Genomic DNA, 72089 nt, shown 5'->3' on the forward strand with positions numbered 1-72089 from the left:
TCTACCTCTTTTCCAATCTCCAGCCATCACAAAGGTGGAATATGGAATGAATCTGCCTCTGCCTCCAGGAGTGGGCTTGTGGGCTTCTATGTCTAGCCCTGAGAGCTTCTTGCTTATATGCTGTGCACTGAGTATCTCCAATCATTACATCACTAGGAAACCATTATTTTTTGTAGGATTAAATCAATGCTAAACTACATTTAATCATTGCCTCTTCAGTTCTACTTAATACCTTGTTCTGGCCATAACATCTCCTTGTAGGATCAGATCAATCATAGTGAACCATGCTAAATTAGATAATTATTGTCTCTATCAATTCCACTGTCTTAGTACCTTATAAGAATCTTAATAGAAAAGGGAAAAGGAGCATGGCCAAAAAAATGCCATAGTACCATTAGCAAAGCAAATTTTAGAGATCATTTACAGTTGTTTAAATCCGTGCTTGCTCTTCCTATTGATTTGTGTTTTGAAAATTCAGTAGTGTATAAAGAACATAAAGAAATATTTTAACCAGGTAAAGTAATGGAAATTATATGAATTATATTTTAAGAAGTTAACAAGGTTACCTAAGGGTTTCATATATCTATAGATGGTTTCTCTTCCTAAATAAACTTAACTATAAACATCTCTAATACTTTTGTCCGTATTAATAAAGAATAATAGCTTTATTTTTTTTTTGAAATTTCAAAACCAGGTTGCTAAAAACATTTTCAGCTTTGATGTTACAGTATGTGTGTAATAGTCTTAACTGAACATATTAATTATCTTTATAAATCAAAGATTGGGTCCAGTGTAATAATCTTTATACATATGAATCAAACTGAAGGATTTAAAGAGAGTGATGATCCTATAGCTATGATTTTTTCTTTTTTAAATATTTTATTGATTTACTACTGTTTCTTAAAAATTTCTATCCTTCCACTTCCAAAGAACTCTTTGTTGTAATAAATAAATACAGACAAACAAAACAAATTGATAGATTGGCCATTTTTGCTTCTTTCAAGAGTACATTTCATTCATAGGTATGTATAGAGCTTGGTCCAGGTGTGCATAGAATGCAGTTCAGGTGTACACACCCAGCCCATACTTTGTGCATGTTTGGAATCATTCTGTACCCAGAGTCTACCACCTCCCTGCCTGGAGATAGAAAGTATGCTTCACTACCAGTCTTCCAAAGTTGTAATTAGGTAGTATATTGATCAGAGTTCTGAAGTTCTATATTAATATTTTCCTTTACACTATTATTATTATTGTCATATGAAGAAATATGATTCTGATTACTTCTCACTCTATCGATTCATTCAGGTCATTCTTTCCAAGTTTTTCTGTATTGTGATTATATATATGATCAATTCTTAATGGAATGGGGATGAGTCAAATAAAGTTTTCATTCATCAGTTATTTCTATTATTCAAGTAACATTATATAATGGAGAGATGCATTGGTCTTAGAGGCAAAAGCCCTTAAATCCAACTTTTATTACTCTGAGCAAATTATTTATTTTTTTGGGGAGTCTCAGTTTTCTCATCTATAAAATAGAGATGATATTTGTATTATTTATTTCATCAGAATGATGAGGAAACCCTTGTGTGAGTTGTCAAGGTTTATAAATCTATACTACTTAATTAAAAAAAAATTAAGAGTAATCATCTCATCCAGTCCCATTGTTTCAATTGTATTATTACAATGTAGGTGGATTCTAGATCTGTTTCTCACTTAGCCCTTACCTTTCCCTAGAGTTCCAATTCCATATTTCCATCTGTTTGAGGGATAATTTCACCAGAATTTATTGTGGCATATCAAAATGAAGTCATTTCCCCCCTAAGACTATTCTTTTTATAACTAAATTTAATACTACACCGAGGACAGACATATTATTATTGTATTATATTATTGTAATATAAATTGTAACATGTTATAATAATATATTATTGTAAGTTCATGACCTTGGAGTCATCTTTACCTCTTCTTTTTCATACTCCATATGCATTTAGTTGGTGAGTCCTGTGGCTTCTTTCTCCAAGATCTCTTACATCTGGGATCCTCTTCGTGTCTAATGTTGTCCTTAGGAGGACATCACTGGAATAGCTTCCCAAATGGTCTCCCTGTTGCCATTCTATTCTCTCTCTTATTCATACTCCACATTGCTGCACGGATATTTTTGTATTGCTGGGGTCACGCTGCGTGTCTCCTTTTCATTACCTGCTGAATAAAATGAAAACACCCTGGTCCTGGTATTCTTTGTAGTCTTGGTGCCAATCCATCTGTTCAACTTAATTTCATGTCACTCTCTTTAAATCTAATTCATTTATAAGTTAAGACATCACTCTCCTGGGGTCCTTCTTTCACTGTGAGAATGAAGGCAACCACAACAATAACTATTCTCTTTAAAGGTCCTGTATTCCAGTGAACAAACTCTCCTTCATCCGCCTTCTTCACTTTTGACTCTCCTTCACTCTACTAGTTTTCATTAAAATGTGGCTAAATTTTATCTCATCCCATCACCACTTTTCCCCATCCCACTGGTCCTGGAGGGTGAGTTAGGAAAGTCCTTATTGCCTCCTCCAGATTCTCCCTATACTTCCATCACTAAGCTACCTTTTCTCCTTTAAAGCAACTGCCACCAAGAATTTCCATCCAGCCCAAATAATGGTTTTTAGTCTTCTGACTCAAGAGTATTCTCATTGTTGTTCATGGAGTTCAGCATTTGGTTCACTATCTTTCTCCCTCCTCAACTTCTTCCCTTCAATTTGAGGACTTGAATATTCAAATAGTTACTCTTTCAAATCTGATATTTCTCAGCCTACCTTACTCCTTCCTTGAGCTGCAGGCCATATTCTGGATTTCACCATCACATACCAATGTTCTGTTTTCCTAATGAGAAACTGACATTTCTCTATCTGACTATAGCTTCCTATTTTCCTGCCTTTCCCTATGCTTCATCCTGATAAGCCCAATTTTCACCTTCATTAAGATCTTCCACCCCTCTATACTTCAGTATTTTCTCAAACCCAATCCCAGTCCAAATAATTAGCCATTTTAGCCCTATCATGGCCTCTCATCTTAAATTCTTTGCTTTCTTATTTTTCCCCCATCCCCATTTACTTCTGCTCTATTGAATTTATTTCTTGGAAGTCTTACCTCTCTGATGGGGTAGAGTACAAATTCATGTTATCCAATGTTATCTAAGCTAGGTGGTCCTTTTAATCCTGATTGAAAATGTCACTCCCCGTAGAAGCGATTTCTAACCCTTCTTTTCTTAAGCCTCCCATAATCTTCTCTCCCCTTCCTATCTAAAGACCTGTCCTCTTTACTGAGAAAATTATATCCACTTTTCTTAAATTATTGTTAAATGAATGTGGGTACCCTGAGCATGTAGAGGAACTAGAAAATAAGATTAGAAGTTGTCTGAGTGAATGCATCCAAGATTAGAAGGAAAGCAGAAAGATGAGACACAATTTTTATAGATAGTGCTTTTAATAAAAGACCTCATTTATAAAAAAAATATACAAAGAACTGAGTAAAATTTACAAGAATAGAGTTTTCAGGTAAAGAAATTAAAGCTATCTATACTCATGTGAGAAAATACTCTAAATCACTACTTATTGGAGAAGTGCAAATTAAAACAACTCGAGGTATCACACCTGTCAGATTGGCTAAGATGTCAGAAAAAGAAATTTGATAAATATTGGGGGGAATGTGGGAAAAGTAGGACACTAAAGCATTGTTGATAGAGTTGTGAACTTATGCAACCATTCTGGAGAGCAATCTGGAACTATTCCGCAAGGGCTATAAAACTATGTGTTTTATCCAGTAATACCACTACTAGCTCTATATCCAAAAAGAGATTATAAAAAAGGGGGAAAGACCCACATATACAAAATGTTTATAGTGACTCTTTGTGTGGTGGCAATTTGAAGGAATGCCCATCAATTGGGGGATGACTGAACAAGTGGTATATGTATGTAATGCACTATTAATGTGTTGTAAGAAATGATGAGTGTGAAGATTTCAGAGAAACCTGGAAAGACTTATATGAACTGATGCTGAATGAAATGAGCAGAACCAGGAGAACATAATACACTGTTACAGTGTTGTGTGATGATACATCATGATAGCTCTCCTCATCAATACAGTGACCCAAGATAATTCCAAGAGACTAGTGTTGCAACATGCTATCCACATCTAGAGAAAGAACTATGGAGTCTAAATGCAGAATCAAGAATACTATTTTTACTTTTTAAAAAATTTGATTTTCCTCCCTCCCTCCCTCCTTTTCTCCCTTTCTCCCTCCCTCCCTCCCTCTCTCCCTTTCTTCCTTCCTTCCTTCCTTCCTTCCTTCCTTCCTTCCTTCCTTCCTTCCTTCCTTCCTTCCTTCCTTCCTTCCTTCCTTCCTTCCTTCCTTCCGTCCTTCCTTCCTTCCTTCCTTCCTTCCTTCTGTCCTTCCTTCCTTCCTTCCTTCCTTCCTTCCGTCCTTCCTTCCTTCCGTCCTTCTTCCTCCTTCCTTCCTTCCGTCCTTCCTTCCTTCCGTCCTTCTTTCCTTCTTTTCTGTTTTGATTCATCTTTTATAACATGAGTAATATAGAAATTAAAAAAAAAAAGTATGGTTAGTTAAAATAAATAAATAAATATTACCTGTCCTTATAAAAAAAAGTTCTGTGGGTGGTCCAAAAATCTCAATCACATAGAGTGTGGGACATCAGCCTATGTGAAAAATTATGGGTATTCTGGACTATGATCTCAGTAAGAGTCAGTTGTGGGAGAGAGTCAAAAAAAACAAAAAAACCTTGCTGAGGTTAACTCAGACTGTTGCAAAACACATTTCAAGTGTCTAGAATTATTCTTCATTTGTCAGACCTGTTTGAAGGATGTTCCAGGTACCATGTGTCAGAAAGAGAATTGACAAAGCACCGAGTAGTGAGGGAGAGGTATTTCAGGGTTGGGGACCGTCACCTGAAGGTGGAGTGTGTATGGCCTAAAGAAGAGAAACCTTATTATGTCTTCAAATTGAAGAACTATTAGATTAAGAAGTAAACATATTATGCTTGGTTGCTAAAGCATAATGAAAAGCAATTAGTGGCAGTTTCAGAGAGATAGGATTTTAAGCATAGGAGACAATATAAGGGCCTCTAAATCTTATTTGGTTCCCTCTTTGGTTTTAGGGAGTCTATTTAATTTTATTTTTTAAATTTATATTTTTGCTGAGGCATTTGGGGTTAAGTGACTTTCCCAGGGTCACTAGGTAAGTGTATTAAGCTAGGAAGTGTATTAAGTGTCTGAGGCCAGATTTGAACTCAGGTCCTCCTGACTTCAGGGATGGTGCTCTATCCACTGCACCACCTAGCTGCCCCTAATTTATTATTTTTTAAAATTATTTTTTCTTTCTTCTCTCAGTAGTATTTAATTTTTTTCCAATTACATGTAATTCACCCCCCCCCCCAATTAAGTGACTTGTCCAGGGTCACACAGCTAGGAAGTGTTAAGTGTCTGAGACCAGATTTGAACTCAAGTCCTCCTGAATTCAAGGCTGATGCTCTATCCACTGCGCCACCTAGCTGCCCCAATTACATGTAATTTTCAACATTTACTTTTATAAGATTTTTGACTTGCCAGATTTTTTCTCCCTTCTTCCTTCCTTGCTTAACCCTTTCTGCAAACAGCAAGCAATGTGATATAGGTTATACATGCACAATCATATTAAACATGTTTCCAGATTAATCATATTGTGAAAGAAAAATCAAAACAAAAGGGAAAAATCATGAGAAAGGAAAAATAACCCAAGGGATGAAAATAGTTTGCATAGATCTGCATTTAGACTCCATAATTCTTTGCCTGGATAGTATTTTCCATCATTAATCTTTTCCATCATTAATCTAAGTGTATTAGATGTATTAGACATCTAATAAAATGTCTTAGATCATTGTATTGCTTAGGAGAGCCACATCTATCAAAGTTGATCATGGCACAATGTTGCTGTTATAGTGAATATTCTTAGCGAGTTTATTTTAGATGAAAAGTTCTGAGTTAAACACACTCTGATAGAGGTACTCTCTGCTTAAAGTATTTACATTTATATCTTCCTCTGATAAATCCCTGATCAATTTGTAGTTGAGGCAAAAGGTAGTTTACTTTAAACATTTGAGTTAAAGATTCAGACCTGAGGAGGAGAAATTGGAGAAAGAAATGAGCTTTTTCTTAGTCTGAGTTCCCTTATCCTGGATGCCTGTAGAGTCAGTGATTCTCCTGGATTTCTCTCTTCCTCCTCTGCTTCATGCAAACCTTCTCCAATCTCCAGAGGCTCAGAATCTCTCCCCCCATTCTGAGATAGGTCTCCTTTTTATATAAATTACTTAAAGCATAACCCAGTCTTGCACACAAGTAGAACAGGTTTACTGGCTCACTTAACACTGCTCTAATTTTTTGATGCAATCAAAAAATGTTCTCATCTTGAGAACCAAAATGGGATGGTTTCCCACCCTGATATAAGGAAAAGCTTTCTGATTAGATTTATCTAAAGGCGTGATGGGTATTTAGAAATTTCTTTTCATGCCAGGTCTTCAGGCAAGGCTGGAGGTCCACTTCATTGGATATTGTAGAAGAAATTCTTCTTTAGGTATGGATTAGAATAAAGTAACTCTGTGACCCCTTCTAAATCTAGGCGAAGGAGAGAGAGAGGGAGGGGAGAGGGGGGACAGGATATGCTACCACAGGCTGGTGCTTGGGTAAAATTCCACTGGGGTAGGAGGAGACAACATTCATGAAAGGGCCTCGAGACACTGGGTACAGACATTAGCTGGTGAGCTCAGGAAAATGAATGTGCTGGGTCTTATTAACTTTGTATTCTGGTTTTCAGAGCAAGACAGATTCTTGATTTTGTTGTTTTAAAATGGAGAAATATGAGAACCTAGGTCTGGTTGGTGAAGGCAGCTATGGAGCAGTGATGAAGTGTAAGAATAAAAATAATGGAAGAATAGTGGCCATCAAGAAATTCCTGGAGAGTGAAGATAATAAAACAGTTAAAAAAATTGTCACACGAGAAATCAAACTATTGAAGGTCAGTGAACATATATTTGTTAATGTAGAAATAGAAGCAAAAGTGTTTATTGATAAAGTCTGAACTATCTTCTAGAAATGTTTTTTGTTTACAGTAAGATTGTCATTTTTTAGTTTCAATTTTGCACAAAAAAAGGTAGTTTATCCAAATGCCATGTATTAATGTGTTAAATTTATTTTTAAAAAATTTGAAGGAGAAATAAGATGGAACAGGTAGTTGCTATTTTGATAAACCCAGTACCTTTGGGTAGGCTGTAAAATTTAGGGTGTTTAGGATTTCACTGGAGGAAAGGATGGAGAAAATAACTATCACCTGAACTTTTGGTAAATAAAAATTGTTGTTGTTACCTTTTATTCTATTAGAAAAGGACAACTATAGGAATTTTCTTGAGGTTCTAGTGTTTGTTTAAAATATTAGATATAAATTGTCAAGAAAATTTTAAGTCTTTTAAAATGAATTTTTGAGATATATTTTTGTTTTGATAATTTTATGATTTATCATAGGTTCTTATGAGTGAAACTGGAAGAAGGCATGTATGAGTTGGGCTTTTAAAACTATTTCATTTTATTTTAATGAAAAATCTAAAGAAACATGATATCTAGATTAAAGAAAATTAAACATTCTTCTTTAGTGAGCCAATTCTCAAGCTTCTAAAATTCTTTTGAATATTGAATAAGTTTAGAATTCTTTCTCCTTGAACTCTGTGCCTCTTCCATGTCACCTTATGATGAACTTTCTGGGTGATGTCAATCTTGTTTCTTTTTGGGAGAGATGGGCTTAGAAGGTCAGAAGGAAATGATTAATAGATTTTGATTACATAGATTAATTGATTAATAGAATTTGAAAGGGAAACGTGTTAGTGATGGCTGCAAATTAATTAGAAGCTTAAGATGGTTTGCCAGAGAATAAGTTTCTTATTCTCTCCAAATCATAGGTATTTTTTTTTGCAAGTATGATTTAATGCTATTATTATGGAAACTTCTTCCTTAAAGGTTTTTTCCTACCCTTAACTCATTCTAGTGTTTCATTACCCTTGTAAAAGAAAGTCCTCCTAATGTTTAATGCAGCTGTAAGTTATTGTGGTTAAACATTGACTAGATCAAAATGGATTGTGTGTTTGTGTTTAAATTTAAAATCTGTTCTAGTAGATTGGTGGATTTTTACTATCAAATTCTGCCAAAAACCTACTGTTAATTTTTATTTGCCTGTGCAAAAGACTATCAGACTGTAATAAAATCTAAACCTTGATTTTAAAAGTTTTGTTGATGCCAGCTATTTCCTAATACATGTTCTTCCCTTTAAAATAGCTAGGCAAAATCAGCTGACAGAAATAGAGTATCTCCAGAATTTGCACCATTTGTCATTTATAGTCCTTTGCCTTTTGAGAGTAAGGATACCTATTTTATCAGTTTCCCTTAGAACTCCATATTAATTATTGCATCTGATCTGAATTCAGCTGTCTTTTAGCATTGTGTTCATTCATGCTCTGAGTTCTACTTTCTTTGCCCTTTTTTAGTATATCTCTGAATTCTTCATATTTGTTTTTTCTTATTGGAACAATCCATCTGATGCGGGTAGTAGCCCCTTTAAGATTTCTTTTTGATTTTCAACTCCCATCCCCTTTAAGATTCCTTTCTGATCCCCAACCCCCATGGCTGACCTTTGATTTATAAGACCTGGTCAATCTGCTCAGGTTTCCCAATCCCCACCTGGCGGGTTCTGGCCCTCGATGGGTTCAGTGAGCAACCAACTTGGGACTCCACCCCTGGGCCCCTGCAACCAAATGAAAGAGTCAAGCTGGAATCATCTCTTTGCAGAAGGTTGAAACATGCAAGCACCATGCTTTGCATCACAGACTCGCTGTCCACCACTTATGGTGTATTCTTTTCTCTATCTAATACCTTTTGCTAACCTTACTTCCAAACCCTACAATAAACTTTATTTTTTATCAATCTAGGTTTTTGGATCTGTAAATTCCATTACAGGGGACTTTCGCTGCCACTAGAACTCATTTAACTTTGTATCTTTGCGCCGAATCCAAAGGGGTTGCAGTGGAGCTCCATTTGACTCCCTGTACCCCAAACCTCCCATTAGACCTCAATTAATCCTAATTTTATTTAGGTAAATCATCATTTGGGTAGACCTCATCAAAAATACTGTGCTGTGATCCACGTTCAGTTCCCATAGTTCTTTTTCTGAGTGCAGATGGCTGTCTCTATCACAAGTCTATTGAAATTGGCCTGAATCAGATTATTGTTAAAAAATAAAAAAAGCCACATCCATCAGAATTGATCATCGTACAATCTTGTTATTGACGAATACAATGATCTCCTGATTCTGCTCATTTTACTCAGCATCACTTCATGTAAGTCTCTCCAGGTCTTTCTGAAACCTGCTGATCATTTCTTTTTCTTTCTTTTCTTTTCTTTTCTTTTTTTTAAATTAATTTTATAATTATAATTTTTTTTGAAAGTACATATGCATGGGTAATTTTTTTTTTTTACAACATTATCCCTTGTATTCACTTCTTTTCCAGATTTCCCCCTCCCTCCCTCTACTTCCTCTCCTAGATTATAGGCAATCCTATACATATTAAATGTGTTACAGTATAACCTAGATACAATGTATGTTTGTAACAATTTTCTTGTTGCACGATAAGAATTGGATTCTAAAGGTATAAGTAACCTGGGTAGAAAGACAATAGTGCAAACATTTTACATTTTTTCCCAGTGTTCCTTCTCTGGGTGAGGTTGTTTCTGTCCCTCATTGATCAACTGGAACTGAATTAGATCTTCTTTATGTTGAAGATATCCACTTCCATCAGAATATATCTTTATACAGTATTGTTGTTGAAGTGTATAGTGATCTTCTGGTTCTGCTCATTTCACTCAGCATCAATTCATGTAAGTCTCTCCAGGCCTTTCTGAAATCATCCTGTTGGTCATTTCTTACAGAACAATAATATTCCATAACATTCATAAACCATAACTTATTCAGCCATTCTTCAACTGATGGGCATCCACTCAGTTTCCATTCTCTTGACACCACAAAGAGGATTGCTACAAACATTTTTTTACATGTGGATCCTTTTCCCTTTTTTATGATCTTTTTAGGTAAACTTATATTTTAAAACAATGAAATGGGATGATTTTGGAAGAGAACTATGACCATTATTTTTCCGTCCTTTTTTTTTTTTTTTTTTTGACATTGTCAAGAAGTTAAGGAACTTAACATAAGGCAGAAGTGTTACAGAACAGTGGGAAGTCTCTGGTGTCTGAGGCCAAATATTGTCTATCCTGAGGTTTGTTATTATGTGGCCCTGAGTACATCACTTAAATTCCTGGGCACATTGCCTTGCCTTTAAAAAGAGCTGGTCTGACTGTTTGGTTCCTGATTTCACTATAGCAGATAATTGGCAAGAAGTGATTTTTAAAAAGAGGGTTTGTTTTAAACTTTTCAAGATGTGATGAAATGGATTGGCTTGTTATCTTAATCTGCTTTCTTTAACCACCAAAATACAAACAATCAAGTCCAAAATCCTTGTATGTATGTATCAGTGTATATATAGTAGATAACATACTATTGAACTTTGAGTTAGGAAGACCAAAATTCAAATTCTGCTTCAGCTATTTATTAGTTGTGTGATCTTGGGAAAGCTGCTTAATCTCTTACAATTAAGGGTAAAATGAGGAGAATAGTAGCTGCTATCTCCTGAAGTTGTTTTAGTCTTTATTTTTGTAACTTATCCCCTCATTTTCTTTTTGTTGGCTTCTTGCTGTAGCTAATATTTGTAGAATTATATTTAATTATAATGGTGACTAAATTATAATGTTGTGACAATGGACATTCTTGTTTTATCCCTGATCAGAAACTTTTCTTTTTAAAGATAAGAGAAAGAAGAGGATTAGGTTTTTAATATTAATCCACCTACAGTTAACAGTGAATTTGGTTATTCAATATACATTTAACATTCAGGAAAACTGTTTCCTGCCTTTCCAGAGCAAATCCCAACACATGGTTTTGTTTTCTGTATTTAGCTCAATATTTTAATTTGCAGTAGATTTCTGTTATTACCTGTATTAATAGAGGATGCTTGACATATTGAATAGAGGGCAAGCTTTTAAGGAAGACTTGGGGTAAACGTCCTCTCTGTCATATTTTGACTGAATGGCCTGACATAAACCACAAGTATAGCTCTGTGTTGGTAGAAGACATTAAAAAAAACCATGAAGTATATATTAAAAACCAATGAAATCAGAGATTTGTTTAAAAAGGAAGAAAAAGTTTTATAATCTATTTCTTCAATGTGGTAAACCTAGAGAACATAATTTTAAACTAACATTTATATTAGTTGTTAAAATAAATACAATATCACAGAATCTTTTTTTTTTTTGGCATGAGTAATTTTTTTAAAAAAATATCATTATCCCTTGTATTCATTTTTCCAAATTATCCCCTCCCTCCCTCTATTCCCTCCCCTTGATGACAGGCAATCCCATACATTTTACATGTGTTACAATATAACCCAGATACAATATATGTGTGTAAATACCATTTTCTTGTTGCACGTTAAGTATTAGATTCCGAAGGTATAAGTAACCTGGGTAGATAGACAGTAGTGCTAACAATTTTCATTCACTTCCCAGTGTCCCTTCTCTGGCTGTAGTTGTTTCTGTCCATCATTGATCATCCGGAAGTGAGTTGGATCTTCTTTATGTTGAAGAATATCATAGAATCTTAAAGTTGAAAGTGATGTCAGAAGCTATCTCATTGTCTACATACACTCTTCTTCCTTTTTTTTTTTAATTAAAGCTTTTTTAATTTACAGAGCCTATGCATGGGTAATTTTTCTAACACTGACCCTTGCAAAACCTTTCGTTCCAAATTTTCCCCTCCATCCCCTTATCTCCTTCTCTAGCTGGCAGGTAGTCCAATACATGTTAAATATGTTGAAATACATCTTAGATCCAATATGTGTATACATATTTATAGTTATTTTGCTGCTTAAGAAAAATCAGATCAAGAAGGAAGAAAAGGAAAAACTGAGAAGAAAAACAAACAAAATGCAAGCAAATAACAACAGAGAAACTGAGAATGCTATAATGTGGTTCCACTCTTTGGGTGTAGGTAACTCTCTTCATCACTGAACAAATGGAAATGGTTTGAATCATCTCAATGTTGAAGAGAGTCACATCCATTAGAATTGATCTTCCTATAATCTTGTTGCCATATATAATGATCTCTTGGCTCTACTCACTTCACTGAACATCAGTTGAAGTCAGCCTCTCCAAGCCTCTCTGAAATCATCCTGCTGGTCGTTTCTTACAGAACAATAATATTCCATAGCATGCATATACCATACTTTATTCAGCTATTCTCTAATTGATGGACATCTATTCAATGTTCAGTTTCTAGCCATTATAAAAAGGGCTGCCACAAACATTTTTTGCACATGTAGTTCAGAAACTTTTAAAAAATGTTTCTGTTACTGATATTGTTTTCTCTTAATTTGAGATAAATACTATTTGCCGCATTAAGAAAAGCTCCATTTATTAATGTGATTTCTAGTTTTTTCTTTAAATGTGAGTATTGTATTTATGTTAAAGTGCCTTTTCTATATCTATTAGTAAAATTATTTGGTTTTTATTATTTTATAGTGAATAGAGCTAAGTTTATAATTTTTCTAGTATTGAATTAATCTTATATTTATGTATTTAAAATTTTCCTATAGTATAGCTATTTTCCTATAGCTCTTTTATTTGAGTTTTACATATTTATTAAAAATACCATATAATTTTCTTTTTCTGACATTTCTATTTGATTTAGCATTATTTGTCTGAAAGAAGCTTAATAGGATTCCCTTCTTTTCCTAATTTTGCAAACAATTTAAATAAATTTGGAGTTAATTTTCTTAAATTTTTTAATAAAATTTACCTGTAAATCCATTTGGACTTGTCATTGTTCTCTGGCTGTTGTGTGCTTGGTTTATGACTTGTTCATTTTTTTCTTCTAATATTGAATTATATACATTCTTTGTTTTTTGTTCTTTGTTAATCTAAATATTTTTATTTTTGTAAATATTCATCTATTTCTTTAAGGTTATTTTTTATAGACATGTAATTTAGCAAAATATTTTTCTAATAATTTCCTTTATGTCTTAATTTTTAAAAATCTTTTTTTATTTTTATATTTATATTTCATAAAATATAAAATAATTAAGATTTTATATTTATTAGTTGAAGTTATAGAAGTATGTCAAATTAAAATAGCTAAAATTTCTCTTTACATACAACAGCAAAATACAATACTATTAGAAAAAAAAAAAGAATCCCCCTCCCTGACAACCATATCTTTTTATCTAAGGGAACCAGCTGCCTCCAGAGGCAGCCCATTCTGTTGGGACATCTCTGATTGTTGCCATATTTTTCTTTATATCCAACCTCTCTGCAGCTAACTTGTCTTAGTTCTGGTTCTGCTGAATATCTACATTTAAGCAGAATGGTCTCTTCTATAGAAAGCTCCTCTCCCTAATATTCTCTGAATGAATATCATCAGTTTTCATTCAAATCCTCCTGTTCTTCGTTTCTCTGAACATTCTCCAGTTTATCTGTACTTTTCCAAAACTGTGGTACCAAAAATGCATCCTCATGTTCTAGAGGTAGTCTGATAGGCCAGAGTACAGACATCTACAGTCTGTCTCATCAAGGACATCTTTCCTAGAGGATCTGGAATGAAAAGGAAATCCTTAGATACTTGACCACTGTACACTTGAAAAGATATAGGCTTTCTGGTATAATATTCTTTTTAAATTTTCTTTCTATGAATATAATTTGACTTTATTTATGGAAAATTTATTGCCTTTTTTTTTTTAACAGCAATTGAGGCATGAAAATTTGGTGACTCTTCTGGAAGCATTTAAGAAAAAGAAACGATGGTACCTAGTATTTGAATTTGTAGACCATACTATACTTGATGATTTGGACCTCTTTCCAAATGGACTGGAATACCCAAACGTTCAAAAGTATTTGTTTCAGATAATTAAAGGAATTGAATTTTGTCATAATCGCAATGTAAGTATTTAGTTTAAATGGGGCCACATAGTCAGGAGGAAAGAAAATTTGACTTGACATCAGAGAGCCTAGATTTGAACCCTATATCTGCTACTTATTCTATGTGACTGAGCAACCAGTCAACCAAACAATGAATCAACCAACTAATCAATAAGTATTCACTGAGTGCCTCCATATACCAGGTGTTGTGCTAGTTAGGTATTTGCATATAAATATAAGAGAATGGAACAATTTTTAGTCACAATGAGTTTAAATTCTAATGAAAAAAAGAATTTATAAATAAATAATAGTATAAAATAAAAATAATGATATACAATATTTTAATAAAATAATACCAACACCTACCATTATATTAATAATATATCAATAACAATATTGTGATGTTACAATATAATATGATGATACTACATATAATAAATGTAACACTAACAAATACAAATATATATGGAATATTGTGTACAAAGTATTTGGGAGGAGCAGCATTGTCTGTGGAGGATCAGGAGAGGCTTCTGGCAGAAAATGGTGCTTGAGCTGTATCTTAAAGGAGGAAAGATCTGAGGCAGAGGGAAGAAGGGATGGCTTCCAGGCCAGTGCAAAAGTATGTGTAAAGAACAGAGAGAAGTCCAGTCACTATGGCTGTCCAGTCCTCTTCCACAAAAAGAGTAGGGTAGTTTGCCTATGTGCCTCCTAAGCTCCCTTTCAGCCCTATGCCTAGGATCTGATGACCACACTGGGTATTCACTAATTATTTATTTTGGACATCCCACAATAATATTCCTGCTTTTTTGTACCACAGTATAAAGATAGATTTTAATTTTCCTGGGCTCTCTGCTTGCAGCTTTAGAATGTACCAAAGAAGTCAAGTTGCTGCTCATTGTTCTCTTTTACCCCCAGTCACACCTAAAAATCCTTCAGGTCTTTTTTAAAGAAGAAACCTTTCTAGAAACTTCTATGAGATAACTTAAAACAAGAAGTAAGAATTCATAAAATGATTCCATTTACAGTACAAAAGAAATTTAAAGCACAAGGTTGTTGACTCTGCAAATACATTTTTGAAAATTTGAGTTTGTGCATAATTTTGTTTTCATACAGAATAAATTACTCTTATAATATGTACCTGATCATATTTTAGAGCAATGTAATATCATTAGTGAGGTAGAGGAAATAAAAATCTCTGAAGGGCAAAATTAAAGTTGTTGCCATATATGTTTTTCTCTGAAAATTATAATAATCATGTGACTAATTTACATTTGCTTTGCAACTATTAATATTTACATAAATTAATTTCAGCACATTATTTGTTGCCTTTTAGTCATTCCCTCTGAATCCTCTAAAAATTCTATTTGCCTCATCTCTCCCATATGTTTTTCCTTTTTATGGTTGTAGTGTATGAGGCAGCTAGGTGATATATTGGATAGTATTGGACTTGGAGGCCCGAAATCCTGAATTTAGATTTTTCCTCAAATACTTATTAGTATGAACCTGGGCAAGTCAGTTAACCCTGTTTGCCTCCATTTTTCTTATCTGTAAAGTGAGCTGAAGCAGGAAATGGCAAAACACCCCAGTATCTTTTCTAAGAAAATCCCAAATGGGTCTAAAAAGAATTAGACACAACTGAAATGATATAACAATAAAATTTTGTGTATGTTTTTTACTTTTTTCATGTTGTATTATTTCATAAAAGTCTTTAATATTTCTTTATATTCCTGGTTGAGTATTTTTCACATGATTATTTATATTTCTGTGTTTGAAAATTGTTTGCACTGTTTGGCCATTTGCTTTTTATTTAGAAGTTACTTTTATAAATTTGAAACCTATAGTTATATACTTAAGATTTAATATATTTATATATGATATGTATTAGATTAAATTTTTTTATCTCTCATTTGGATATTTTTTCCTAAATTGTTTTGTCTTCACAATTTTCTCTCAAATTTTCACATTTATTGTTTCTTACGATAATATTTAATTATATTGACACATCACCGTTTGATCAGTCCTTCCCCAGTTGATGGATATTTGCTTTTATTATATTTTATTTCATAGGCAGAGGGAACTCCTTTCTGGCAAAAAAAAAAAAAAACAAAAAAAACAATTTGCCCTCTGCCAATTCTGTTTAGCACATGCTTTATAACACAGGGAGATCTGTTAAATGATTTATGACTCAGAATTACCTAACTCCTACAAAAAGTCAGAACTTGAACCCAGCCCTTCTGCCTCTAAGATTTGCTTTACTCTGCCTTTTTCCCATTGCTTTCCTTTCACTAAAAATGCTCCTAGGAATATTTTTGCCTTTTCCTCTTTTTATTTTCTTTTACAAGTGGTTTTTTTTAACAAAACAAAATTATAATTTTTTTTCTTTTACAAAACAAAGTTGGTAGCCATAGAATGCTTCTCACAATAATGTAGTTTTCATACAATTTTTAACTCTTTTCAAATGATTCTTAGATCTCTTGATCCAGTTCTCTTCCAACCTCTAGTCTTGTCTTTCCATCTGTCCATAGGACATCTTGGATTTGCCCCACAAAAACCTTAAACTCAGTACATCCAAAATGGTTTTCATCTTTCCTCCCCCATTCTTTCCTTTTCTGCACTTCCCAGTCAATCGGGCTTGAAGCTTCAGCCTCATCTTCCTAGCTGTCCTTTTCAGATTCTCACTCTCAGTCAGCTAGCACTTCTAAAGCACTCACTATGGGCCAGGACTTGGGGCCAAGTCCTGTCACTTAGACCGTGGCTCCTTTATATGCTCTTTTTTTCCTGCGATAAATGCCATCATTGTGCAGACAGTCATGCATGTCTGAACTGTTGCTGTAGCCTTCTGGTTGGGTCTGCCAGCCCTGTCTATCCACCACCTGTCTCCTCTCTTTTAAGTTGCCAAAGGGATTGTCCTCCAGTGGCTCCCTGTCATCTCCCAGACCAAATGTCAAATCCCGTTTGGCTTTTGGAGCCCTTCCTACCTCTCCATTCTACTCCCAAGCACTCTGAATCCTCAATATGGTCTTTTTTGCTAGCTGTCCCTCTTCTCACTGCTTCACACCTTAGTGCCTTTCTTTTGAGACTGCCTCCCATTTACCCTCTGTGGTATGTATTTATAGGCTTCTTTTCATGTTGTCTCCCTCTTTAGAATGTGAGCTCCTTGTTATTTTTCCTTGTTAATGCTTAGCACAATTCTTGCCACATAATAAGTGCTTAATAAATCCTTGTTCAATTTAATTGACTTTGGAAGGAGTGCTATGTCTATTGCTGCTCAAAACAAACAAACAAAAAAAGACTAAAAAGTATTTATATTTTCTTTTTTCTTGCTCTCTGCAAAATATTTAACCTGTCATCATAGAATTGAGGTATATATGGATGTATTTGTTATTTATTTGTCCCAACCAATTTTCTCTTTGTGTTCTTTCCCTTGGAGAGTTTATTTACTCACATGGATTTAGTTGTTAATTTCATTCAAAGGTCTTCTAAATCTATCGTTCCCACTTACTCCTGTTCTGATCTAGTTCTATATTTCCAGATGCTTACCAGCATTTCAGTTTGAGTATCTTAAACGTAAAATATCTCTATTTCCTTACACACACCCAACCCGATTCCTATTTCCTTTGAATTTAGTACCTAGCTCGCTGTCTTTCTTCCTCATCTTTTGCCCTCATCTAGATTTCAATTTATCCTCTTAAATACCCCAGATTTCTAGATCCTCTTTCAATATCCATGACTCCACTCCACCTCAGAAATACACAGAGATGACGACCTTCTGTGTGACCTTAAATGCTCTACTTTCATGTTCATAAACTCTGAAATTTTCTTATTTGATTATCATCTTTTCTCATTCCATGTTTCCTTCAAGCCTCATGACCTATTTTATCATTCTATTTTATATTCTATTTTAACAAACTTTTATTAAGTCTTTAAGTGTTTATATCAGTTTCCCTAAAACTAGATGATAAATCTAGTAGATTATAGACTGTTCTTATATATCTTGATATTTTAAAAATTCATTTTTTATTATGAACTAAACAAACATGAATGTTATTATAAAGAATAGGTGTGTGTGAAATTATAGATTTGTATTATGTGGGTTTAAAAAGAACATTATGTATTACATATAACATATTACATTTAATATATTAGGAGCAAAACTATTCTTATATGTCCTCTCCTGAACCTCCTTTGGTCTCTTCTATGTGTTTTAAAAAATACTTCATTGGCATTTTAATATTTCTTTTCTTTTAAAAAAATGACAATAAAATGTTTTAAAATAAGTTTAAAAATAAAACAAATTTAAAATAAATTTAAAAAATACAATAAATTTAAATAAAATAAAAATTTTAAAAATAAATTACTATCCACCAGTCCCTCTATCCTGCCAAGTATAAGCCCTTTCATGTAACAAATTACTCCCATGTAAGTATAATTAAACAAAACAAATTAACATACTGGCTGTACATGAAAACATATTTCTAGTCAATTACTTCTCTGTCAGAAAGGAGGAAGCATGCATTTTCATCAGTTTTCTTAAGTTACAGTTGAAGATTGAAGTTCTGAGTCTTTCAAAGATCTTTTATTGTACATTATTGTAATTATTATGAAGATTGTTCTGCTCAACTATTTTGTATCAGTTCATACAAGTCTTCTTAAGTTTCTCTGAATCCATCAACTGTCATTTTGTATGGTGCTGCACCTTGATGCTCAGGACAGTGCTTTACACTTATTAATTTGATGCCCAAACATGATTTTTCTCACACTATGCTTTCTGACTTAGATTATACACAGAGATATAAAGCCAGAGAACATACTGATCTCCAAGTCTGGAGTAGTGAAGCTGTGTGACTTTGGATTTGCTCGCATGTTGGGAGCACCTGGGGAAGTGTACACTGATTATGTGGCAACTCGTTGGTACAGAGCTCCAGAGCTTTTGGTTGGAGACATAAAGTATGGCAAGTAAGAAATCATGAATTACCTGGGGAGACTTTTAACTCTCCATCTGGGGAAATCATGAGTAGCTAATCTAATAAATTATCTTTCAAGCACTGAAAAGAAGTTTTACTGAAGACAAAAAAAATCATAAATAAATGTCTTTGCATTTTTGCCACTTTATCATTGAATAATTAAAATTAGTGAATTATTCCAAAGGGAAATTTGTGAAGCAAATTAATAATGCTAACTTCTTTGTGCATATAGTAAAATGTCAAATAATTTGCTGTTTTTTATAATATGTCAATTGTTAACATTTTTGTTATAAGGATCTCATTATAGTGGAAGGTGAGGGACATCTTTTCAACAAGGAACCCCAGCTTCAAGTTCATGCAGAGCCCTGAATCTTATATTTTATGAACTTATCTATCATCTGAGGGACTGGCTTCAAATAATCCTAACGGTTAATCCCTTCTTCATAACTTTACATGTTCGGAGCTCCTCTGGATTTGTTAGATTTTTTTTTTTAAACTAGTTTACTTATTCTTTTGTCAAGTGATTTTGACTTCCATTTTGAATGTCCTATGGTTTTACAAAAATTCATCGGGGAAAAAAATTGGTTGCCCTATATTTTTCAGGGATTCCTGGAGAGCTTTTTTTCTGGACCTCAATCTGAATTGTTCTATGCGTTTACAAGGATCTGTTTGAGAAGGGTGTGGGTTGGCCATGTGCTAGAAGGACCCATGGAAGAATTTTCTCCCAGGACAGTTTGTTTTCTTACCTGAAGGTCAAAGAATGATTTTCAGTTCACCTCAGGTCTTTAATCCCTGTTGGGAGATTTTTCATGCTCTGGGACTATATTTTTCCCTCAAAGAGGGTAAGCTCTTTTCTTTTCTTATCGTTTCCCTTCTTTTCTTTCTTCTTTCTCTTTTTCCTTCCTTCCTTTCTTCCTCCCTCCCCTTCTCCCTCCCTCCCCTTCTCCCTCACTCCCCTCCTCCCTCACTCCCTTCCTTCCTCCCTCCCTCCTTCCCTCTTTCCTTTCCTCCCTCCTTCTGTCCCTCCTTTCCTTTCCTTTCCTTCCTTCCCTTCCTTCCTTCCCTTCCTTCCTTCCCTTCCTTCCCTTCCTCCCTTCCTTCCTTCCCTTCCTTCCTTCCCTTCCTTCCTTCCCTTCCTTCCTTCCCTTCCTTCCTTCCTTCCTTCCTTCCTTCCTTCCTTCCTTCCTTCCTTCCTTCCTTCCTTCCTTCCTTCCCTTCCTTCCTTCCTTCCTTCCTATCTTCCTTCCTTCCTTCCTTCCTTCCTTCCTTCCTTCCTTCCTTCCTTCCTTCCTTCCTTCCTTCCTTCCTTCCTTCCCTTCCTTCCCTTCCTTCCTTCCTTCCTTCCTTCCTTCCTTCCTTCCTTCCTTCCTTCCTTCCCTTCCTTCCCTTCCTTCCTTCCTTCCTTCCTTCCTTCCTTCCTTCCTTCCTTCCTTCCTTCCTTCCTTCCTTCCTTCCTTCCTTCCTTCCTTCCTTCCTTCCTTCCTTCCTTCCTTCCCTTCCTTCCTTCCTTCCTATCTTCCTTCCTATCTTCCTTCCTTCCTTCCTTCCTTCCTTCCTTCCTTCCTTCCTTCCTTCCTTCCTTCCTTCCTTCCTTCCGCAGGTAGGTGGCAACAGATGTAGAGTTAGAAAGACTTGAGTTCAAATCTAACCTTAGAAGCTTACTGTGTGACCTTGGACAAGTCATTTCAACTGTTTGCCTCAGTTTCCTCATCTATGAAATGGAAATAATAACACCTTCCTCACAGGATTGTGAGGATCAAATAAAATAATAATTATAAAGAGTTTGTCATACTGCTACTCTACCTTCCAGTTTCTTAAACTGTGGTTCGCAATATATGGTGTCTTGTAACAAATATGGAGGTTGTGAAATTACAATTTATTATCAGTAAGTGTTTGATTTGTATGCCTATTTTATATACCTATGTACCTGAGATTACATAAAAATTTCTTGGGTGAAAAGGGATCACAAATGAAAAAAGTTTTAAGAAGCCCTGCCATAGTATATAATAAGCACTGTATAAATATATTATTATTGTTAGTTGTTTATCTATCATTAGTTTTTCCTAATTGTTTGATTTTTCCTAATTGTTTGACCAGAGCCTTAAAAGTACCAAGCAGGAAAGCAATAATCTATGCAAGCTTCCTAAAATGTTGTTTGAATTTTATTACTTTTTATTTGGAAGTGATATTGATCTCCAGGCCCAGTAGTTATGATATTTCTCTCCTTCGTCCCTTGTCCCCAACCTGGCAACAACTTTGGCAAATGCACACACTTAAGCTAGTCTAGACCAGTCTCAGACTGGATCTCAAGTTCCTGCTTGATAGTTTCTTTCCCTGAGCACAGGTGGTTGAATAGCAATCCAGAGAAGGGGCTTCTAAGCTTGGTAGTTGAGAGCTCTTGGGTCTAAGTGCTTATCACTCAGTAGGAAGTGTTTGCTGCAAGGGCTTCTGAGAGATGACCTCGGACCAGAGAATGAGCTCGCCGGCAGGACTGGCCACTAGCTCACTTGAGAGAACTGCTCTGGCAGCGTGGATCTGAAATGCTTGTTGCATTAGGTATCAGCCACTCTGGAGAGTCTGTTAATAGAGAAGGCTTACAGTATCATATTTAAGTGCCTGTCAGTGCACAAATTTAAGCCTTTTATGTTTTAAGTATTTCTTTTGTGATAGAGTAATGGCTGACCAATTCCTAATCTACTTTGTCCATTGATTAAAATTTAAAGGGATGCTATTAGTGCATTTTGGGGGCATCCTAGACATGAGCTAAAATTCACAAGGTTTGTTGTTAGAGATTTTCTAGCTTTGATGGTGGGGACACAGGAGACTGAACTCCCTGATTCATGCAGCTTGAATGCATGATCTTAAAAGAAGGAATCAGGCATTTCTTGTGTTCTCTGGTTCATTATGCTCCCACCTCAGACCATAAATTTTAGGAATGTCTTTAATCTCTGTGGGCCCCAAGGAACACAATGCAAAGAGAGGAAGAGAGAGAGTGTGAAGGGGGGAATCTCTCCCCTTAAAGTTTCCTGAGTAAGTGCCACCTCACGATGCAGTTTCCCACCCTGTTTGAGGCAGATTCCCACAGTCAGGAGGGTCTCACTGCAATTGATCTCAGCAGGGAGTCAGAGCTTGTGTGTTATCAGGAGCCAAGGCCTTTCCCCTTCAGGCCTGCTCCATGGGGTAGCTCCAAAAAGTACCAGGCAGGAGATCAAGGGAGTTCTTCTGATCACTCTCATGGAATTATCATTAGTTATAAGATAATGCATGATGTGATTATGATCAGAGTTTTCTCAAGAGAACAAGGAAAATGTTATTGTCACAAGGTATTATAATAAAACAATCAATTTTCTACCACTATCTAAAGATAAAGAGATTTCACACAACTACTTTTCCCATATAACCAATGATATTCCTCTTAGAGATCAATATATGTTCATTTTAACCATTTTTGGATGGATTTTTAAATGGATTTTATTTTTCCAAATACATGCAAAGATAGCCTTCAATATTCATCTTTGCAAAATTTTGTATTCCAAATTTTTATTCTTCCTTCTCCCTACTTCTTCTCATAGACAGCAAGTAATCCAATATTTAATCTATGTAACCTATATTGCAATTCTTCTAAACATATTTTCACATGTATTCTGCTGCACAAGAAAAATCAGATCAAAAAATGAGAAAGAAAAAAACAAACAAGCAAGCAAACAACAAAAACAAAAACAAAATATGTGAAAATACTACTCTTTGATCCACATTCAATGTCTATAGTTCTCTTTCCATCACAAGTCTATTGGAATTGCATTGAATCACCTCATTGTTGAAAAGAGCCATGTTGATAGATTTTTTTTTATGTTTGCTTTTCATACTTCATACTCTTTTCTCTCTATCACTTTAACTTCCTCCAACACTGAAATGGGCTCTTCTCTGCATTTAATGACATATTGTTAGAGTAGAGGTTCATAAGTTCTTTTGGGTCATAGACCCTAGTGAAGCCTTATCAAAATAATATTTTTAAATAGTAGAAGAAAATAGTAAATTTCAGGTAGAAATATTAATGAAAATAGAGATGTAATTTTTTCCCATCTAAGTTCACAGTTTCCATTGACATTGAGCATTTGGGAACTGGTGGATCCTAAGTTAAAAACTAAAGGTAGAATTATATGTAATGTAAAAAAATGCTTCGAAGGGCCAAAGGGATCCTCGTATAAAATAAGATCCATGGATTTTGCGATAAATATTTTAGGACTTTTAAAAATTTATTTCTGACTCTTTGGCAGTAATCAGTTGGTTAAGCTTGCCAGGAGTTTAACCTGTGAGTTAAGTGGGATTTGGATAAAAAATTATTTTCATGAGCATTTTGACATATTTATTTACAATTCTCAGTACCACAAATACAAAATAATAGGCAATACATATTAAGTTTCTGTGATTATTTCATTGAATAAATTGTAGATTCTTGAGCATCTTACACAACATTTTCCCATTTCTTTCAGGGCTGTTGATATATGGGCCATTGGCTGTTTGTTGATTGAAATGTTCACAGGGCAACCCATTTTTCCTGGGGATTCTGATATTGATCAACTGTATCATATCGTGAAATGTTTGGGTAAGACTTCTACTTGCAGTTTAAATTTTACCAGAGATACAGTGTGAAATTCGAGTTTAGTCAACAATTGATATCTTTCCCAGGTTGATTTTTGCTCCACTTGATATAAAATAACCTAGTTAAATCCATTTTAGATTTAACTAACATTTCCCTGTCTCCTCTTTGTGTGAAAAAAGAATAACTATACAAAATGATGGGTTCTTTTGTAATCAGGACAATTTCAAAGATTGACATTCAGATTCTTAATACATTTTTTTGAATCTAGATTTTGGAAAAGAGTAATTTTGATGAGTAACCTAGTTTGCTTTGGGAATCAGTGTTAGATATCTCATGTCTAAGATAGAAATCCAATAGTGTAAGAATATTTTAGTGTTTCATGTTTTTCATATTGATATTCTTCGTGATGTGGAAATATGATCTTAGATATACTGTTATATAAAGTCAGTGGGAATAACTTTTTTTTTTTTGACTTGTGATATCACTGAGTAAGGAAATCCTAATGAGGAAAGTCCTTTACCAATGCTTTGGCAGCAGTTATACAACATAGAGTATTAGAGAGTTGCCTTGGATACCAAGAGCTTGTGAGTTACCCAAAGACAGAGCTTGAACTTGGGTCCTGAATCTGATGATAATTTCTCATGTGCTTCTAAAATTCTTAATAATGGAAGAGTAGGACATATTTTTTGGACAGATAGGTAGTTTGACTTAGTGGGTAGTGTGGCCCTGGAGGTAGAAGGGCTAAACCTCTAGAGTTCAAATCTGGCCTCAGATACTCACTAGTTGTGTGACTCTGGGCAAATCACTTAATCCTATTTGCTTCAGTTTCCTTATCTGTAGAATGAGATAGAGAAGGAAGGGGCAAACCAGTAACTTTGCCATAAAACCCCAAATGGAGTCACAAAGAATCAGACACAACTGAAAAACAACTAAAAAAGACTTACTTTTAGCATACTTGTTATCTGACATGGAACATATGCATAACATTTGTTGATTCTATATGATTTTAGAGCCCCAATTTTGCAAAACTATATTTTTCAGTCATTTGTGTACTCTCTGTTCCCTCCCCATTTCTACACTGACTTAATGGATAGAGTGTTGGGCTAGGGTTCACATGTGGCCCTAGGTATTACTTGTTTAAACTCTGGCCAGGTTAACCTCTTTGTGCCAGATTTTTCTATCTGTAAAATAAAAATAAGTATATAGTAATGATAGCACTTATTTCTCAAGGTTGTTGGGAGGTTTGAGCTAGGTAATTTTGTAAAGTGCTTTGCAAACCTTAAGCCTCTATATAATGTTAGACAGTATTACTCTGTGTAGTTACTGGGTACTGTTTTTGCTTTCAGGGAATTTAATTCCAAGACATCAGGAATTATTCTATAAGAACCAGCTCCTTGCCAAGGTGAAATTGCCTGAACCTGAAGTAACTCAGTCTCTTGAAAGCCGCTTCCCAAAGCTCCCCATAGTGGTGATTGATATAGCAAAGGTAAGGGCCAACCTGCTTTGTTAAATCTTACTAAATGGTTGGAATAGATCTAGAAGGATCTTTTTTCCTCCCCTGGGCCTTGGTTTTCAAAACAATCTCCTCATGGGGAAGTGTTCTTAGAAGCTGGGCCCTACCCAGAGTTTAGTTGTTTGGGAAATCTCCAAATGACACATAACTGTGAATTGTTAATATCAATGGTTCCCTGGTCCTCCCCCTGCCATTCCAGGTGCACAGAGGCCCACCAAAAGCTTAATTTCACTTAGAAGGGGTTGGAAGCACAACAGAAAATGGATGGGAAAAGGTCTCTTACCTTAGAAAGAGCAAGGGGATTTGACTGAAAATCATAAAACTGTGGATGGCATTTGGTGAGGTGACTAATGCACTTGTTTACCAAATCTGGAAATATCAGGAGAAGGGGGTACCTTTGGAATCTGACCAAAGGCAGTTCTCTTTGACTCAATGGATTATTATTCAATTATAGAACTCAGTCTCAAAAGTGAAATGTGTACAAAACATGGACATAAGAGAAAATCTCTCAGGTTCAAGCTCATTTCCAGGAAGTCAATTTTGCACTTTCTTTGTTAAGAATTTGTCTAGGAAGAAAATTTGGGGCCCACTGAGCCATGAGTATGATTTGTTTGGCAATTCCCGGCTTCCTGAGGGAGAAATCTGTGTAAAAAGACCCTAGATGTAACATGATGATGGTACCCATCATACAGATATAACATGAAGGGAAAATCATCGTACAGAATTGAATCTGTTTCTGGAAAGTACAAAAATAGCATGTGCAAATCTGTGTGGCCTGTGTAATTTTGTCTGAAGAAAAGAAATGGATTCTCATGACAGATCTATCATTTATTCCTTCTTATTTTCTCTTTAAAGAGTTCTATATTCTGTGAATCAATTATGTTTGAGAGAAAAATGCTAGGGATAATGTCGGATAGAATGCCTTCCCAGTCAGGCAGGCTGCTTATGTATCATTGAGAGACAGCTTTGCGCAGTTTATAAAGTGCAGGTAGGGAACATGGATATTATAATCCTCATTTTACAGAAGAGAATACTGTGACTCAGTATTGAAATACTTAAACCAATAAACATGTATTAAGCATTTGTTACTCTGTGGAGAGCCTTTGTTTCCTATTAATTAAGTAGCAAAGAGGAGCCTCAGGCACCAGCATTTGATTTGATTTCAAGGCTAGAACTCTTTCCAGTTCAGCACACAATGTTTTGTCTTGTGAGCTGTGTATGATGTATGTATGTGTGTGTGTGTGTGCGTGTGTGCGTGTGTGTGTGTGTGCGTGTGTGCGTGATAACTTGCATAGTATAGATTCAAGGATAGTAAATATGTCAGGTGCTTAAAAGAGATCAAACATTTGTGTGATGTGCACCTGCCCTGTCCTGAGAATACATGTTCCAGGGAAACTGAAACATTATTAACCAGTTATTAATTGTTAATGTTAGATGGTAATTATTAATCAGAATTAATTAAAACTTACTTGTGAGCCATGGGTCTCTATATTTTTCAGACTTCTTTTCAATATAATGATGCCTCTGGAAATTTTGGGAAATAAAACCTGTTATCTAGTAAGAGTTTAATTGATTGACTTGAGAAGGGAAAAAGGGAAGGTTGGGCTATATATCTCAATCTATTGCTCTTCCTTCAGCTCTGATCTTTGTTATTCCTCTGGAAATATTGTCTTTTGGCATAGCTTTTATAGGTTTTAGCCTTCTAAGAATTGTTTCATCTTTACAATTACTCTTGTTATTTAAAATTGGATATGTTAGGATATTAAGAGCCCTCATGCATTTCCTTTACTGATAAACACAAATATGGCAGAAAAGGGATATCCTATACTTACTTACTTACTTACTTAATCAATTAAATAATGTAATGAGGGAACAGATCTATGACGTGATACTTGTCTTGGGGACAAGTATCTTTGGCCACGGAGTGTAGGAAACCCTTCTTACCATAAACTTTTTTTGTTGTTGTTGTTTTGAATAAAAACTTTTTTTGGTGTTTCAGAAATGTTTACAGATTGATCCTGACAAAAGACCCTTCTGTGATGAGCTCTTGCACCATGACTTCTTTAACCAGGATGGGTTTGCTGAGAGGTGAGACACTGTGCTTTTTTCATTATTAAAACATGCTGTGGTACAAACAAGGCCATAGTTTTGGTTATCAGGCAGATTGTTTGAGATTATTTCTCATGGTTGTAGAGGTGGGGGATTTATTCTGTTTTCATAGCAGTGGATCCCAAAGTATCTAGTGAATATAAAGACCTGTTTCCCTAGTCATGGGGAGTTAAGTCAGGGATGGAGAACAAGAGGAATTGATTCTAAAATCAGGAGAAGGGGAGGGAGCTTCAAGGATGTACTGGACACTCACCTGGGGTCTGTAGTCTAGGGATTCTATGGTTAAGCAGCCCAGATGAGATTAGGGCACCTTTGTGGCACATGTATATCAGGGAGTGAAGGAGTGTCCAAAAGAGAAGGACACCGTTTTTAAAGGCAACATTTATAAAAACCCATGGAAGAGACAGTCAAGGGTCTTGAGTATCTGAGAGAACTACTCCTGATAACTTGGTAAATGTGTAAATAACATGAGATTTCTGGGGTTTTTTTTTCAGCATAAAATAGATCAGGATCTTCTTGTTTTTAACATAGGAATATATTTTTGTGCATGAAGTTAATCTGTGATACGCATTTAGCAATACAACAAATGGGAAAGTATATTATGTAGGTTTAGGTCTAGATGAAGATTGCTGTGAGATGGCCAGTCAGAATGCTTCCCTGGTTTCCTCATGATATGGGGAAGAAAGTGAAACTGATGAGATCACAGATCCTTTTGAGTTCACTTTCTTAGACACATGACTATTTTCTCTCCCAATAGGATGTAAACTCTTGAGGAAAGAGATTATTTTATTCATGTTATTTGTATTCCTGGTGTGTTGCACAGTGGTTGTAGATGAATAAGTGCATGTTGATTGATTGAGGAGATAGTGGGTTTTTGTTTGTTTCTTTTTTTATTGTTTTTTTTTTTTTTTTTTTTTTTTTTTTTTTTAACAAAAAGACACTGGAAACAAGCATTTGAGACAGATATAGAAGAGACTTCTTAGTATCACTTAAAATCTTATTTCATAGACACCACATATAAGTGTTGCATAAACATAAATTATTGCAGGTGGCATAAGCACAAATTGTTGAATCCATAGACAAATATTTGTGACAGTATCCTGTCTTTTTTTCTTTCCCCTTGAAATACTTTCACTGTGTTCCTGCTTTCTTTCTTTTATGGCTCTTCTATCATTGACAGGCTACTGTGATTATTAGATGCCTATATTGAAGCAGAATTTCTTAGTTACTGGATAATAAGAAAAAGTTAAACATTCCAACCAACACATTCAAATAAGTATATTGGAAAGAAGTTTGGATTCAGAGTCAGGTAATATGAGTTCTGACTTTGGGCACATTACTTTCTTTCTGTAGAACAATGATATGTTTTCTGCTGGAAAATGAAATTGTTATACTGGATGACTTCCCTATAAATCTAAGCATTTAGACTAATGTTTTTCCTGAATGCTAGTTCTGCCTCTCCAATTGACAGCAGATATTTCTACTTGGGATAACCCAGCATTACCTCAAAATTCAACATGTCAAAACTGAATTCATCATTTTCTCTCTATTTCTTTTGGACACTGCCATCCTTTTAAACTCTTTTACAGTTTGGAAACTTGGAAGTTTTATTTGACTTACTTAATCAGTACTTAAATAATTAGTCTCTAATTGCTTCTAGACTCATTCATCTCCAATATATATTAAGAGAATACAAAAAAGAAAGGACAATATGCATTTTTTTAAAAAATTAGGAATTAGGAATCCAAAACAAGAATAAGAAAAAAATCTCATCAATTAGTTGAGGGACTTTGAGGGAAGGTATTGTGATTTTAGGATCTAAAAACTCCCTGATCTCTGTAAAATGTAATATTAAAGTTTTACAAATACTTAAAAAATAAAGAGAATTAGCTCCAAAGTTCACCTTGTCAGGACTTTACAAAAGCATTTCTATAATTCTACAGAAATCCTGAATGTTGGCAAGACAGAGTGTATGAAAGATGCAGCACAAAGCATACTCCAATCTGTGGGGAAAAAAAAAACCTTATGCAGAGAACAGTGTAGGGTGAACTCGAACTCCGTGACAAGTCCAAGAGTAGCTTCAGAATATAGACTCATAGTACTATGGCAGCTGAAGAAAAATACATTAGAATCCTGCCAAAATAAAAAGAAATACCTTAAGCAATATTTAGGCTTAAATATGCCAAGTTAGCATTCAGGTAGCAGAAGCCTGAATTACAGCAGGAGTTAAGGCCAAATAATTGCTGTGGAAAGTGGAGACTATTCTTAGGATAGGATCAGAATCAGGATGATGTAGGACCTATCCATAGGAGTCCTGCTGAAAGCCCCAATCCAGATACTGAGGTTAGGGATATAAAAAAACAAGAGAGAACAACAATTATGGTGAAGAAATACTATAAATTGAGAAATGCCCAACAGTGAACCCCAAAGAAGAGATTAAATGTCACAAGTAGAGCCTTAGGCTGTAAGGGGAAAAATCTTAACCACAAGAATTATAATAGTACATCAAAGATACAATATGAGATATAAAATAGAATAGCTGGAGGGAGGGAAAAAATAAAAGCAAGAAGAATAAAATGCTTTAGGAAAGATGTGGTAAATTTTACCCATAAACTGAATGCTCTAAATATTACAGTAGACTAATGAGAAAATCACTCAAAGAGATTAGAAACAGTAAACAAATTCAGAAAACCAAAACAAAATATAAGGAATATAATTGTAAACAACTGACCTGGAAAGCAAGTCATTTAAGAATCTGTCTGAAATATAAACCTGTCTGAAAATAATGACCCAAAAAAACCTTATAAATGATTCTACAAGAAATCATAAATGAAAACTTACCAGATGTTTTAGAACAGAAGGCAAATTGAAAATAGAAAGAATCCATTGGCTATATCTTGAAAGAAACCCCAAATAAAAACTTGTACAAAAAATATAAAATCCAGAGATTCTATGTTAAAGAAAATAAATACTCTAAGGAGCCCAAATGAAAGTATTCACGTTTTAATGAGCCATAGTCAGGATCACACATGATTTGGCAGTTATCACTTAAAGAAGAAGCAAAGAGCTTATAATACCAAAATATATATTGGCTAAGACTGAGTACATAAGGATAAAAATGGACCTGTAATGAAACAGTATTTCTAAGCATTCCTGATAAAAAAAAGGTCAGAAGTGGAAATTTTGAAGTAAAAATGCAGGAGCCATGATAAACTTAGAAAGGTATTCACATTTGAACAATTAGAAGAGACTTTGTGGAGATGACTCATTTACATGCTAATGGGGAATAATAAACAATGTCTTCTCATAATCATAATATCTTTCAAAGAACATAGCAAAATTAAACAAGACTTATAGAGGACTTGAGGTGGTTTTATTATATTTTGTTAGTCTTAGAAGAAGACATAAATGAAGAGATAAGGAATTATACTGGAGAGGAAAAGAAGAAAAAGGGGAAGGAAATAAATATTACATAATACAAATGAATTAGATGAAGAATATTCAAACATGAAAGAAGGGGAGAGGAAATAAACATCCCATGAACTTTACTTTCATTGAAATTAATCAAAGGAATGTTGAACAAACAGAACACCACTCCTTCCTTCCTTATAAAGATCATGGTATAAAAACACATTGAACTCAAAAAGAGAAATAGAAAAGGACAGGAAGATGGGAAAGGGAGAAAGTGGGATTTTAGAGAAAAGGCATTATAAAGGAGTCGTCATTAACAAAACAATTCCTGTCATCAGAAAGATGAACATGGATGGAGATTAAAAAGAGGGGAACAAAGGGTAAAAACCTAGGATCAAAAGTAAAAGAAAAGGGGCAATGGAGGAGAAATATTATACTACTAGCCAGAAAATGACATAGGTAAACTCCTCTCTTTTATTATCATTTTATATGTAAAAAGAAAAGACAGCATATATAATATATATACTGTGCATGACACTTTTACAAAATGGACAATTTATTAGAGTCATAAAAACCTCACAAACAGATGCAGAAAAGAAGAAATTATAAACATATCCTTTACTGATCATAATACAATAAAATTGTATTCAATAAAGGTCCTTTAAAAAAAAGAATTAAAAATCAATTGGAGGCTAGCAATCCTAAAGAATTGATGAATTAAAAATAACAAAGGAAAACATTATCAGAGAAAATGACAATAATTAGACAATATACTAGACTTTATATAATATTGCTTAAGTAGTCTTTAGAGAACAATTTATATGTCTAAATACTTTCATTAGGAAAAGAGAAAAAAAAGAAACTGATTCATTGAGTACATTATCACAGATGAACCTCCCCCAATCAAACAATAAAATAGAAATTCTTAAAAATCAAAGGACAGAGTAATGAAATTGAGAGCAAAAAAAAGAGCAAAGTTCATATAAAAATGAAAAAGTTAAATTCACAACAAATGAAAAAGAAACAAAGGAAATTATCAAAATTATTTTGTTCAGATAAGAAAAATATTAACTTAGAGTTAAAGGTTGAATATTATAAAAATAACACATGTAGATTATCAAATGGAGAAATAATTTATTAAGTAACTCATTAACAAGGAAAAAATCATATAAACCATAAATGAATTTTCAAAGTTAAAAAAAAAAAAGCAATTTTAGGACTTGATGGATTTGTAAGTAAAATATATCAAATATTCACAAAACAATTAATTTCAATATTATATAACATGTTTGCAATCTTTTTCTTTAAGTTCTTTTTCTGTATTTAAACCAGAAGGAGATAAAGCAAATTAAGAACACTATAGGTTTACAACCATATGAATATTGATGCAAAACTTTAAATAAATTATCAGCAAATAGGCTGCAATAGAATATTAGATTACACACTACGGCCACAATGAATTTAAATTAGTAACATAAGAAATTTTACAAACATAATAAAACACATTGATAACATAAATAATAAAAACCATAACCTTGTATCAATAGATGCTAAAAAAAAAATCTCTTGGAAAAAAATCCAGTACTGCTACTCTTAAAGAAATAGTAAACATTAGAATAAATGGAATTTTCCTCAGTATAGTATACAGTATATGTACCATTATTAAATTGAGGCCTTTTTTAATATGGTCAGGATAAAACAAAGATGCCCATATTAATACTACTGCTTTCCATAGTGCTAAAAGTGCTAGCAGCAAATCAAGGAAGAGAAATGGAGGGGATAAGCTTTAGCTAAGAGAAAATAAAATTATTGATTTTTTTGCAGATGATGTGATTTACTTAGAGATCTTTAAAAATCAATTAAAATTGCTTAATACATTAATCAAAGTTGCAGAATATAAGATAAATCCACATAAATCATCAGCAGTTATATGCTACCAATGAAAACCCACAGGAAGAAATAGAGAAATTTCATTCAAAATAGCTATGGATTGTGAGTCTCTATCAAGACATATCCAGGGACTATATTAATTCAGCTACAGAATACTCTTTTATAGAAATATAGATTTAAATATTGGAGAAATATTAATTCCTGATTGATGGGCCCTCTCAATATAATAAAAAAAATTACTACCTAGAGTAACTTAGTTATTCATTGTTGCACCAATCACACTATTAAAAGAGTATTTTGTTGAGCTAGGAAAAATAATGATGAAATCACATGGAGGAACAAAAGTCAAGAATCTCAATAAAAAAAAGTAGAAAAAAGTATTTTTGGTTTTGTTTTGTTTTGTTTTTAGCTATACGAGATTTCAGATTATATTATAAAGCAAAAGTCTTTTAAATGATTTGGTTCAGAAATAACAGAGATTTTGCATAAACGTCTCATATCCAAGATATATAAAGATCTGATTCAAACTTATAAAACTAAGAACTATTCCCATATAGATAAGTAGTATAAACTTAGCAAATATGAACAGATAGTTTTCAAAGGAAAAATCTAAACTATTAACAATCAAATTTTAAAAAAATATTCCAAATAAGTAATGGAAAAAGACAAATTAAAGTTACCCCGAGTTCCATCAGATTAACAAAGATGATAAAACTAAAATGACTGTTGTTGGAAGGGCTACAGGAAAATAGGTATATTTATGAAATATCTAGAAAACAATTTATGCCCCTAAAATCACTACATTGTGCATACTTAAGCACATGCCTCAAGTAGAACAAAAAGAAGAGAAAAAAGACTCATGTGTACTGAAATATTTATATTAGCTCTTTTTATAATAGCAAAAAGCAAAAAAACCTGGAAATTAAGGGGGAAATTAGGAAATTGCTAAGTAAATTATAGTATGTGATTATAATGGAATATTATCATTCCCTAAGAAATGATGAAATGGATAGTTTCAAAAAAAATTGGGGAGATTCCTATGAACTGATATAGAGTGAAATGAGAACTTTTTTTTTTTAATTTTGAAAGACTTTAGAACTCCTTGCAATGCAATGAGTAACCATGATTTCAAAATACTGAATGTAAAGCATGCTACACACCTCATGTCAAAGAGATAATGGACTTATAGGCACAGTTGAACATGGGAAAAGTGGGAATTTGTTTTGCTTGAATGTATCTGTTACAGAATTTATCTTTTTCTTTCTTTCTTATTGTTTAATTGATTGGTAGTGGGAGATGAGAAGATAAAAGACTTGTAAAAATTTTTTTCAAAGTATCTACAAAATAAGAATTCTGAGAAAGAATAGATTAATTGGAAAATGGAAACTATAAAAGTGGTAAATAAAATGATAGTCTGGTTCTTTGAAAAAACTAACAAGTACTTCTAGTTAAGTTGGTGATGTGAAAAATTATAGAGGAACCTAGCTCTTCCTCACATATTCCCAAGAAAGATCTTAAAATAACAGCAGCTTGAATAATGATCAAGAAATTGAAAGATATTTGAATCCAAAGGAACAGTAAGTTCTATGCAGGACTATATTTCCTTCCCCTTCCCTCCTCTTTCCCCCCCCCTCCCAAAGCCAGAAGCATATGGATGCTAGAAGGGATTCACTAGAGAAGCCAAGAAGAGGTCATATAAACAGGTCAGTGGCCTGTTGCATATCACTAGAGATGTTCCAGGGAAACCTAAAACCCATAGTTTTCTGATTGTATACTCTAGAGGGCAGAACCTGCCCATGCTCTGAGTGCAGATCCACCAGGCAAGAGGGAAGACAGTAGGAGACCCAGAATTCTGGAACAGAACCAAATAAGGTCTGACCACCTTTTCCATTTCTCCATGGAGAATGACTCTGGTACAAAGTCCTATATGACAAACAGAATCCAAAGACGTAAGTAAACAAATGAAAACCTGGAATACAGTGAACATAATGAAATAATGTGCGTAAGGAGATACCGAAACCCAGAGAAAGAAAGTAACTCCAAATCAAGTATAAGCAAAACCTCAAGGGAACAAAACAGCTTGGGCATAGGGAATCCAAAAATGGCTAGAAAAAATTAAATAAAAGATTAAAAAATGAAGCTTTAAAGAGAAATAAAAGCTCTTGAGAAAAGATTTGGAAGGAGAATGGTTTTTGATGGAAGGTAGAATACCTTACCAAAGGAGTAGAATCCCTGAAAATAATAGGATGGAGCAAATAAAACTTAATGACTCGAGGAGGCAAAAAAATATCGAAATGAACTAAAATATTAAAAAAATAAAAACAAAAGGTAAAGTATCTACTATCAAAAACAATCGACTAAAAACAGTTTTAAGGAGAGAGAGTTTAGGAATCATTGGTCTCTCTGAAAACCATGCTCAAATACTCGGATGTCACATTTTAAGAAATCATAAAAAAAACTGCCCAGATCTATCAGAACCAGAGGGTGCAATGAAAATAGGAAAAATCCACAATGACCTTCTGAAAAGAACTCCAGATTGAAGGGAGCCAAGAATATTATAATCAAAATCTGGAGGTTATAGGTCAAAGATAAAAGATGCTCAGCAGTCAGAAAGAATTTGAGTACTATAATCAGGATCACACAATGTTATGCTTAAATTACTTAAAGGAAAGAAAATTTTGCAATGAAAGCCCAATAATATCACCATTTGTAAGATGCTGTAGGATATTTATACTTGTTATATGTTTGTATGCTGTCTTTTAGGTAGTCACCATTTTTATTCCTCAGAGATTATTATATTCTATTCCAGGAATGAGTTGATTTTGATCAAAGTTTGTTGATTAAATATGTTTATATATGTAATATTTATCTGTGTATATACTATGCATATGAATATATATGTACGTATATGTATATGTATTTTTTCTCTTTGAGGGCAGGAACATATGGTAAATAGTCAGTGAATGTTAGCTGATTGAAAACATGATTCATTGCACTAGAACTATATTTTTCTGTGCCTTACCACAAAGTTATATTATTGTTTTAGAAATGGATGACAAAAATATTTATTATAAATGACTGGAAAAAAGACTATTCAAATTTCATTTGTTTTATATCCTCTTCTGACATTATTCTGGGGGTAAAAACCAAAATATTTAATTAGGTTCTATCTAATTCTAGAAATAGATTATAGAATTTAATTATAGAATTGAAATTATTTTTCAATGCTATTATTAATGTCATATATTATGTATCAGCAGTATGTTTTATCAGTAACTGAATTATATATGATCCTTTTTCAATTGCTTCTCAATATAATGGTGTTCATCTAGGTCATAATTAGCTATCATTTTTAGCTTGATTAAATTAAATTTCTTGAAAGTCTAGTCATTCCTGTATTTATTTATGTGTTTATCATGGAGTTATCTTTTATTAGCAAATATGTTTTATCTTACAGATTTTCTCAGGAGTTAAAATTAAAGATACAGAAAGATGCCAGAGAACTTTCTTCATTAAAATTATCTAAAGTTAGTAAAAAGGAAAAATCTGATTCTTCAAGTAAAGAAAGAAAAACACTTGTTATAAAGGTTAGCATATATCATACTTTCAATTTTTAAAATGTACTTCTACATTTAATTATTAATATTTTAATAGTTTTTATTTACCAGATATATTCATGGGTAATTTTATAACATTGACAATTGCCAAACCTTTTGTTCTAATTTTTCCCTTCCTTCCACACCTTCCCCCCAGATGGCAGGTTGATCAATACATCTACATTTAATTATTAAAAACTTAAGAGAAATTTGTAGTTTTCAAATAGAAAATTTAATATCTTAGCTTGAATTTGAATTTTTATACTTTCTTTTCTCTTCTTTTCTTCTTGTTTGTCCATTGTTCTTAGATAGGATCATGACATCAAGGAGGCGATGCCATGACATCCAAGTGAATTAGATTTAAGTGAGGGAGGGCTGATGTTTTTTGTGTCTCTGTCATTTCTTGGTATTCTCCCTACTCCCTCACTGCATTTTAGGAAACTTGAGTCCTTAATTTGTTTTGAAATTTATCTTGTCAGTAAACAGAAGTCTATTTTTATGATATTTCTTAACATCATTTGCTTATAGACAGAACAGGAAAGAATAGAAAAACTTCCTGAATTATCTGTTTCCTAATTCTAAATATTCTACAGTATCTATCTTGTCTTTTTATTATAATTGACAAGTATGTAGTATTTAGATTTTTTGACACTAGTATTTAAAAGTATAGAAATTGTTCACACTGTCTATATACTAATGACCAATCAAGCACTAAAATATTCTTGATTATATGAGAAGAAGCATCATTTATAACTTTAGAAAGAGTAGTTTCACTTGAAAGGTGAATTTTGTTGAAAACTAATATGATTCTAAAAAACTGTTGGATCAAAGGACAAATTACAGAATCATAGACAATTTCATAATAGAAAATGACAATAATGAAACAACATACCAAAATCCATGGGATATACAGATATCTATAGGGAATTTATAGGATGCATCTAAGAAGAAAATTCATCTCTCTAAATGTTGATGAAGCCATCAGCAGAAAAAGAGAAAGAACAAGTCAAGGAATTGGGCTTTTGATAAAACAAACAAACAAACAAAAAAACCTAATTGAACAACAACAAATCAAAAATCTCTAAGTAAAAGAGCAAAAATTATGAAAATTAAAGACGGGTATTTAGAAGTGAGAGGAAAGGAAGTAGAGGTGTTTTTCCCCAAGAAGTGTAATTGAGAAAGGGAGGAGAGATACAGGACTACATTTGGAAGACATCGTAGGAACTACAATGGAGTTCTGACAAAGGAGATTGACAACTTTGGGTGTATTTGCTGGCAGCAGGGGAAGAGCCAGTAAGTAGGGAGAGATGAAACATTAGAGGGTTGTGTGGTATTCTGGAGAAGATGGAGGGAATGGTATCAGAGAGCCAACTTATAATCAGAGAGTTGGGAATCTTGAGAGAACAGTTTTGCCACAGGTGGTGTGATGAGTGAGGTAGAGGAGGCTGGTAAGTGGCTCAGCAGACGGAGTACTAGGCCTGGAGTCAGGAAGAGCCAAATCCAGTCCTAGACACTTAGTAGCTGTGTGACACTGGGCAAGTCTCTTAACTATTTGCCTTCATCTACCGGGGAAGGAAAAGGCAAACCACTCCAGTATTTTTGCAAAGAAGACCTCATATGGGGCCATAAAGAGTTAGACATTACCGAATAACAATAAGATTTCCTTGCTGTTTGTAGTGAGGCCCCCTTGAGATTAGCCAAAATAAATTTTGGTGGATCCAGTCATCACAGTTCTGAAGAGGTAAGATGGTAAGAAAATCCAAGGTTGAAGTTCAGCAACCTTGATGATGATAATTGATAGGATAAAGTAGCTAGGGAGTCAAGAATGGAAGATAAAGTAGATTTGATCTAGTTCATCAAAGATCAAGGTTGAGAATAGAAGAGAGAATATATCCAGAACAGAATGGATGGTCTAGGATATTACTGAGGGACTTGAGGTTATATTGAGATCGAAGAATAAGTTTATGAGAAATAGGGAAAAATAAAAGATTATGATCAGGAATTTCATAATAAAAGAAAGGGAATTCAGAGTTCTTGAACCTGAAAATGGAATGCTTTCTGGAGCTAACATGAATTACATTCTCATTCTTTTCTTTTTCTTTTTTTTAAGCTTTTTATTTTTCAAAACATATATATGGACAATTCTTCAACATTAGCCCTTGCAAAACCTTGTGTTCCAATTCCCCCCCTCCCTTCCCTTAGGCCCTCCCTAGATGGCATGTAGTCCAATATATTCTCATTCTTTTGGTATTTTTGCAAATGAATCTCTAACACTAGAATTTCTTTATTGCAATTCCATTCCACTGGAAGACTATTAAAAAGGCATAAAATTTTTCTGTGGCTAATGTTACCATAGCAAGAGATTTTTTTTTTTTATCCTTCTTTGATCATTAATCCCATTAATAGTTTCTTTTATGAATAGGATGTCAATGCTGATCCTGCAACTAGGAATTCTAAATTGATCAAAATAAAACCACCAAAAAGCAATAGTGAAAAGATTGAAAAACCCAGCCGAACATCCCATCCCAGCTGTCGCCCTGACAATGGAATAAGTCAGATAAGAACAATTTATCCAGCCACTTTTGGAGTCCCCAGCATCAGCAGTATAGATTGCACAAAGAATCCCAGCATGGTGATTCCTCCAGTTATACACAATATTTCTAGCATTGCTTGCAATGTAAATTCAGGAATGGGGTCCATTCTAGGAGGTCATACTTACAGGTAAGAGTGGGATAACACAGTCAAATAGTCTATTTAAAAACTTGTTTTCAGGGGCAGCTAGATGGTGCAGTGAATAGAGCATCAGCCCTGAAGTCAGGAGGGTCTGAGTTCAGATCTGATCTCAGACACATAAGGCTTCCTGGCTATGTTACCCTGGGCAAGTCACTTAACCCCAATTGCTTTGGGGAAAGGGAAAAAAACCCTGTTTTCAAATATTTTGTCAGTTTCTATATTCAGCCTTATTGAATATTTTGGCATGAATTGAAGGCTCATCATCGTGATCCTTCTGACCACTATTTTGGGTCCTCATGTTACATAATTATTTAAGACATGAGTAGCACAAGTAAACGAACTTATCTGAGACCCAAGCAAAGAGTCTTAAACATAAATAAAATTAATTAGTTAAGAAATAAAATAAAAATAAATAAATGATTAAAATAATTAAAAATAGTCTCCAAGAGGCTGTAAGGAGAGCCAAGTATTCCTTAGCCTGGATTGGAAGGTGATTGTCAGAAAGGAAGAGGATGCTGGCTATAATTATTTGCATTTCTTTAATGAGATGTTGGCAATAAAGCAGCATATGTGAATTACATAAGTCTGGAAAATGACAGTAGTAGAAGGCATATATCAGATCTCTGTGTGCTAAGTAGCCTGAGAACTGAACAATAACTAAAATGCTATATGTAACAGTTGATCACTTTTATTTTGAACTTTAAAAAATGCTGTAACTAATAACACTGACTCAATTTTGTTTTGCTTTTTCTCATTAAAGGGTGGATGAAAAATCTAAAAAGAACTATATTCCACTTGTTAAACTGGGTAGCCATTATAATGCTAACCTGACTACATTGGTAAGTGACCTTCTCTTAATGGCAAAAATAAAAGTACTGCCGATTTTGGCTTGTTTTGGTGTTAAACAGTGAAGAGACTCAGGATTATATATGGAAATTTCATGTCCTTAAAGAAATAGTTATTCATATCAGAATGAGTTATTTTAAAATTGTAGGCTTTGATCCTGAAACACTCAAGTATTAAATGCTATTATCTTGAATATATAAGAAACACTCAATTTTTAAAAAAAAATTTGACATAAAATAAATTTTTTCCTAAGCTATAAATTTTATCAGTTCAAAATTCAGTATCTATTTTTTTTTAGAATGAGGGAATACCTCATGTTACAAGGAAAATTTTCTCTTCTCAATTAGAGTCTGATAGAAATAACAGTTTATGGATAAATTCATAGATGCATTCTCTTTTTTATAGTGGGATCTATTCTTTATTTAACAGGTGAGGGAATTGAAGCCCAGAGATACTGTGATTTCTTAAAGGTCACAGGACCAGCTGGTGGCTGATCAGGGATTAGGCATCGAATAGAATCACTTCTCCCTCCAAGGCTGCAGTAGTTTGTTGTACCTTCCTTTCTGGTATAGGAATAGACTGAAAAAAAAGAAAGAAAAACTAACATTTTAATAATAATATTTTAGAATCCGGTGATTAAAAAAAGCTCATCATTGTAGATGAGAGGCTCCCTTGGCCTCTCAGTTATAGCATCCTTGTTGTATGTTTCTACCTGCAGTTTCAGAGCTGTATCTATCTCGACCAACAATCTAACCTCTAATAACTTCCCTGGGAAGTTACTAGTAATAGTGTCAAAATTCAACTATATTATTTGCAGAGTCGATAGTACTTTGATAGCAATTTAAGAAAAGCTAAATTGTATGTATTACATTGCTTTTTTCCCCCTTTTAAATTGATACTTAATTAGGATCAGTTTTAAGATGATTATGAGAAGGCTTTTGTCTTCCTGCTGACCATCTTTTTTATCATTTCATTGCTCAGAAAAACCTTAACTTGATTCTGAGCCAAAGGCAGGGTAAGGATGAAACATTCAAAGCAATCAATGTAATTAATTTTTAGTAGAAGATTTGATAAGCAGTTGAAATATCCTTTTGGTATTATATTTCATGACCTTTTTTCATAACCTTATTTGGGGTTTTCTTGGCAAAGATATATGAGTAGCTTAGCATTTCCTTTTTCAGCTTATTTTATAGATGAGGAAACTGAGGCAGATAGGGTTAAGTGACTTGCCCAGGGTCACTCAACTAGTAAGTGTCTGAGGCTGGATTTGAACTCATGAAGATGAGTCTTCCTAATTCCAAACCCACTAGCTCCTCTGCTTTTTGTCATTATTACTGATTTTCAAATGGTCATATTATTACTTAGTTCCTATTGCCATATATTATTGAATTGTCCAATCCTACTGTGATGCTTTGTGAGGATGTTGAGATCACCTTGGGATCTTGAAGGTTAGTCCAGAAGACATTTTTAGTATGGGCCAGTAATAAACTATAGATTAATGGCTTGCACACTAACAATGACATATTTGGAGGTCCTCAGCACTCTGACTGAAGGAAGATGAATATTCAGATCATGGCAACCCTTGCAATCATGAAAGAGTTGTGATCTCTGATTATGGAGAGAGAACTCAAAATAAATCACAAATCTGTTGTTATATAAGGAAGAAATGATGATTACTTTAAAGTCACTTTATTCTCATGGTGTTAGGTCTCTAATGAAAAGAACATTCTTCAGACAAACAAGAAAAGATGGGAATTCTCCAAGACAGAGGTTCATTTTCCTGAACTAAATTATCACCTCCCTGAGGTCAGAGGAATTGAAGGCATACGTATGTATTTTAATTCCTTTCCTTTTTCTGCCCATATGTTTTGATATTTTGAAGTTTTTGTATTAACAAATAAACAATGGAAAAACCCAGCATTTTAAAATACAAGGCAGCCTGTTACTATAAACCAGTTTTATTCAAAAGAAGTGGGGGTCAAAAATGTAGACAATTTTAAAGATCCCAAAAAAGTTCTGTTCTTACTGTCTTTTCCCCTTTTCTCTGTGTATGTGTTAATTTAGTTCGAAATGCTAGACTGATAAAGAAAGACAACAAAACCTTTTCAGAATCTTGGATCCCATCTCTGGCTGCTTTTGAGTTGTACCTCCCTAATATGGCCTTCCATCAGGTACAGACATAGCTTTTGATATCTCAGATTTCTTTCATACTTCTTTGACGAGTTGTCCTGGGAGGGTTTTGAGGTCAATGGGCCAGTTTTGGGGAATCAGTCAAGCTCTGTGTGTTGTGTCTGTTTTTTAGTTCATAGAGCTTTCCAAACAATTATTGCTGTTAATTAGCTGGAAACTCCTCAGTGCCAGAAGGTTGCCTGCCAAGCAATAGATTTTCAAGCCCTTGTTGTTCAAGAAACTTCCTAATGTGTAAAAATTTACTCTGTTTTAGTGGGACAGGTGCTCACGCTAAAATGAATGCCAAACATTGTAGGTACTAGTTTATCCAATATCAGTCAATCAATCAGTGAACATTTATTAAGCATTTACCCTGTGTCAGGTGCAGTGGTAAACTCTGTACTATGTTCTACAGATTGTTGCAAATACTTAAGTTAACAGTTGCAATTATCTTCAGACCACTATCTAGGAAATAGTTTCCTGACATAGTTCACAATTGAATGTGTTTTTGAAAAAGAAAGAGCTGGAGAAGGAAATGGCAAATACTCTAGTAGTTCTACTATTCCAGTAGAATATGCCAAGAAAATCCCATTATGGGGTCAACTAAAATGACTAAACAACAAAAATCTCAAAGGGAAGACACTAGTGGGGGGAAAGGACTAGAAAAGGCCTCCTACAGGTAAGACAGCAAGCATTTATTAAACATTTACTACTCTAAGCACTGGACACACAAATACAAATAAAAATAATTCCTATTCCTATGGAATTACCTTCAATGAGGGTAGACAATACACAGAAGGAGAAGAAGGTACTTGTATAACATATAAAGGAAAGCTAAAAATAAGACTCAGGAGGGATGCAAGAGATGGACTGGAGCTGAGTCTTGAAGGAAGCCTGGGAAGATCCAGGGGCTGAACAGGAGGAGGTAGAGGAAGAGGGAGAGCATTTTTGGTAGACAGAGTCAGGAGATAGAATGTTAGGTTCAAAGATGAGGAAACATGTTTGTGGATAGGGAGAGACTGAAGATTAGTGTGTATGGGGGGAGATAGAATGGGCAATCTGCTGAAGAAGACAGGATGGAATGGGATCACTTGGGCACCAAAAGGAGCTTTCCTTGCAAAGAGAAGAGCCATCTCTTTCTGTGAGACAGGGGTAAAGAAGGAGATGATAGAGAAGGATGCTTGAATGATATGAGATGAAGAGAAAGGGAGGTGATGGAACTCTTGGTGAATGGCCTTAGGTATTGTTTTTGCTTTTTGCATAAGGCAAAGTTCCCAGCTGAAATTGTGCCTTCCAGAGAACCCAGGGAGCAAAGAAAAGATTTGGAATTGTTGTACTGAGGTGGGATGGTGGGATAGTGAATTGATTTAGAAATAAGGGCCTATCTAAGAATACATAGGATATATTTGTGATAGCGCAGTTTCATAATTTTTTCTAGCTTTAGTTAACAGCAACCAAATAAGAGTAAAAACATAATCTGGCCATACTTGCTTCTTTGTTGTCCCTCACACCTGCAATTCCATTTCCCATCTATGTGCTTTTGCTTCCTAGAACCCCTCACTTCTTTTAGAGATTAACTTGAGTGACACTTCCTCCATGAAGCATTGCCCAATTCTCCGTTCTCTCAATGCCTCCCACAATGAGGTAATTATAATGAATTACTTTGTACTATTTTGTATTTGCATTGCATGTGTGAATATAAAATCACACTTAAGCTTACAAACATGCTTCTCCCATTAGGATGCCAGCTTCTGGCCACTGGCAGGCGCTAAATAAATGGCTATTGATTCATAGTATGTGATTTGGAATTATAAGAAGCCTTTTCATTCCTGAGGAAAAAAAAAGTTGACATTGACCTCATCTCTTTAACTCTATTTTAATGGACTACAATCCTTCCCCCTAAATCCTACCAAAAACTGATCCTGACTATTAAGGGTTCTTCAGTATAGCCTCGTTATAGCATAGTCCATGATTTCATGGATTTAGTATTATCAGGGGTCAAAACTAACTTCACCCCTTACTATTCTAAAATCCTTACTACATATAATAAAAGCCTGATATAAGAAAATCCATCTATGGAGTTGGTACCAACATCTCCATTAGTATCTGGGGTACATTCCCTTCTTAAAATTAAATTTTTATAAGTATACAATACTTTATTTGTCTAATTACATGTAAAAACAAATTAAAAATTTTGAATTCCAAATTCTCTCTCTCATTCTCCTTTCCACTCTCCTTGAAAAGGCAGGAAATTTGATATAGATTATACATCTGTGGTCATGTAAAACATATTTCCATATTAGCCACGTTGAAAAAGAAAATGAACCAAAATCCAAGAAAAAAATTAATAAAAATTTTCAAAAGCATGCTTTCTTCTTCATTCAGACTCCATCAGTTCTTTCTCTGGAGATGGATGTTATTTTTTAGCGTAAGTCCTTCAGAATCATCCTTGATCATTGAATCATCTAGGATCATTGTATTGTAAGAATAGCTAAATTATTCACGATTGATCATTGTACAATATTGCTTTTCCTATGGACAGTTTTCTCTTGGGAGTGATTCACTCTGAATCAGTTCCTATAAGGCTTCTCAGGTTTTCTAACAGCAACCTGTTTGTTATTTCTTATAACACAATAGTCAATCATAATCATATAGTACAACTTGTTCAGCCATTCCTTAATTGATGGGCATCCTCTCAATTTCCAATTCTTTACCACCAAAAAAGAGCTTCTATAAATATTTTTGTGTATTTTGGCTATTTTCCTTTTTTAAAAATCTCTTTGGCATATGGACCTAGTAATGGTATTGCTAGGACAACGGGAATGCTCAGTGTGATAGCCCTTTTGGCATAGTTCCACATTGCTCTCCAGAATGACATCACTTCACAACTCCACCAACAGTGCATGAGTTTCCCAATTTTTCCATGTCCTGAGTGACATTCCCCTACAATAAATTCCCTGGACTATATATTCAGGGAAAGGTGAGCCCAAAGTTAGAAAGCACCGGTGGCAAACAGGTAACACACCTCCCAGAAATCCTTTTCTTCCTCCCTGTGGGTCCCCCATAATTTTTTACTTGGATAATGTGTAGTTAGTATGTCCTTGAGCCCCTGCCTGTCACTGGAGTTCTGAAGACACTTCATTCTATCTTCATAAGTCCAAAACCTCTCCTCAGAAGTTTCCAAGGTGATTCTCTATTCAAGAAGACTCCTCCTGCCCTCTTCCCCCTTCCTTCGTCTTTCTCCTTCCCCTCTGGGGATCAGGCAAATTATTCTCTTCCCTTGGCTGTCCTTGAAGCTCAGATGCTGGATTCCTAACTGGCTTGGTATTTTATAGAGAACCATACAAGGCTATGATAGCACATACATTAGTTTAATGCCTTTAACTGATTCATGAATTTGATAGAGACACTGAGATGTGATAGAAGAATCAGGCCTAGAGTATTTTGTGGGTTGCTTTAAAGTAAGTGGGATGACTGAGTAAATTAATTGATCCTTCTCCCACCCCCAAATAAGTATAGAAACTACCCCCATGCTGCTGAAGCCCTTCCAAGTCTGACACTTTTGGATCTACATGGATATCAGTGAATAAATTTGGGGAATTTCTCGATGCAGCTTCTGTCAGGACTGCATCTGTCATGTATATGCTTTAGAGTCTGTCTATTCTTCCAAAACATAATTTTGGGAGGTCTGTAAAGTAATAAGTCAAATTTATCAACTGTCTCCCCCTTCCTGTCCTTCTTCCTTCTTAGGGAATATAATTTAAGTTTATAAACATTGATGATATTTGAATAATCATAGAATAACCTCCAGAACCCTAGCTTTGAGAAAGGAAAGAAGTGAGGCTTTTAATTTACTGTGAATTTGTAACTTTTTGGCAGGTACCAGGGTCCTCCCTGCCAGATGCTCCAGAGGCCAGCTTCCCTCAAGTAGAACACCCAAACTGAGGAACGTTGACGGCCTGCATCATGGTAGTTATCATCTCTTATAACTTCCTATATCTCTTAAACGAAATGTCTCCTAGGAAATCAAAGGTTTTCTGAAGATGTGATCTTTCTTACATGGCATATATTTATATATAATATTATATATAAAATATATTTCCTTATATATTATTAATATAATATTTTGTATTATATCATAGTAACATATTTAAATATATAATTATATACAATATTTTTATCTGTAAAATTTTTTTCTTATAAAATTTTGATGTATTTTGTTTTGGCATTTCATTAACATCTCAATCATCGATCTCTTCCCATTATAACTTCTCATTAAAACATTAAAAATTTGTTTTAATATAGTGATTAAAACTCACAGGACTAATAACTTTTGCCCTTGTAGTTTACTGTATGTTAAAAGAAAGAAAGGATATGTTTCTTCTTTAGTAATTTGGAAGCCACAAAGTCCATTATCTTTTTTTTTTCCCCCTGAGGCTGGAGTTAAGTGACTTGCCCAGGGTCACACAGCCAGGAAGTGTTAAGTGTCTGAGATCAGATTTGAATTCGGGTCCTCCTGAATTCAGGGTTGGTGCTCCATCCACTGCGCCACCTAGCCATTATCTTTACTTGAATTTTATTGCCTTTTAAATGCTGTCTTCATTGCCTTAATTATTGTATGTATTCTTTGGATTTGATTTCTTTTCTCTTTAGCACTTCATACCAGTTTCCTTATGTTTCCTTTAAATGAACATTTGCCATTCTATACATTACAATAATACTTAAATTGAAAATAAGCTTGTGGAGAGTGGGAGGGTTTCATTTTTGTATTTGGATCCCTGGTGCCTAATACAGTGCCGGGTATATAATAGGTGCTTAATAAATGCTTATTAAATTGAACAGCATTGATATATTGAGATTTATTAAGGCATTCCAAATTATTAGACTGATAAGTGGTTTCTAGGTTCTTTCCCCATTTAAACTGTGCTATTGTAAATATTTTGGTACATCAAATGCCTTTGTTTTTGCTTTTGGTTTTTGTTTGCTATTGTTGAGCCTGGTAGCTTGATCATTGTACCAAAAAGTGTGAAAAGTTTAATAACTTTTGTTAGATAATAGCAAATTGTGTTTCAGAACGGTTGAATCACTTCATAATTCTAATTAATATCAGTGAAGTAATCCCCTACCCTTTTTTCATTTATTTCCATCTTTGAAAATTTGATGAGTATGAGATATCACAGAGTTGTTTTAATTTGCATTTGTCTTTTTGAAGTTTTATTTCTGTCTTTTGTTTTTATACCATAATCGTAGTCTCTTGACACTTTTCCTCTCCAGTGAAACAAAACTAGTCATCTAACAGATGCATCTAATATGTATATAGTTTTCCATATCCTTAGGCCCCATCTCTACTAGGACGAGTTATGTTTCCTTATCAGTTCTCTCTGATTCAGTCTGTTCTTTAGTAGCCTTCATAGTTCAAGTACTTTTTATTGTTGTCACCTTATTGAAGTTTATGTGCATGTTCTTTTTGTTCTGTGTTCTTCCTTTAATTCTCTAAATTCCTCATGTTTATAATTCTTTTCCTTTTAAATATAAAGTTGTTATGTAAATTTCCTTTTTTTCTCCTTCCCTTCTCCTCCCACTATCCTAGAGTTGGCTACCATTAGATACAAATAGGTATATAGATGTAAAATTGTTCTGTGCATACTTCTATTTATCAGGTCTTCCTTTGGATGCAGATAGCTTCTTTCTTCATAGATCCTTTTAAAAATTGTGTATGTATAATAGTCAAAATGATTTAGTTGCTCAAAGTCACTCTTAAAACAATATTCCTGTAACTATATACAATCTTCTCTTGATTCTGCTCATTTCACTCTACCATTTCATGCAAGTCTTTCCATGTCTTTCTAAGATCATTGAGCTCATCATTTCCTATTGCATAGTTGTATACAGGATTTTAGAGGTAGAAAGGTTCTCAGAGGCTGTCTCGTCCATTCATTTCATGTTGTATCTGAAGAGGACCCTTATATAGTCTACATGAACTTCTAGTGGTCATCAGGCTTTGCTTGAAGATCTCTGAATTGGGGGATCTCCTCTGGATACTTCTTATTGTTAAAAAGTTTTCTTGACATCAAATTAAATGCAATTTGTCTTATTACAACTTCCACTTAACCAAAATATGAACACATCTGATAGCCTTCCATAGGACAGCCAGTTTTTTTTTTGTTTTTTTGTTTTGTTTTTTTTTGGTGACCCAGCCTTAGGGATCTTTACTCTTTACTATCCTAGTTAAATGAAGTAGGTTTTGAACTAAGGTCTTCCTAAGTCTAGCTGTTCTGATTTTGGAAGAGAACTTCAGTACACACTGAAGTAACTGAGCTCTCTTGTTCTTATATCACATCTCTGTGCTAGGCTTGGGACTCATTAGAAAAGACCCTGAGGTGGGGAAAGATTAAAGGTAAAAGAAAAAGGGGATGGCAGAGGATGGGATGGAGGGATAGTGTCATGGAAGCAATGAACATGAGCTAGGACAGAATTTGGGAGATAGTGGAGGATAGAAGGGTTTGAATCCATGGGGTCCTGAAGAGTCAGACATAACTTAATGAATCAATCAATTTCTTCTGGGCACTCTTGTAGTCATTGTATCTGGGATATTCTTTTCTCTGAGGTTGTAGTTGGACTTCCTGTGGAGCTAACTCTCTTCATCTGGATTTCCCTCGTGGAGTTCTCTAAGTCCATAATATTCCTTCAATGTCATTTACTTCCTTTTACTAACATTTCCAGCCTCAGTTTCTGTATTGGGGCTTTATGTTTGGATTAGGTTCTTTTCCCTCTTTCCCTTGTGCTTAGATGATGTGCAGCCTTTGTTTGGTTCTGATATGGTGTCTAAGCTTTGTTCCTACATTCTGCAGAACTCCTGGGTCTTGTAGCTGGGTCCACTTGGATGCTCTGGTGCTTGGGCATGGGTCTGGCCTGCTGTTTTTAGTATTTGTGTGCTTTGATCCTGTGGCCTCCTCAGAATTCAGACAGCCTTCTCTGCAGTTCTGTACTGTTTTTTGTTTTTGTTTTTTTGGCTTTCTTCATCATTCCTCCTTTTTGTGCCTTTCCACATAGGTAAAGGCCATGCCCAGCCATCATCATTCACTTAAGAATGTCAGCGTGGCTGTTGAATTCATCGGAGGTATTCTGCCATCTCTAATAGGGCAGATCTTCCTCACGAATAATTGTGATTTTAGGAAAGTATTTGATTGTCTGGATTCTATTTTCTCTGGGGTTCTGGTGATTTGGCCAGACCCATACACCACCTGGGAGTAAGTGAATATGCAGATCTTTTCTGCCCTCTCTCACAAGGCTATTTCACATGCCAGCTATATGGAGTATAACTCATTCTCCTGGGAGAACTTAGGACTCCTGTTTCCCAAAGTGCCCCATTGCTAGGTTAATGACAATGAAGCTCCATAAGTAATGTATTAGTATACTTGTCTTTCTATAACTCCCCTAGCATTGACAGTTTACATATATTTTTTTTTTTTTTTTGTCACTAGACAGGGTGTGAAATCTCACAAGGGACTTGATGTGTATTAGTTGTGATTTTAAAAAATCTTTCATAATTAATAGTTGATAAGCTTACCCTTCTTTTGAGGGCTGTTCACATCTGTTGAGCACTTATTTTCTGGTCAGTGGTCTTGGTCTTTTAAATCTATATTAATTCCCTATATATGTTAGAGTTCAGCCCCTTTTGAGAGATTATTGGCAAAGATTTTGCCTTATCAACAGTAACTCAATTTCATGTAATCAGAATTGCCTTTATCTCTTGTGATATCTTATATCCTTTGCTTAGTTAAGAATCCTCCCACTAATTAATTATTGTGAAAAATGCTTCCAATAATTTTCCTTCAAATTTCAATGTTGAGTTCTTTTATATTTAAATCAAGTATCCATTTGAAACTTATTATGCTATATAATATAGGTTGCTTACCTGTATTTGGCTACCTGCTTTCTATTCTTTTCAGAAGTCTTTATCAAGTTTTTACTTAAGTTGTTTCTGTCCTTAGGATTATTGAATTTGATTGTTTCTCATTCTTGCTTATTTAGACTATTCTACTCATCTTTTATCTGTTCTAAATAATTTTGATGAATATTGCTTTATAATAAGGTGTAGAAGTGCTCCCTTATTCTTCTTTCCTCTCCATTGTTTCTCCTAAGATTCTTTACATTTTATGTGTACAACTGAAATTTGATATTATTTTGTTTAATCTTAGATTGACTGATCAATAGATGGAGCATCAATTAAGCACTAATTAAGTACCTGATACTTTGCTGCACAATGTATTCTTTTGGTGATTTTAGTTGTAGTATAGTACTAAATGTATAAATTAATTTAAGTAGCATAATAACTTTTGATAAATTGGCATAGTCCAAACATGATCAATGAATATCCAATTATTTGTCTTAATTTCTTTAAAGAGGGTTTTGTGATTATATAATTCTTAATTGTTTCTTGAAGATTGATTCCAATATTTTATCAATTTTATAGTTATTTTAATGGTCTTTATTTTTGCTGTTGCTATATAGGAATGCTGATGTTTATATTTTTTTTCCTTTGTGTTTGAGATTGTACTCCAAAATCCAGCATGACAAGTTCCAGGAATGAGACTATTAACATCCTGGGAGAAGAACGACATGGGATAGAATATATCCCATTGAATTGCCTTGTTTTTCCTGGGAGCAACACTATGGAAATGAAAGGGGAACAAAAGGACAGTGGTTTTTCATTGTATTTAAAACAAATTCAACATTTCCCCACTATCACAACATTACCCCCTCCATCTTGGTAAATCTGTTTCAAGATATCTCTGAATGCAGAGGGGGGTTTCTAGCAGCATGAATGATCATTTGCTGGTAGGATGAAGAACTAACTAAATTTAATAAGTCAGAATGGGGTTGGGGAATATGAGATAAAATATGAGTTTGCAAAGAGAAATATATATATTTTAAAAAGTTGATGTTACTAATGTGTTGAGGTCTCTATTATCTTTATAAATATATATATACACATATATATGTATGTATATACATGTATATATTTGTTTGGGGGTGAGATTGTGAAGCAGTGACAAAGAGTGGGAGGTCACGAAAATGCCCTTCTTGGTCTTTCCCACTTTATTATTCAATTACAAAATACATTAAAAACGTAATTATTCCTTGGCATTGCTGTTGTGTTAATTCTTCCTCCTTGAACACACTCCTATCAGTGTGCTTTCTGTGGCTTGTATAGACATGTGATTAATATTTCATAAAAATCTGGTCTTCTCTGGCCCTTCCAATTATCCTCCATACAGGGGACCACAAAAGTACAATTCTGGCAAAGAGAAAAATCTTTTGTCAGCTGCCAATGTTTTTATATAATCTTGATATTGTACACAGCCCTCTTTGTTTTAAGACATTAGAAGTATTAAGTCCTCAATAAGAGACCATGGTTGGATAATAGAAGAGGGGAACTTAGGTTAACTACATTTTAGAAGTAATTAAAATGCAAGTAGTTTGATGTCACTTATTTTTAAATTTCTATAACAACTCTGGGAATAAATGTTTTAAATGATTCTTCACTGATAATGGAGGGACATTTTAATAAACTTCTCTAACACCCTTCATCCAGTTCCAGATGCTCTCTGGGTCTAACTGTGTGCCCAGCTAAGTTCCAGCACCTTATTGTCAGCAGGTTGGGAAGTCACGGGCCCCTCATTAAGCCCTTTTGTGATCATCTCCTTCCTGGCCCCCTTTCCTTGAGTTATCTGTCTGGAAAAGTGTGTCTCAAACAAGAGTAGAGCATCCAGAAGGCCTGGTCCATCAGAGCTCACCCATATGGCAAAGAAAATGGAAGCAGCAATTTCCCCTCTGCTCCAGTGATATCAAGGTAATTCTTGGGAAGGGAACTATGTGGACCTCAGGATATACCCATTTTGTAGGAGCATTATTTTATCCAGGATTAGGCCTGATATAGACTTAATCATTTTGCCTCCAATAACTACTAATCCATGTGTAGATGAGATCTTACTAATAATACTCTTCTCCAGGATTTTATCTAATTTTAAAAGTATACTTTAAATTGTTTTTAGAATAACATTGAATTAAAAGATTTTCTGTGAAAAGTGTAAAGAAGTGGTTATTTCCCCTTTATGTCTTTAGATCAAAAATATGATATAAAATTGCATATCTTAATCATTTTCCCAGACATCTTTTCTCCAAATCTTCAAGATGTTTACAGTTTGTTTGTAGCACTTAGCATCAGCATTCATGCAAGGACTTGGAAGCAGTATCATTTGGAGAAAGACAGGTTAAGGTGTAAACTATTTATGAGTCTACTTACTTCAAATTTCTTTTCTTAATTATTCTTAATGGTTGGCTTAGATTGGATTGTTCCTTCCTATTGTGAATATCAATCAATCTATATATACTTAGTCATAAAATATATATAAATACAAAGAAAGACACAGATATAAAATGATTTGGCTGCAATTCCTATAGAAGTAGGATTTAAACCTGTGGTTTCCTGACTCTGAGACCAGAATACTAAAGAACTGCCTCTAGCAGTAAGATACCCCAAATGAAGAATTCCTGTTCTGAAGGAAAGGTGAATAGCACTAGTAGACGACATGTTACATATAGTCTAACAAATGACCAGCATAGGGCACTGGCATCTGATCTAAATGGGAGACTAGCCACTAAACTCACAGAAGAACCCCTACAGCCCACGTATTGATTTAAAAAAACCACATAGTAACCTTACCGATGTTCTATTGTATTTTTATTTATTTTGATAAACATTTAATACTTAACATTTTCATCTATTTCTGGCATGTTTGATATCTCTGGCTAAAAGCACAAGGTCTCCTCTAGCTTAATTAACCTATGTCTGTGGCATTCCTATGCTAGAAAAAACTGGCCATACCTCTTTTTAATTGTCTTCTGTCTTTGGAATTATATCACAAAATTTTTAGGAGCTAATTATAACCAATATTTATTTAAAATATTGAAAAAGCTAAAGTAGTGCAGCAATCTGAGCATGAAATCAGGAAAGTTCATCTTCTTGAATTCAAATCGAGCCTTAGACGCTTTCTAGCTGTGTGATGTTATGTAAGTCTCTTCACCCTGTTTGCCTCAGTTTCTGTGTCTGTAAAATGAGCTGGAGAAGGAAATGGCAAACCATTCCAAGAAAACTGCCAAGAAAACCACAAATGGGATCATGAAGACTAAATCACAACTCAAAAATGACTTTATAATAAATAGGTTGCATTCTGTCTGAAATGGGTATTTCTGGAATTAATATAATGCAGACACTCCAGTTTAAAATGATCTAGAGTTCTTATGGTTTTCTTAAAGGTGATTCTAAAATGTTACTTTCATTCAAACTTATTCTAACTTTGATCTTAGAATTTCGTTTTCTTTTTTCTTTTTTTAAAATACACATTGCTTTATGAATCCTGTTGGAAGAGAAAAATCTGAACAAGAGGGAAAAACCTTGAGAGAGAAAAGAAAACAGAAAAAAAATGAACAAAGCACGGATTGAATTACATTCAATATCCATCATTCTTTTTCTGATGCAGATGTTGTTTTATATCCAGAGTTTATTGGCATTACCTTTGAGGTCTTTAGAATTTCTTTTAAAGATTATTTTGTAACCTTCTCTGAAATGGTCATTCACTGCCCCACCTCCCAACTTCTCTCCCCAATTAAAATGTTGACTCTTTTGTGCAAGGGTTTACTTCAGAAGTCTTCTTCCTGTTTTACAATATTGTATTAACCACTGTGAAAACTTTATTGTGGTTTAGAGCAATGATGTCAAACTCAAATAGAATCAGGGTACAATAATCTTTACATAAGGATACTTGCAACCACAGATTGACTTAGTTTTAAAAGGTAATATTATCTATGTTTTATTGTATTTTTGTTTATTTCCCAGTTACATTTTAATCAGGTTTTAGGCCCCCTTGAGAGTATTGTGGGGTCTCCATCCAGTTCCCTCTATCTCAGACTGCATGTTTAGTCTTTAACATGCATCCTCAGTATTTCCTTATTTTAAAAGTTTCTGTATTACAGTGTACACATAATTTCTGTGTATATGCAATTGTGTTCATTATAAAAAATTATAGAAAAAAGATGAAGATAAAAATGACATTTAATCTTACAGTTGAAGGGGAGCCACTGGAATTTTTTGAGTAATGGAGTAGACCATTGTTTTAAGAAAATCACTGACAGCTGTGTGGAGAATACATTGGAGTCAGGGGAGGCTTGAGATAGAGATCCTCAAGTTAGGAAGCTATTGTCATAATTCAATCCACAGATGATGAGGGTTAGGGCAGTGTGAGTAGAAAAAAGGGGGCATATGGGAAAGATTGTACAGAGGTAGAAATGGAAGTGTTGGTACTGATTAGATCATGAGGAATGAGAGAGCACCCAAGTAGAAGATGAAGGCAAGGTTGTGAACTTGCACGATCAGAAGGATGGCTTTATTGCATTACTTTGACCTTAATAGGGAAATTCAGAATGGGTGGGTGGGGAAGTTTCAAGGAGAGATAATATGAGATCAGCAACGAATATCACACTCCATCCAGTTCTGCTCATCTTATGCAACGTGATCCGAGTCTCCAGAAATGAAGGATAGATGTATGTCTCTCACTCACCCTCCACTGCCCCAGAGCCTTACATCAGAGAACAGAGAACTCCAAGAGGTACTTGATCAGCTATCTATGTCCTAGGGGGCAGAGTGTGGTTACCTGGGGGGTGAGGAGGGAATGAGAGAGAATTCTCCTGAAAGAACCTTAGACCAGCCAGTGCTGGAGCCCACACCAAAGGGTAAAAAGATGTGGTCTGCTTGTGTGGGAGACAAACCAAGCGATTATAAGGCTGAGTATCTTCTTGTCCTCTCGTTGGTCATTCATTGGATTTTACTGGAAGGAGGACAGGGAAGTTCAGAATAGGTGAAAAATTCTCCCAATATTTAGTATCCTTCCATTCACTGATATTAGCATTAGTTTTGAGATTTTCTTCCTATGGGAGATAAATGCCCTGACAGACGTTTAACAAGTCACATGTAGTCACTGTCAGTTTCTTCACCGCTAACTAAAGGTACCAAGGCTAGGTTTCCCCTTTGGTTTCCCAGTTGCTCATTAAATTTAGAACCCAAACTGTATCTTTTAAAGAAAAACACTGAAGCTTTCTTCCTCCTCTGGAGATCTGGCTCCTTTCATTTCTGCTTCAAAGAGTAGGAATTTCTCATTTCCTTCTGTATTCCTCTGAGGAGCTCTCTCTTGAGGATTTTCTTCTGGGGAAGTACTTGTGATTGTGGGCACCTCTCCGAGGCAGGGAGAATGGGTGACGACAGCGGTGGTGAGGTGGTAAGTGAGCGTGGTGACCGTAGAATGGATGTTTGAAAGGATAGTTGGGGAACCCAAAGCCCACTCTGGGTTTTCTGAAGTGAGGAAAATAGCACCATCTGGTTGCTATGGTGACAGGCTTGGAGGTTGTTAGGGGAGGCCGGGTAGCAGGGGGAGGAGTGAGTGTAAAGATTTGACAGTCTGTAGGATTCACATTAGGTTCTGATGCTCCAAAGGGGCTATATATGTTTCTTTGACCTGAAAAAACAAACATATGTATTTGTATTTTTCCAGGTTTTAGGCTTGTGGAAGAACACAGCTTTGCCAAAATCAACAGGAGATCAAGGTAGAGAGTTGTTAGAGATTTGGAAAGGATAGTAGTAAAAGGGAAGAGAAAGGGGATATTTATAAAAGATGCTGTTAAAAATGTCATGGATCAAGGCTACTCTGGTTGTTTAGTAAGCAGACGCTACATGTGTCTGGTATAGGAAAGAGAATGCAGTTGACTTTTTAATGGTTATAATATTAGGTATGTACACACCTAAGGTAAAATTTGAAACATGCCTGTATTCTGGAAAGAAAGAATTCCCCTCTATTTTTCTCTAAGTAGAGAGCTATCCTCTCTACTTAAATTTAAGGAAATTAGGGGAAAGCTCTTGCCAAGGCTCTTCTGCTAACAGTCCAGATAACCTGACTGGAATATAGAAGCAAGGAAGAGTAATTCCATATAGGAAACTTTGAAATACTAGGTACTAGTGAGATCACTAAAAATAAAAATGAGTTAAAAAACAAACTTTTTATTATGCCAAATGAATTCAGGTTTCTTTTCCCTACTTCCTATACTGAGCCAAATAGATTTCTTTAAAGACACTGATTTGAAGTCTTATGCAATTCCAATCAGATTATGATTCCTAGGAACCCAGTTAAATGAGCACACCATTTCAAGAAAAGTCATCTTTTGCCAGCTTGAATCAATTCTGAAATGCTATAACCTAGCATCCTTTGTCACATCCAATTTCTTTTGTGTAATTGATATCTTTTTGTAGCTTGCCAGTGTAGTCACTAGTGTAGCTGTCTCCAACCAGTATCTTGTTTCGGAAATGGTTTATTTGCTGTGATTGCTTGTTTTTAATCCTTTATGGCTCACCCTTGTGCATGAAGAAGCACAAGCTACCTTTCAAAACTTAGCCATTTATATCATCAGAGCAGCTTTCTGTGCTTCTGTCTTCAACATTGTCTTGCTGAGATTTTTTTCTGCCCTGAAACAGTTGTCCATGAAATTTGCCTTAATTGAAAAATCAAATAAGTAAAAATATATTCCCAATTCTTGCAACTCCATTAATTAGTTTTATTATTTAAAGATACAGAGAAAACACATTAACTGACTCTTATAAAATGATTGAAACACAAATGTATGAAAAGCTTATGTTAAGCATGAATTCTCTGTTGTTAGCCCCGGTTTATTAAATTTTCATTTATAATGTATTTTAAGAAGAAAATTATAAAGGCTGTTACCAAGTCTTTTCTGTTCAGATAGTAAGACTGAAAATCTTGCTTAGTATACTCTGGCAGTTAAGTATAATATCTAGGGACAAGGAACCTGATAAGTAGTTGGCTCTGTCTTGAGATTATTCAGAAGTCTTTGCTCTTTTCCACTTATCTCCCTCTCCTTTGTCCTCAGGTTATTTCTATCTCTCTCTTTACCATCTTCATCTCATTTCCTTTCTGATATAAACTCCTGTGGAGCAGGGTTGAACATGTGTTACATACTACATTTAAAACTAGTTGGTAAATTGACAACAATAGTACTTCAACATGAGAATACTGTTTAAAAATTTTGTCAAAAGTTTCACTTGTGAATCTTTCCTTATTGTAGTTTTAAAGTGAATTTATGGCATTCTTTTAGTCTAGACATGAAATTCACTGTATGACAACATGTCATGCTTGTAAGCAAAAAGGTGAAGCTAAGGAAACCTTTCTCATAATTATTATGTGGTTGTTTGGGATGAAAATAATTACTTTATGGTGAAGACTTAAAAAATTCCTTTAAGGGAATTTCTGTGTTATATTTCTGTCTATGCACATATATTGTGAAATATACATATATACACATATGCATCCATGTATAAATCTGCTTTTCCCCTTGATTGAAAAGTCCTTATAGTGTTCCTGAGGTGAAAAAGTGAAAAAGGAGCAACTATAAATTCTCTTAATTATTTAGTTACATTAGCTAGAACTCATTTGATACTATTGTCTTAGAATGGAAATTGTGGAAGCCTAGAAAAAAAAATTGGTTGAAATCTTTCAAAATCTGAGATTGTACACTTAAAAAACCAAGGGATAGAAACCTGATGTATCATTTCGTTGACATATGGAATTTCTGGGGAAGGAAACTCCTTTCACCAAGGCAGGTTGACACCTTCTTATCATAGATCAATTGCCCAGGGCTAGAATTTATTCTGGCTTCCAAAACAACTCTATCTATATCCCATTTCCCACACAATTGCTATTAATTGTATTAATGATCAAATGATTATTAATAAAAGAATCTGACTGCTTTATTCAGACTAGGAATAAGCATTTATTAAGTATCTACTGTGTGCCAGGCACTGTGATATCACTTTACAAACATTATTTCAGTTACAAAATTTAAATGACATATATAAAAGTGAGGCATCATTGTCATAATTTATTATTAGATTAAGCATCCACCACCATCAAAAAAAAAACCCTCCATCTTACCTTCTGCCACAGTTACTATTAACCAAAAAACCAGCAACCTGTAGGAGAAACAGACCGGTGATGGTGAGCAAGCCATAGTTCTGCTCTCTCTGTACCCACTGTGCCAAAGCCAATGTGGATATAAAGGGGAGTCTGTGAGTCATCCACTGTCTGATTCAGGTAATTTGTATTTGCATAGAGCCCCACAAGGGAGAAGGCTAGCAAATGGGTGGGTAAGGGATCAGTGAGACAAATACCAGACAGGATTTATCAACCCCCAAACATTTGGGAGGGCAGCCAAATGCCATTCCTCTCTCCTTGGAACAGATCTTGGAGTACCCCTTAAAACCCTCCCATAGCATATGAATGGTACATGTGCATTCATATCAAAAGTCGTCCCCATGCCTTCTCTTTATGGGTAGGGTTTTCCATTAGGGTTGTGTGGCCCTGGATTCCACACAGCCACCCATTAAGAAAATAACGAATTAAGAATTGGGGCTGGAGTGTGTTTGGAGGGAGTTGTGAGTAGGTTTTCTATCAGAGTCCATAACTTCCTCGTTTTGTTGTTCATTGTTTTCAGGAAAATAATGTGGGAGGTTCTTTTTCTATTTTTAGTAGCCATATTCACTTCTGAGGTCCTAACCAAAATATAGAATATAAGACTGGGAACTGATAACTCTGAAAAGTCCTTCATTCAATTCTGTTACGAACTCATCATTCAAATTCTTTTAAGACTTTCTGTTGCTAGATGTTGATAGATGAAGGGTTAATGATCAATATCTGCAGATCTCGATAGGTCAGAGGAAGTATAGGGGAAGGGCATGGTTAATTAATATGATGTATTTTCATTCCTGCTTCTAGGATATACAGTGCAAGGAAAATGAAGTCATTCAGTAGCCAATACTTGGAATTTTGTTGGGATAATGGCTGGTTTAGAAGGTTGCTAAGATCTCTTTCAATTTTAAAGAGCTTTATAATTTTAGGTGAAATGCCAGAAGAAGTAACAAAAGTAATTCATATTCACAGAAGCCAGTCAGAGGCCATCTGGTACAAACTATACCTGAACAATCCTGTCTGAAACTTCCAGGCCTGAAACATCCAGACTTATGATGAATGAGGAACACATTACCTATCCCATGGCAGTCCATTCCAGTCTTTGGTTAGCTCTAGTTTCTTCTATATTTCCTTCTATATTTCCTTCTATAAACTGAAATTTATTAACTTCATTCATTCATTCACTTGACAAGTTCCTACTAGAATTATGATTAACATGAAATGATAATTATACATTTTGCTATAACTAAAATTAAGTATCTACTATATGCCAGGCTCTAAGTTACCTACTGGTGATATAAAGACAAAACTAAAACGGCCCCTGCCCTCAAAGAGCTTATATTCTCCTGAGAGGAAATTACAGATAAGACAATAACAACTACAACAACAATAATACTTACATTTCCATACTAATTTTGATGGGGGTTGAGGTGAAGAAGAGATGCTCTCCGGTGTGTTGGAGTTGCGGCCTGAGCGCAGGCTTTTCTGGCGAGATAAAGGGATTAGAAATGCCTTGGAAAAGGTCTTTTGTCTCTAGAAGAAGCAGCCTGAAATGCAAGTTGTCTCCACGGGAGACTTTGCTCACAGCCCAAACCTGGTCTGGGTGCCCTATGTTTTAGAGATAGAGTGAGACGAGGGTAGGAACACAGATATTCTTCCCGGAAGCTGCTTGAACTGCTAAGGACGAAAATTGGTTCTGAGAGACCTGAAAAGGTTAAGGTTAGTTTTCAGGGTCCCCAGGTGAGCCACTAACTAATGAGGGAAAGGAAAGGGGGAACCCCATTTCTTGGCGCATAGATCCCATGAGGCACAGTGTCCCCTGTAAAATGAATTTACAGGCCCGAAAACCTAGATTGATAAATCAAAGCTTTTTTATAGGAATTTGGAAGTAAAGTTCAGTTAGAAAGACGCCAGGGCCAGAGGTGGCCGCTGGGGGGGGGGGGGCAGGAACCCCTACATGCTGGAAGGATACCATGTGTTGGCTGGGAGGGTCCTGCAAAGAGGGCTCCAGCTTGGCCCCTTTTATACCCAAAAGATTGTAGGCGGTGCCAAGTTCTTGGCGGGCTTTTCATCTAGCTCAGATCAGGTGAGGGCTGGGGGAAGCTGAGCTGATGGTGGGGCTGGGCCTGGATATTCAAAGAGTGCCTTTGACCAGGATTTGTGAATCAAGATCAGCCCTGGGTTGGGCAATTAGAAAGGAATCTTAAAGGACCTCAACCCCCATCAATTTCAGGTTTGCAAAATATTTTAAATATGTTATCTCATATGACACCAGATGTATGCAGTGTAAATAGAAACTCACGAAAGAGAGTATATTAACATTTTGGGGGTCAGGAAAGATTTGTACCAAGGCAGAGTCCAAGCAAGACTCTTCTCTGTTCTTGGAATGGGCTTTTCAATGAAGTCTGATATTGCATTAGTTTTCTTCTTTTTAAAAAGGCAGATCAAGGTTTACTAGTTTCTCCCGAGTCCAACGTAAAAAAAAAAAAGTCCCTAAAAACTACTGAAAAGCACATAGATGATTCAGATAAAGAAAATATAAAGTTTCTTGTCTTTATTTTTTTGGTGTTTGTTTTTGTTTTCCTTTTAAAATACGCACACCATCCCAATATGACTACTTCTCTACTTAAGCAGCCTGCCTAATTTAAGGGGCAAAGTAGGAAGAAGAGAAGGAAAACAAAGGAGGGTGGATTATCCAATACCAGTACACTCCAGATCAGGGAGCAGCCCCCCTAGAAGGCTCAGTGCTAATTTGGCAAATTTTCTGGCTCATTGGCGTGCCATTTTCACATAGCTTCCTAAGCGGTTATACAGGTGATCACGGCATGAAAAAACCTGGAAAATTCCTAAGTTACATGAAGGGATGACTTGCCTTATCAAATAGCAACCTTACCCATTAAAGTTCAATCACTTTAGTCAGGTCAAACTCTTGTGATCCCATTTGGGTTTTCTTGGCAAAGACACTGGAAGGGTTTGCCATTTCCTTCTCCTGTGGATTAAGACAAACAAGTTAAGTGACTTGCTCAGGGTCACGCAGCTGGTGAGTATCCGAGACTGCATTTGAACTCAGGTTTTCTTGACTTCAGGTCCAGTACCTAACCACCGAGTCATCTAACTTCTTCCACGCCCACCAGTGACCTGGGTCTAATTTTGGAATGAACTGACGGTGGCGAATCCCTCGCTTAGAATACTCCATTTCTTCTACAGGAGCAGACTCTGGAAGGAGAACCCAGGCAACTTCTGTAATTGTTATTGTTACTTCAAGTGAACCAGCCAGATAACTTTGCTGCCATGTTGCTTGTTCTTGCTTCTGGTGATGATAGAGATCATCACAAGGCTGCTCCTAAATAGCTTCTGTCAGGAAGTGAACCATGGTGAACCATCATGGGTGATATGGCTGGGGGAGGGATTGCTAAGCCACAGATCCCATTTATGCATGGAAGCTTATTCCACAGCAATGGGAAATACAAGACTTCTTTGAGTTTCTACATTAGTTTCCTTGACTATCACTTTGATCCGCTAACACATGAAACATTATGCAAACAAATTTCTGTTAGTAATGTCATCAAATGATATTGAGCATCACTATATTACATCAAACCTCAGGATCCTAGGGGGAAACCTGTTGAAGGGAAATATATTTTCTCTATTAACCTATCTTGCATTCCCATCAATACTTTTCTTGGTACATTGCCAGCTACTCATAATATAATGCAGTCATAATGTAATGTATTAAAATGTATAATGCATATATAATACATATAATGTTTGATATTTATACAATGAGTCATTGACAAGAATGACACTTTTAGACCTTAGGCCTATTTACTTAGCAGTCATGAGAAAGAAATGCTACTCACATATTAAAGCAAGAACATAAATAATAAAATATATCACATGTCATAAGCCTGCACTATCCTCTCCCACCAGTGCAGTGAGTATCTACAGAGAAAAGTAGACAAACACGGAGATTTGACAGGGAAGCTAGAGTAACTCACAACTCTGGACTACCAGTACTGAAGTCATTGTCCATTAAAGAGCATCTACATCACACGAACTTGCTCACTGTTAATTGTTAGATCTCACTGCCCTCCAGTGAATAGTGAAGGAATATTAGGTAAGACAGTCCCATCGGTGAAAGAGCTCACATCCCAGTAAGAGAGCCATACTTAGGAATGACTTCAGTGACCAAATGAAAAGATGCTACGGTCCTTAGGGAAGTTGGTAATAAGTCCTCCTTAATGTCATTTATGTTGGTAGATTTATATCAGTTTCGATGACAAGAATTTTCTTTTTTGGATCTTCAGTGGTGTGGCTCTCTCAACTATAGGAGATCTCCACAGGGATTACTTCTCAATATATCTGTGAGTCAATGAAATCAGTTCTCTCATCAGCCAATCAGGAATTGTATAAAGACTTGTCAAAAGACTGCTTTGAGCTACTATCACAGCTTTTAAACTTCCTATTGTATCTTAAGGCTTTACCCCAGGTTCCTATTTATTGTCCAAAGCTTAAATGAGAGCCTGCTGTGACTCGCCTTTCACTTAAAAGGGAACCAACAATTCACTAAATATCCCCCTAAAAATTCATAATTTTGTTAAATCCCAATACAATCTCCAAATAGTTATATTAATTTTTTTTGTGACTTTTACCCTTTTTAGTTATAAAACAGTTTATATGCAAATGAGCTGATGTATCACAATACCTTACAACGCTAAAATCTTCAATGTGCTCCTTCAATTCATTTTGTGTCCTTGAAATGTTACTTGCCCCTACATTTTCCAGTTTTTAATAAATAAAATTTTAAATAAATAAAACCATCAAATTGTTTACATGTGTCATTCATAAGTAATTTGAGCTTTTATACTTATGTTATAGTTTTTCTGTCCAGAGTTGCTCAAATCTCACTTGAAAGCTATACATTTATACATACCTTAGCAATTTTTATTAGAACAAAGTTTTTTACTCCTCTTAAATTTTAAAAATAGGTATACATATGCCTGTTTGTATGTATACTCATGTGCATGTATATGTGTGTTTTTCAGTTGGATTTGACTCATTATGACTTCATGGATCATAGGGTATCAGACCTTCTGTCCTGCACTATCTCCTGGGATCCATCCAAGTTCTTTGTTCTTTGTTTCCATAACACTATCTTGTCCTCTGTCTTCCCCTGTTCCTTTTGCCTTCAATATGTGTATGTATGTATAAGTGCACATATATATTTGTATATAAACACATATGCACATATGTAACATTATCTGGAACAGATTATTTCACCCTGTAAGATCACTTCATTCCGAGAACTCAATTTGTTCTTATCTTCTGCTCTTGGGACTCCTCCACTCCTTGGAAGGTAGAGATAGAGAGCTCTTTCTAGAAATTTAAGAAGGGTATTCACATCAGCTCTCCATTTCCTTGCACTCCTATGGAGTTCTTGCTGGATTCTTTGCTTCCCACCTCCCTTGGATTTTCAGCTTCCTTTTGCAGGTTCTCTTTCTTTGTATCCCCAGTGCTTATCACAGTGCCTGCCGTATAGTAGGCCCTTAATTTATTGACTGAGTCTTTTACATTTTTTACAAGTTGATACACCTTTTTTTGTTTGGTTGATTAAGTGTGTAATGACCCCACTTGGGATTTTCTTGGCAAAAATACGGGAGTGGTTTGCCAGTTCCTTCTCCAGCTCATTTTATACAAGAGCAAAATGAGGCAATCAGAGTTAAGTTATTTGCCAGAGTCACACAGATAACTGGATTGGAACTCAGTTCCTTCCTCCCTTCTCCAACCTAGCACTCTACCCACTGTACCACCTAGTTAGTTGCCTTGAGGTAAAATACTTTTTTCTGTCCCTTTCAACATTAATGAAACACTATCCTAAAGGGACTGTGCACTGCACAATCATTGCAGGCACCTGATCTATATTTGGAACATCCTGCTACCTTCCCCACTCTCACACTAGGAGCAGGAGATCTACCCTTTCTCTTAGTTTCTTCTATTTACTCTTGCTAGTGATAGGTTGCTCCCTCTTCTTGTCTCAGGCACTGCAATAACTGTGTTCTACATAGTGTGTATTCTATATAGAGCTGTTCTAGGAATTGAAATCCTGGACATTCCAATCAGGCCTATTCTTGAGACCTGGAATCTCCTGGGAAACATCCTTCTTGCCCACGGACATGACCCTATTATACAACTAGAACTAGAGGCTGATTTGGACAAAGGGATATAATGAGTTAATGGCAGAGCCAGATCTCAAATCCACATCTCTTTGCCTCTTCCTTCCTGAATGTAGCTTGTGTTCCTGACATTTTATTAAGAATGTTCTCTTGTAAGTCACCAATAAGCCCCTCATAGTTAAGCCAATGACCTTCCCTCCACTCTCATTCTCCTTAGCTTCTCTTCTGCATTTAATGCTATTAAGAATTTCCTTTCATGACACACTTTTCTCTTTTGATTTATGTTTTTTCTCTTTCTATTTTTAATTATAGCTTTTATTTTCAAAATATATATATATATATGAATAATTTTCGACATTCACCCCTACAAAACCCTGTTTCTAATTTTTCCCTCTCTTCCCCCCACCCATTCCCCCAGTTGGCAAGTGATCCAATATATGTTAAATATGTATTTATACATATTTCCACAAATATCATGCTGCACAAGAAAAATCAGATCAAAAAGGAAAAAAAAGTGAAAGAAAATAAAATACAAGCAAACAACAACAAAATGCTATGTGGTGATCCACACTCAGTTCCCACAATCCTCCCTCTGGGTACAGATGGCTTTCTTCAACACAAGACCATTGGAACTGGTCTGAATCACCTCATTGTGGATGAGAACCACATCCATCTTTTGATTTATTTGTGATACAGAATTATTCCTGATGTACGTTTCTCTCAGATTGCGCCTCCTCTGCTTTTCTTAGTAGTGTCTCTTGAATAAAAGAGGGCATTTCCCAAGGTCCGGTTCTTGGAGTTCCTCTTTCCTCTTTCCCATCTCCCCAGCAGACAGCTCATGCATTCTCTTGGTTTCAACTATCACCACTATCACGATGACTAACATGTCTCTATCACTAGGGCTAGACCTCCAAGTTCCTGTTAGACATTTCCAACTGGATGTCTCACCATTAACCTCAAATCCAGCATGTCACCAGAAAAAACTCTCAACTTTTCTGTCTCCCCTAGTCTTGTAGGCTCAACACCTCGGAGTCAGTTTTGACTCATCTGTCATCCTCCTCTATATTCCATGACTCATCAAATCTTATTGGTTTTTTCCTTTCCACAAGATTTTCATATTGGTCTTCCACTCACCCCACACACACACACACACACACACACACACATATATATATATACACACACACACACATATATAAAATGAAAAGACAGTTAATAGCCTCCTGTCCAGCTTCTTTGATCTTGCTTTTTACACAATCTACTTTAGACACACACACATATATATGTAAATACATATATAAAACAAAAGGACAATTAGTCTGTAGGATAATATATGTATATATAAATTTTGTGTCATATAAATATATATACATATGTACATCATATATGTGTATAGATGGACTGATAGATAAACATATTCTGCATCCAAACTAAACTTCCTTTTACACTACTTTAAGTTCATCACTCTTTAGATCAATGTATTTTTTTTGAACTGCTTGGAATAAAGTTAATTTCTTCCACTTGAACTATTATTTACCCAATATATTACAGAGGGCACAATGGATAGAATTCTGGGCCTGGAGTCTGGAAGACTCATCTTCTTGAATTCAAATCCAGTCTCAGCCACTTCCTAGATGTGTAGCTCTGCTTGCCTCAGTTTCCTCATTTGTAAAATGGGTTGAACAAGGAAATGGCAAAATTTTCCCGTAACTTTGTCAAGAAAACCTCAAATGGGATTATTTAGATTTGGACATGATTGAAAAATGACTGAACAGCATATTTACCTTTATTTCCCCCTACTTCCTGACACATTCTGCCATATTGAGGTGGGTCTTATCTCACAAACACACAATGTGAATTTCCGCCAGTTTTCCCTCACATTGTTTTGTTTACATGGAATATCCCCTACTTGCTCCTTTGCTCCTCCAAATCTTGTCTATCCTTAAGATTCACCTAAAATCCCCTCTCCTTCATGAAACTTTTTCTTAATTACTCTAGCTTTCCTTTTTCTTTAGAATCCTGTATTACATTTGGTCTATACCAAATAATCCAATAGTTAATTACAATCTTATTTTGAGAATAACATTCCACATAAGTAACAATCCATTTATTGTCTAAGATATTTTCTTTTCTTTCATTTTCTTTTATACCACTGATGAAGAAGCTGAGCATGAGGTTCAAAGGAGGTTCAGGTTCAGCATAGAGTGAATATCCAGAGCCCAGATGAATACAAAATACATTGCAAAAACTGTATTATTAGGTTTAATTTTAGCCTTCTAGTAGATTATAACTGTAGTCATAAGTTATTGAATTCTGTTAAGTTACTCACGTTCTGAGCTTGTGAGGATTAAAAAAAATTTAGGTTTTCTTGCACATAGAGAAATAAATTGTCTCTCCTATACCTGATTCATATTGTATTTCAATGTTAGAAATAAATATTTCTTGGCTGATTTTCCAACATAGTGATTTTTCTAACATATTGATTCTTGCTATATTAAAAAAAAAGAAAAAGAAACTAGCATTTGAAAATGTAATTTATGGTGCATGCTTCTAGCTGATTTACCATTTATTATACTTACTAGTATAACAGAAACAGCACCATCATAGGACCTTCAGAAAAATAATAACTGGAAAAATTTATTTTCTAGGGAAGAGAGGGAGCTAATAAAATCTCTGGCCTGTTTTATCCAAAATTTCTCTCTATCCTTTGTTTTTTGCTACCTCCCTACAGGCCTGATGTTTTTTTTTTCCCTTGTTCAGTAAGTTTTAAGAATATACTGGAACTGTTGGACTCCTGAACTATTGCAGATTTATTGCACCAGACCTTTCTTCCCGTGGGTTTAAGAAGCCAGAGAAATATAGTCAGATGGGTATGTCCCTATTACACTGATAATGGAAATTATTTTTGTAGTTTAACTTTTTCTTTTGCTGTTGTTAAGAAAGATTAAGGGATGTCTTGGATTTTTCTTTTTGAATCACTGTACTCAGAGTTTGCAGGAAGCCCTGAATGTGTCAAAGATGAAGTACCTAAATTTGTTGTTTGCATCTCAAAATGTACTTACTTCCTGGGTATCTTTAGGAGTCAAGACAGGTCTGTATTACACTAGGAAATTACTTCTGCATTTGGGACCCTTGTAGATGAGCAGACCATCATAACCTCATGGTCTAGCAGATCCCAAGAGAAAAGAATGCTTGCTCCTCCCCTTCAGTAGGAGTTTTGTTCTTTCTTCCATCTTTACTGCACCTCTCCTCTTCTTGGGTCATTCCCCTTTTGGGGTACCTTGTGTTTTCTCCTCCTTCCTTTGTTCTACAGTTATAAACATGAACACTTTTGTATGGATTGTGAATTCTGGATTCCACATGCATGTTGATTTTTCTTGTAATAAATCTAGTTTTCATGTAAGTTTCATGAAGTTGTGATTTCCCGTTGACATCATTTACTCTGTTAAACACCTACTCCGATGCTTCATTGTGTCATATTATTAACTTTGGGCCCTCAAATGCTATGTCAGCAAATTGCAGTCCAGGAGTCTAAGAGATACTACCAAATTGGGAAGATTTTGAGTTAGGTCTCTGAAATGAGCTTTGTGTTGACTGGACAAGGACTAGACTAGTTAAGGTCAGAGAGGCTCAACACCAGAAGACTCTTCCTTCCCTTTCTCTTTTTCACTATAGCAATTCTTACTAGTAAGGCATGATGAAGAATGCTTATTATACCTCTGGAGGTTCTCTTAAGTCAGATGAAAGGATAGATTCTTGAAGCAATGAATTTACTATGGAAAGTGAAATTGTTGTTTCCTGGCCAATGAAATCTTGGCTGCAGAGAGAAGTCTCAGAGCTGAGGGTAAGGTTGGGGGGAGAGAGAAGGAAGGAGGAAGAGAAAATGGAACAGAAAAAAGAAATGTTCTAGGTGCTTCTTGTGCCTTAAAAGCCTTTTATTCAGTGAGAGAAGGGGAAAAAAGGATGTTAAAAATCCGGATTGAATGATATATGTGGCTACCATTTAGGAGTGATGATGTTGTGAATGTTTGGCTCTGCTGGTCACCTTGAGTTCTTATCCCTGTGAGCGACGGTACTTTCCCAGACCATCACCTCTCCTCTGACTATGTCTCTGCCTTTTCCAGTTTCAACCCCTTAGTGAACCTTGAATCCCTTGCTATCCCTGCCCTATTTCCACATATACTTCTTGTCTAACTCCATTCCTCCATTCTTTCCATCATCTGCTTCCTCCTCTCCAGTTCACATTGCCAGTAAAGAGAAACTACAGATTCGTATCATCTAATTCTAACAGGGCTCTCAACCAATCCTAGAACTCCTTTATAACTGACTATCCTACTCATGTGACAGCACTTCCAGAGCTCTTCTCCTCATTGATCAATGCAATCACCAACCATAATTCTACTACCCACCTCATGACAGAGAATTATGGATTTGACAATACAGACTGAAACATCCACTTTGGGGATTTGGCCAAAGCAGGAACTGTTTATCTTGTCTAAACATATTTATTATAGTTTTGTTTTTTATTTCTTCTTCAGTGTGGTGTGATGGTAGCAAGGAGAGAAGGAGGATTTTCTCTTTCTTTAGGAAGCAAGCTCCTTAGCCAAGAGACACCATTTGAGATACTCTACACACGTGCCAGAGCCCCGTTTATTGCAGGATTAGAATGGTAGATGGAATTTGTTTTGCTTGAATATGTTCATTTTTCATAAGATAAGGTTTTTAGTTTTTAAAGTGGGGAAAGAGAAATTGGGAAAATGATAGTGATATTAAAAAAACAATGAAAAATATTAAAAGATAAACAGAGAGCACAAAGAGATCTAGAGACAGTCACAGAAAAGTGGAACAGTTTTGGGAACTACTATGTTGTCTTTGAATTGTAACAAACCCCCCAGCATGTACACAAGGAAAAAAAAAAACTGTACATAAAAGAAGTCCACAGCATCCCATTTTTTTTGTTCTTTGAGTGTTGAAGAGCTTATGTTTGTTGATACTTATAACATTCAGTATTAAAAAAACTTTTAAAAACCCTCAATATTATGTGGTGATAAGGGAGAAAATTTGGAATATATAGCATATATCATGTCGTCTTACTATATTTCAGCAACCGTAAAGAATGCTTTGATCAAAATGTAGAAGAAAAGTCAGCTTTTCAAAGATAGATTTTCTTAATCTGTATAGATTCTGACCATTTTGTTCTATTACTACTCTTAAAGCAGGATTATGCTTTCATTTTACTCATATAACAAATAAATATTCTGCTCTCTGGCAAGGCTGTTTAAAAAACAGAAAACAATGATGGTGCTTACCTTCATGGGGTTGACATCATCACTGTGATTAGTTTCTTGCTCGGTCTTGCATTGTGCAGGCATTTTTTTTTTTTTTTTGTTTTATTTGGTATCAGGAATAATTTAGGTGATTCAAATGTGGTTTTGCATTTTAATTGCATTGAGTCAGAACAGATCTCTTTTGGGAGCTCTTCAGATGTCAATTGCTCATAAACCACAGTGTTAAGGTTGTCTAAGAACACATAGTCTATTTGATAAGTATTAAAGCTTGGATGATTACATTTGTACAAAAACCAGATTATATGATCAGATACCAAGAAACAGTAAGAGGAGAGGGAAAAAGACATGTGCAAATTCTGTTACAGGTGAGCATTCAGAGAGATTTTCTTTTTCTAAGTCATGACATTTAAAAAAAATAATAATGGCTTTTATTTCAACATTTACCTTTGCAAAATTTTGTGTTCCAAAGTTTTCTCGCTCCTTCCAACTTACCCCCTCCCCTAGATAGCAACTAATCCAACATGGGTAAGACATGTGCAATTCTTCTAAAAAATTTCCACATTTATTATGTTGCACAAGAAAAATAAGATCAGAACGGGGGGGGGGAAATAAGAAGGAAAAAAAACACAAGCAAACGAACCAACAAAAAAGGTGAAAATACCATGCTGTGACAGAGACACAGAGACATATATATAGAAACAGAGAGATAAAAGCAGAGATAGGAGAAGGGGAGGAGTAGGGAAGGGAAGGAGAGAGGGGGAAAAAGAAAGAGAGGAAAGGAGGAAGAAGGGGAAAGAGACAGAGAAACAGAGAGACAGAAACAGAATCAGGAGAGACAAACACACAGAGACAGACAGAGACAGAGAAAGAGATAAACAGAGACATAGATACGGAGAGAGAAGCAGAGACAGAAGAAGGGGAGGAGTAGAGAAGGGAGAGAGGAAGGGAGAGAGGGAGGGAGAAAGAAAGAGGAAAGGAGGAAGAGGAGGGAGAGAGACAGACACAGACAGACACACAGTTTTGAGTAGTTCACAGGGGTGATAGGTGGGAAAGAGTGAGTTTTTAGTAGTGTTAGAGGCTTTCAGAAAGGGGAGGATGTTAAGGGGAGGGGATCTCTGTAGACATAAGATAGGATGTTTAGAAAGTCCCAAGCAAGGTCTTGAGCGGGCAGCTGTTTGCCGAGCTGCTGGTCAAGGCTGGTTTTGTGGCTTCGGGCAGCTCCAGGCATCTTTAAATTTGGCTAGAGTTCACTTGGAAGGATCACTGCTATGTCAGGCAGTTTTGAGTTTCAGCAGTCTTTCTGATTGGCTAATTGTTGTGTAACTGTTATTACAGAGCCCTTGTTAACAAACCATAGCGAGCAATATAATAATACCTAAGGTCCCTTTGGCTCTTTCTTCTTGGGCTTTAGGGAGTTTATTTTAAATGAAGAGTCCCGAGATTAGCCACAGATATTTTGAGCTTCTAGTACAAAAAATTCATAACACTTAAGAGGTTGGGTTCTCTGCCTAACCCTCCATTTATGTCAACCTTTAGTTAACCCCTGGAAAAAATAGGTTTACAAGCAACAAACGGGGTACAGGGTAACCGTAGATTGTGGGTTAATTATGGTATCTTTCAATAGACAGCATAGTGAGGGGGGGGAGCTGGGGAAAGAGCTGACCTTTTTGGGAGGATTTCTCTCGCCCTCGCATCCTCTCATAGAATCAAAAACTCTCCTTGTTGTATATATCCTGACCAGTTACAGCTCAGGCTTCTGTTTGCTCCAGGTTTGTTGTGCTGTGGATTGAGTTCTGGGCCTGGAGTCAGGAAGACTCATTTTCCTGGGTTCAACTTAAGCTGAGTGGCCTTGGGCAAGTCACTTAACTCTTTTTGCCTTAATTTCCTCTTCTGTAAAATAAGTGTGAGAAGGAAATGGTGAGCCCTGTGATATATTAGTCAAGAAAGTCCCAAATGGGGTAATGATAGGTCAGATATCACTGAACAACAACGAGAATTCAGTTACTCTGAGTCTGAGATAGATTCTTCCTTATTACTTAGGGCTTGAACCAGTCCTCCCCAGTGACTTTGACTCAAGGAGATTCAGAGCCCCAGGCCACATTCAGTTTTGTTTAATTGATTCAATCTCAAAGTATCTGCAACCAGTGAAGGAACAAGGGCCAAATGGGAGTGGTTTCAGTTCCCTAGTATCCTGGAGCTGACTCCTACTGTTGAGATTGGAAAGGGGTCAAAAAAATTTGGAGTCACAGACTGGTGTGGCGAGATGTCTCAAAAGAATTGTAGGTTTGAACCTATTCCAAGTCAAGGGCAAATTGTAATTGTAATGCCATTACAAACGGACTTAGAAGAAATTAATTAGAAGGGGCAGCCAGATGGTGCAGTGGATAAAGTACCAGCCCTGAAGTCAGGAGGACCTGAGTTCAAATCTGGACTCAGACACTTAGAACTTCCTGTTGTGTGACCCTGGGCAAGTCACTTAACTCCAATTGCCTCAGAAGAAAAAAAAAATTAGCAGAGTGCTAAGAGAAAGGAGACCCTTTTATCCAGCTTTCTATCATTGACATGCTAATCCTCTGGTAGATCTGGAGAATTTGAGCATG

General features: G+C 35.3%; 2 protein-coding genes across 4 annotated transcripts; one reads left to right on the top strand and one right to left on the bottom strand.

Moving 5' to 3' along the window:
• Positions 1-6747: 6747 nt before the first annotated feature.
• CDKL2 (cyclin dependent kinase like 2) lies at positions 6748-51085 on the top strand. 3 transcript variants are annotated; one of them, XM_074273535.1, is made up of 14 exons: positions 6846-7054; positions 13930-14124; positions 18881-19059; positions 23561-23673; positions 25017-25156; positions 27183-27271; positions 36051-36180; positions 38612-38910; positions 39683-39761; positions 41476-41596; positions 41833-41939; positions 43489-43581; positions 45817-45906; positions 50491-50628. In XM_074273535.1, exons 1-13 carry the CDS (start codon positions 6887-6889, stop codon positions 45880-45882), a joined length of 1779 nt encoding a protein of 592 aa, XP_074129636.1. In that variant the 5' UTR covers positions 6846-6886; the 3' UTR covers positions 45883-45906; positions 50491-50628. The 3 variants fall into 3 exon arrangements, with proteins under 3 accessions (XP_074129635.1, XP_074129636.1, XP_074129637.1); XM_074273536.1 differs by lacking the exon at positions 43489-43581; XM_074273534.1 differs by lacking the exons at positions 41833-41939; positions 43489-43581 and having other exon boundaries at positions 6748-7054; positions 50491-51085.
• A 2952-nt stretch (positions 51086-54037) lies between these two features.
• Positions 54038-58097, bottom strand: ODAPH (odontogenesis associated phosphoprotein). The gene is made up of 2 exons (XM_074273216.1): positions 57996-58097; positions 54038-55511 (listed from the first exon to the last, which is right to left on the bottom strand). Exons 1-2 carry the CDS (start codon positions 58069-58071, stop codon positions 55153-55155), a joined length of 435 nt encoding a protein of 144 aa, XP_074129317.1. The 5' UTR covers positions 58072-58097; the 3' UTR covers positions 54038-55152.
• Positions 58098-72089: the final 13992 nt, after the last annotated feature.

This window comes from Sminthopsis crassicaudata, chromosome 6 (assembly GCF_048593235.1).
Source record: "Sminthopsis crassicaudata isolate SCR6 chromosome 6, ASM4859323v1, whole genome shotgun sequence".
Taxonomy (NCBI): Eukaryota; Metazoa; Chordata; class Mammalia; order Dasyuromorphia; family Dasyuridae; genus Sminthopsis; species Sminthopsis crassicaudata.

What these genes read in the sequence shown, in the direction of transcription:
- CDKL2 (XM_074273534.1), top strand. Translation starts at nt 6,887, where the DNA reads ATGGAGAAATATGAGAACCTAGGTCTGGTTGGTGAAGGCAGCTATGGA. An exon ending in GAAAAACACTTGTTATAAAG is followed by an intron (nt 36,181 to 38,611) that starts GTTAGCATATAT and finishes TTTTATGAATAG; the next exon opens with GATGTCAATGCTGATCCTGC. An exon ending in CAGAGGAATTGAAGGCATAC is followed by an intron (nt 41,597 to 45,816) that starts GTATGTATTTTA and finishes ACTTTTTGGCAG; the next exon opens with GTACCAGGGTCCTCCCTGCC.
- ODAPH (XM_074273216.1), bottom strand. Translation starts at nt 58,071, where the DNA reads ATGGCTTGCTCACCATCACCGGTCTGTTTCTCCTACAGGTTGCTGGTT. An exon ending in AATAGTAACTGTGGCAGAAG is followed by an intron (nt 55,512 to 57,995) that starts GTAAGATGGAGG and finishes TTGTTTTTTCAG; the next exon opens with GTCAAAGAAACATATATAGC.